Raw genomic sequence first — 67170 nt, 5'->3', positions numbered from 1 at the left:
CTACAATTCTATGATTCTAAGGGAAAAATATAGTTGTGTAGGGAAGGGAATCCATTACTTAGGGGCTGCCATTTCAGCAAATTTTGTGAGTGACTTGAGGCTGTGTGATGGGAAAGAAAACCCGCCTAGCATAAACAACACCTCCAAGACTAACCTTTAAGGTGTACAAGACTCCTTTGTTGTCCTTGCTACAACAGAGTAACAAGGCTATCCCTCTCCAGATTGCATAATGGTTACCAGACTGAGCTGCGAACCAGGAAGTCTTGGATGGAAAGCTCACCTCTGCCACAAGCTCGGTGGGCAGCCCCTGGGAAGCTGCTATCTGGCTTGACAATAGAGGACAAGTCTATCGACAGCCACCATACTGGTCGGAATATAGGTCACACTTTCCCTCTCAGATCTGTCTTTTATAAAACCTGAGTATGGCCTGTAACGGCCCTCTTATGAGTCCAGAAGTTGGGATTTAAGAGATCTTATTTTAGGGGTGCGGCCTATATTTGGGGGCTGCTTATATTTGGACCAATATGGTATTTGTCCTGGCAGTTAGAAGAGGCTTTCATGTTCAGAGGCTTTTGAATACCCAGTGTTGTGGGCACAGAGTGTGTGCGTGGAAATATTGTATTTGTACCTTGTTTATGAGCCTCTCGGGGCACCAGTCTAGCCTCTGAGACAGGACAGTAGGCTAGAGCCACCCTTGATTTTGTGGGATGGAACACTGGGGCAGACAAGTCACAACAGTTCCTAGAGTGTCCACTAACAGGAACTCACCTGGAGGGACATCTGACTACAGGTCAGTTCCTGTTCCCTCAGACATGCAAATGAGTTGGATTAGATAAGCCCCTAGCCTGCAATCACTCTCTCTCTTAGCTACTTCCTCCCTCGATGAGGACACATCTCCAGAGAATCTCCAGTTAGCATGGTTCTCACTCTAGGCCTGCAGCCAAGAGTGAGACCAAATGGAGTCTTACTTTACTAAGTAGTCTCTAGATATATGTATACTTGTAACTTTTCTAAGCAAGCCTGCCTTTCTGAGATTATGCTGTAACTCAGGATGAAACTGTAAGTAAACTCTATCTTATTTTATAAACACTGTGTTGTGTATTTCTTTTAAGAGGGACAAAGGGGACCTTTGCCAGGAAGTGTAATATTGAACTATAAAGTGTAATATTGTTATAGAGATTCTAGCGAATCTAACGCACATGCTTTGCTGCGCACAAAAGGGGAATGTCACTCTGCTAATATTGGAAGCTTGCTAACACAAGCTTGGATAGGATCTATCTAATAATATATCCTAATCCACATCCCTAACATTCCCATAAAGGGTTATTACGGCCCAGGACTGCGTATTTTTGTGTATTTTTGAAGGATTGCTTTGGATTGTGATTTTGAACTGAGTAGGATTTTTTCAGTTAGAACTTCCTGGTGAGCACATGGTCTATTGTTCTCCAGTGTGCCTAGGGGATTAGCTACCCCTCCCCTCCCTCAGAGTTTACAGCACTGAGAACTCAGAGGCAGTGAAGATTATTTTGCATTTTGAGATATTTTTAGAGATTTTGATTTTGGAATTTTTGGCAATTTTTTTTGAATTTTGAGAAATTTTTAGAATTTTGAGATTCCAAGATGGCTTTTGCAGATTTTGATAGTGGAGTTAAGCCAGGATTCATGGCTCTAGATGATGACAATTATGTATTTTGGAAACAACGCCTGATAGCATTTTTAGATGCAAGGAATGTTTTGGATGCCATTGAAAAACCTATGCCTACTGGCACAACAGCAGAGGATCTAGCCAAGATAGCAAGTTGGAAACGCATGAACAGCGAGGCCAGATACATAATTTTGAGTGGACTTCGCAACAGGCATCTAACATCAGTTAATAGCAAAGATGATGCAGCTAAAATCTTAAAAGATATTGAGCGCAGATATGGAGCATCTACTAAGAACTCCTACAGGAATTTGATGAGCAAATTAACTGCGCTGAGGATGAATTCAAGAGAAGAATTCACTGACCATATCAGCAAATTTAGTGAAATTGTTCAGAGGATTGATCTTACTCCTAAAGCCCTTGATGAAGAAACAAAGGTTTCATTTTTGATAGCATCTCTAGGACCAAGCTTCAGTTCATTCAAGAGTTGCATGGATCACAAAAGGGACCTGACTTTTGAAGAACTGATTGATCATTTGAGAGAGGAATGCAGAGATTACCTTGATTCTTCAGAAAGGAATACAGGGAGAAAGGACACTAATTATGCTTCCAAGCATTTTCAAAGGTCCAGACAAACGCCAAAGGAAATAATTTGCTTTAACTGCAATTTAAAAGGGCACATGGCGAAGGAATGCCGGGCACCTAGGAATAAATCCCGCCCCTTTCCACCAAAAGGCGAAAAGAAGGGGGGGCGTGGGCGTGCAATGATATTGCAAGAAAGAAATGTAGCTTTCCAGAGCTGTGAAGGAAAGCGCAATAAGTGGCTTCTGGACAGTGCAGCAAGCAGCCACTTCTGTTATAAAAGGGAATATTTCAATGAAATAGACAATAATAAACAGTCTGAGATTGAAATTGCTGATGGAAATGTTATAAAGTCAATAGGTGCAGGATCTTTGAACTTGAATTTCAAAGTGAACAATGAGTCTTTTGATACTACAGTGAGTAATGTTAAGTATGCACCAAAGCTGAACTGTAATCTAATAAGTGTGTCTAGCTTGGACAAGAAAGGTTTTGAAATTATATTTAAAAATGGACAATGCAATGTGATAAAAGATGGTGAAGTGTTTATTCAAGCCAAACTAATCAATGATGTGTATGAGATTGATATTTCAGAGAATGAGTCTGCAAGGGTTGCACAACCCAGCAGAAAGGATCAACCAGATCTGGAACTCTGGCACAAAAGGCTTGGACACAGGGATACCAACCTTATCCTGAAAATGCAGAAGGAAAATCTGGTAAAAGGTCTACAGGTAAAGAATTGCAGTACACCAATGCCAAACTGTACAACTTGCATAACTGAAAAGGCAGTCAAGCCTTCCTTCCCACGTTGTACAGAGAAGAGAAGCACAAAAGTCATGGACACTGTTCATACTGACCTATGTGGTCCGCTGAATGTACCTTCCCTAGGAAACAATAAGTACATTCTGATATTTATAGATGACTTCTCAAGATATTGTGTTGGATATTTTCTAGAGGAAAAGAGTCAGACACCGGAATTGTTCAAACTGTACTTAAACATGGTGAAGAACAAATTCCAGAGAGCTCCTTCCACCTTAATTTCGGATAATGGTGGAGAGTTTTGCTCACGGCAGATGAAGGCCATCATGGCACAAGAAGGCATAGCACATGTAACTACAGTTGCTTACACGCCTCAACAGAACTCCATTGCTGAGAGAAAGTTTAGGTCTATTATGGAGATGACAAGGTGCATGTTAAAAGAGGCCAACTTGTCACAGAAGCTATGGGGTGAAGCGGCGAATACGGCGATTTATTTGCAAAACAGATTGCCTACAAAGGGTGCAGAACGCACACCATTTGAACTTTGGCACGGGAGAGTCCCAAGTCTGCAGCACATACGTGTGTTTGGAAGTGTCTGTTATTACCACGTGCCCAAAGAGCGCAGACACAAGCTTGACTCCAGAGCAAAAGCAGGTATCCTGGTTGGATATGCTCCTGGAGGAAAGGGATATAGAGTTCTAGATCCAAAGAGTGGCAGAGTAGACCCATACCATGTGATTCATTTTGATGAACTAGGAAAGTTTGATACAAATAACACTGTTATTGACTGTTCTAGAGAGTCACCAGATGAAGAGTTTATAAGTTTTCCTTTAGCACAAGGAACTAATATACCTTCTAGTGTCACAACACCCCCTACAGGCGACACCCCAGAAGACGCAGAGGTCCAGACCCCTGGCGGCACCAGAGACGAAGAGGAGGAGCTGTACGTGGACATGCCAGCGTTGGAGGAGGATGAGGATGCTGATGCGGTTGCACAACCAGAGGTCAGATGCTCATCCAGAACCAACAAGGGCGTTCCGCCACTACGACTGTCCTACTTTGCAGGGTCGGCGTCTCCACCAGAACCTTCCACTTGGGAAGAGGTAGAGCAGATGCCAGCCACCGAAGCCAGTCTCTGGAGGAAAGCCGCGCAGGAGGAGATTGACGCACTGCACAAGAACAAGACCTGGACACTCACAGAATTACCTGCTGGTAAGAAAGCAATTGGGAGCAAATGGGTGTTCAAGGTTAAAAGGGGTTCAGAAGGGGAGGTGCAACGTTACAAAGCAAGACTAGTGGCACAAGGTTTTTCACAGCAATATGGCCACGACTATGACCAAGTCTTTGCTCCGACAGTAAGATACAGTAGCGTAAGATTACTTTTAAGCATCGCAGCATCAAAAGGGATGGAGGTGAAACACATCGATATAGCTACTGCGTTTTTGCATGGGGAAATTTCTGAAGAAATTTACATGAAGCAGCCTAAAGGTTTTATAAAGCCAAATGAGGCACATTTGGTTTGCAAGCTTCAAAAGGGACTGTATGGTTTAAAACAAGCAGCCAGAGCCTGGAACTTGAAATTGCATGGAATGCTGGTGAAACTTGGGTACAAGCAAGGTGAAGCTGACAAGTGTTTGTACACTAAGCAGAGTAATGGACAATTTTCTTATATTCTTGCCTTCGTTGACGACCTTTTAATCGCAACGTCAAATGACAGGGATTATAAAAATGTAGTCCAGCACCTCAACAAGGAAGTGCAAGTGAAGGAATTAGGACCAGTTGAGTATTACCTTGGGATTCAAGTGGAAAGAGAACAGGATGGTTCATTTCTACTTAATCAGAAGCAAAAGATAATTGAACTGTTGGAGAGTATGCAATTGCAGGATGCAAAACCCGTCGACACCCCGATGGCTACAGACTTCTTAAAGAACCAAGAGGATTCGAAGCTGCTGCCAAACAACACAGAGTATCGTTCAGCGATTGGTAAACTTTTGTATTTAGTTACCACATGCAGACCTGATTTAGCCAATGCAGTAGGGATTCTCAGCAGGAAAGTGAGTAGTCCCACTGAGCATGATTGGGTTGGTGTGAAGAGGGTGGTTCGATATCTTAAGGGTACAATGGATTGTAAATTAAAGTTACCAGCTGTCAGTGACCCTAAGCTCATTGGGTACACTGATGCTGACTGGGCGGGTGATAATTCTGATTATAAATCCACAAGCGGGCATGTCTTTATGTATGGGGGCGGAGCTATCACATGGGGCAGTTATAAACAGAAATGTATAGCTTTATCGTCTACAGAATCGGAATATGTTGCGGCTACAGAAGCGTGCAGAGAGATTTCCTGGCTGGACCAACTCCTAACAGACTTTGGCGTGGAGAGAAAGGAACCTATAAGCCTGCTGGAGGACAACCAAAGCTGTCTAAAGCTGGCGCAGAATGAGAAGTTCCTAGCACGCTCAAAACACATTGGGGTCAGGTACCACTACGTTCGCCAGATGATACAAGATGGACTTGTCGAACTGTCATACTGCTGCACTTCAGAGATGACAGCAGACATCCTAACAAAACCCCTGCCAAGACAGAGTTTCCAGAACCTGCGTGTCAAGCTGGGACTCTTGGGTGGTTGAATAAAGTTTATGTTTTGTTTTGTATGTAATGAATGTTGTGAATTGCCTGAGAAGGGGTTTGTGGGATGGAACACTGGGGCAGACAAGTCACAACAGTTCCTAGAGTGTCCACTAACAGGAACTCACCTGGAGGGACATCTGACTACAGGTCAGTTCCTGTTCCCTCAGACATGCAAATGAGTTGGATTAGATAAGCCCCTAGCCTGCAATCACTCTCTCTCTTAGCTACTTCCTCCCTCGATGAGGACACATCTCCAGAGAATCTCCAGTTAGCATGGTTCTCACTCTAGGCCTGCAGCCAAGAGTGAGACCAAATGGAGTCTTACTTTACTAAGTAGTCTCTAGATATATGTATACTTGTAACTTTTCTAAGCAAGCCTGCCTTTCTGAGATTATGCTGTAACTCAGGATGAAACTGTAAGTAAACTCTATCTTATTTTATAAACACTGTGTTGTGTATTTCTTTTAAGAGGGACAAAGGGGACCTTTGCCAGGAAGTGTAATATTGAACTATAAAGTGTAATATTGTTATAGAGATTCTAGCGAATCTAACGCACATGCTTTGCTGCGCACAAAAGGGGAATGTCACTCTGCTAATATTGGAAGCTTGCTAACACAAGCTTGGATAGGATCTATCTAATAATATATCCTAATCCACATCCCTAACATTCCCATAGATTTCATCTAGAAAGGTTCCTCTCATATTCTTTTCCTGCAGCCCAAGTCCTCTGTCTCTAACATAACATACATGTCTACCTTATAAGGAGTGTTTGTAAGGATTGCCATGAAACATCTGGGAACTCTTACCTGCTGAATTGAAGCTCAGCTAAATCTCTCTTTGGATTTTCCAGGCATTCAATAAGATCTGATTCAGCAGGTAAGATTGGATTTTGGCAAGCTACAGCTGTGGAACAACAAGAAAAGGTCTCGGACTCACGGGAAGTTGTCATTACACAATATGGTCAAAATATGGGCCGGGTAAAAGTGATGAGCCTGTGAACTGTCCAAACCTGTATATAAATGCTAAATATTTTTCTCTCTCCCAATTCTGAATGGCCCATTCAGAAACTGGCCAAACAGCAATTCTGCAAAAGGCTCTTCCACAGATTTGCTGTTATCCTCGGAGCAATACAACCCAAAAAGATCAGGAGAAACACAACAAGCCCCTTCATGCTCATTTGTGCTCAGTATTTGTATCATTATTAAAAGGTGCAGCGAGGGCAAGTTTCAAGCCATGAAAATGATGTGCCTGGAGCAGGAACTACTCAGTGCGGAGAACATTCCCGCTATATTTCCATTTTTCCTTCTGCGGGCATCTCCTTGTGAGTTGTTTGTAGCTCACCTCAGCCTGACATTTGCAGAGAAAAATGCAGCTTCTGTTTATAGCACCTGGAGTGGGAAGTTTGCATTCTGCAATCAGGCCCACTGCTTGACAGCTATTCTTAAAGCGGCTATTCTTCACTCTGTCTGTATGTGTGAGGAATGCACAACTATATGTCCAAAGTCTCAACAGATGTCAAGAGTACCTCAATGGAAAAATGCTGTGAATAGCTTCCCTTGTACAAAACATTATATGTGTGTGTGTGTGTATGAATATTTAAGGTCTGGGAAACAAAACATGGTTATGCTTAGACTAACCCTGCAGGATATAAAAACAAGATGGAAATTTCACTAGATTAATGTCTGTGAATATAAGAACAGTACACTATTAAGAGACAGAAGAAAGAAATAAAATGTAAAATCGCTGTGCAGAAAGCGGTGGAAGTGCTCTAGGAATTAATGTATTTTGTCATCTAATTTTTATTTTCCCTTTTTTATCTTCTTTCCTTTTCTAGGTATGTTTATCTTTCCCCCCCCCCCCCACTGTGTCTTTTTCTTCTTTACCGGTCTAAAATAGTTTAGTCTAACAATTCAATCTATCTTTGTACATTTTGAACAGAATTGATTGATCTGTCACTGATAATGAAATGTACGATGAAATGTATACTTTTTCTTTCATTTTAATGCATTTCTTGTGAGCTTTGTGATTTATTAACAAAATGAAATAAAAAACTGTGTGTGTGTGTGTGTGTGTGTGAGAGAGAGAGAGAGAGAGAGAGAGAGAGAGAGTGTATTCATTTGAGAGAAAAAATTATACTTCAACGCCATAAAAAGCATTCTGGACGTCTGGCAACTCTACCATAATCCCCACCATGCTGACTGCGGCTGCTGGGAGTTGGAGTCCAACAAGTCACAGATTCCCGCCCCCCCCCACCTGCCGCTCTGAAATGTAACAGGTGTGGCTTTGAAAGTACCTGTTGGGATCACTCTACAGAAGAAAATATACGTTTTTCCAAGTGGTGCAGGCGGTTAATCTGAACGAATCTCATGCTTCTGGAGAAAAATGATTACATAGTCAGGCTTCCTATCCTGCTTGGTGCATGCTGACATGAAGCCATTTTTTCCCAAATCATTATTTTTCGCACATGCTAATCCAGATCTTGAGAAACACATGTTGAAACCATGGCTGCCGCTATGTAATAAAGGCCTGCTGAGCACCTGAGTGTTTGAGCCCCGATGTGTTCAGGCTCTGACATGTTTGGCGGGGGTGGGGGGGGGAAATTTTCATAGCTTGACAGGCTTTGCTTATTGCTGTCGAGATGTCTGGCCACTGGCTGACTCCTTAATGACAGGCTGGCTTGCGATTCCCCCCAAACGATAGGAATCGCTGGCAGGTCTTGCCCATGTATTGTTTCTTGAATTCTTATCATTGGCAGCGGGTGACATAAGCCTCGTACGGCGGCCATTTTGCCTGGACTTGCTGGGATGAACAGGCAGGCAAGGGTGGTGGTTTATGGAAACTTTAAAAATCTCTGCAACGAATTATTATGCCCCACAAACAACACAGAGATGCATTTTAAATAAAAGCACACATTCTACTCATGTAAAAACACGCTGATTCCCAGACCGTCTGCGGGCTAGATTTAGAAGGTGATTGGGCCGGATCTGGCCCCTGGGCCTTAGTTTGCCTACCCATGCAATACAACATTAAAAACAGAACAAAACATCAAACATTAAAAACTTTCCTAAACAGGGCTGCCTTCAGATGTTTTTTAAAAGTCAGATAGTTGTTTATTTCCTTGACATCCGGTGGGAGGGCAGGCGCCACCACCGAGAAGACCCTCTGCCTGGTTCCCTGTAACCTCACTTCTCGCAGTGAGGGAGCCGCGAGAAGGCCCTCGGAGCTGGACCTCAGTGTCTGGGCTGAACAATGGGGGTGGAGATGCTCCTTCAGTATACTGGGGCAAGGCAGTTTAGGCCCTTATCTCTGAAAAAAAAATGCCTATGGATGCTCATATGAGCTGGGTGTGTTAGCTCAAAGCTTTTTATGCAGTAGATTGCATTATCTTGCATGGGCCGCGCCCCTACCCATGGGATGAGTGGACTGCGTTTCAGGTTAGTGCGTACTATTCAGCTTCCATTTCTTCTCAGCTGAGACCTGATTTTGTAGACGTCACATTTAGAAGGGTTTGCCTACGTCTGGTTCACACAGTCAACTTGAGGGGGCCTGTTGCAAGAGGACAAATAATCCCGAGCGCACCCTGTTTGTGGGATGGAGCCACACCTTCTCCTTTCCAAATTTCTTTGCACTTGGACCACACAGGGAGCCAAAACGTGCATGCCTTAGAGTTCACAGAAACCGACAGGCAAGCACAAACACTCTTTGTGAACCTGAAAGAGACAGGCACTTTTTCCTCGATCCTTTCTATTCATATAATTTTATACGGAAACAATATGGTCCAGGGCGTTTGTTAAGTGGGGCTTGGATTTGCGCTCCTGTTCCTACACAGCCAGGAACTTGACGTGTGGCCAAACCTAACATTTCCCACCTCAGTTTGCTGTCTGTAAGGGAGATGCATTAGCAGCTGTGTCGGAGAAAGAATTGTTTGAGAAAGAATGGACACCATCGCTTATAAAAATGATGGAGGATGCAGAAATGGCAAGGCTAACAGCCCAAATTAGAGATAAAAATAAATAAATGTTTTTTTGGGAGGAAGTATTTTGTAGAATATTTAAAGAAATATTATAGTATTATGAAAACGCGAGCAGGATTTGAAAAAAATGAGTAACAGCTTAGAAATATTAAGTTGAATAATTTAGGATGATCAAATTTATAGATTAAGAATAAAAATATATATGCAGCATTTAAGGGAATATATACAACATCATGGAAGGGTGGATGGGAGGTCACAAGCGGATTTCAGTGTCATGAAAAATGTGTACAATTTGAAAACTTAATAAATAACATTTATTAAAAAAGAGAAAGAATGGACATCAGATCTCCCCCCGGCAGATTAAAAGTGTTGTAAGAATTCAACAGCCTAAGGCACTGGGAATTTAATATTTTTGGTGCCTAAACTGTTGTATTATAACCCCATGTTTGTGACCATCTTGACCCTTCACTAGCCCTTTAATAAGGGACAGTTTTACTTATTGTAAGTATTTATTAAAGCATTTTATTTTTATTTTGCAAATTTATTAAAGGAATAAAAAGGAGAGAAAAGGCGGGGGAAACCAAACCAAAATCGGTATCTTATATTAACAGGAAGTACGAAAAACATCAATACACACCAGGGCCATCTAAAGTATATCCTGTGCCATGGTGCAAAGATCCCTCCAGCGCCCCCCTCCCTCGTTTCCCACAGTTGCCGACCTTTTTATGGCGCTGCCGGCAGCTTTGTGGGGCTGGGGGTGGCGGGCAGTGGCTAGAGGGCGGTTCCTCCGGCGGGGAAGAGGTGGAGGCTCCGGGTGTGGTGCTGCTTCATCACAGCATGGCGGAGGTGGGCGAGGACAGGGAGCTGGTGCTGGGAGGAGCCGTGTCCAGCCTCCGCCTCTTCCCTGGTGCCCTCCAGAACTTGGCACCCTGGCGCCCTGCGCCACTAGCCTGTATGGGTAAGACGCCCCTGATACACACAATCTTAATTTACATATACAGATAGCTCTATGCCCTCCAAATGTTCCAACAGGTGTTTATAGAAAGTACATAGAATCATAGAATCATAGAGTTGGAAGAGACCACAAGGGCCATCCAGTCCAACCCCCCGCCAAGCAGGAAACACCATCAAAGCATTCTTGACATATGCCTGTCAAGCCTCTGGCACAGGATATACTTACATTTACTGTATTAAGTGCTTAGTTTGGTCAGTATTGAATATACACTTCTAGAGCTAACACTAAATACATGACTTCTGGTAGAGGTCAGCTAGAGGGCCGTGAAAATTTGTGTCCCGGCCTTTTTATTTTATTTATTTTATATAATTCATTTATTTGATTTTTAAAAAAGTATGAACATGTAACAAAAAAACAGTTACTCTGAATCTCCTTACTTTCCCCCATCCCTTCCATGGATCCTAATGATAATATTTACAACTGCATATCAATACTTATCCAAGTTTATATCCTTCTAAATTATCCATACTTTCCGTTACTTTGCAACTGTGATTCAAATCCTGCTAATGTTTTAACTTGCTTGCAGTGGTCTCAAGAATAAATTACAAACTTTCCCCATTCTTTCTTAAAGTTCTTCTTCATTTCTGTGCTTCCCAGGTAATTTTGTCATTTCGACATATTCCATCAACTTGGTTTGCCATTCTTCTCTGGTTGGGGTTATCTCTTCCTTCCATCTCTGGGCTAATAGCATCCGCGCGGCTGTTGTCGCATACATAAACAATCTTTTCTGGTCCTTTGGTATCTCAGTACCTATCATTCCTAATAAAAAAATTGCCCTGGCCTTTTTAGACTCGTCTACCCATGTACTCTCGGCCAATAACGCGAGATGAGCGCCGCAACCCCAGAGTCGGTCACGACTGAACCTAATGGTCAGGGGTCCCTTTACCTTTACCTTTTACCCATGTACTATCTGAAACCCAATGGGCACATTGGTTGTGAATATTTCTTTTTGCCAATTCTCCTTCCCTACTACTGCTCTCAGTCTTTGGTTTCTTCATGGGTCCTCCAGCCTTAAAAATGGGCCTGAAATGTGTACATTGGGGCAAGGGGAAGCACAAAACTGCATGTATGGGTGAAATTAACATTCAAAGGTCATTTCGTATCACATTTTGGAGCGATCTTTACCCACAATTCCTGGAGAGGAGCCTCCAGCACACAGTCTCAGTCTGGCTTTCCTAGGGTTCATATTCCATATAAAGCCACATCTTAGATGTTTGCTAATACCGGCTAAATCTCTCGCTTTAGCTCGGGCACCCAGTGGCTTCATATCAGAAACTTTCTTTTACAAAGTGAACAATTGTGTAACAATCCCGAGAGGCCGGCAGAAGCTAACAACAGGAAAGTGAAGGCAGCCCAAGCACCAAATGTTTCTGAATAAATATGTGAGAGTGCAGTTATCCCAGAGGGAGCAGAGAATAAATTGCTCTAGCAGGCATGCCCTGTGTTTTCAGCTAAATGCGGCAGGTTGCTCAAGTGAGCTTGTGGGGAGGTTAGCAGAGAAGGAGACAGGCTTTCTCCATCCCAATATATATATATATATATATATATATTTTAAAAAGCAAATCAAAATCCCACAGGAGTAGTATTATGACAAGCCCACCCACAGCAAGTCTCCAGCCCTCAACATCTATGCATGAGATGCCATATATATGTGTTTGTGTGTATGAGAGAGAGAGAGAGAGAGAGAGAGAGAGAGAGAGAGAGAGAGAGAGAGAGAGAGAATATAACATGCACTTCACACTGGACTGATTAGGAAAAGTAGCCTTATTGAGGAAAGGAATAGCCATGCTGCTGTCCCAAACCACCTGAGAAACAGCAAATTCTCCACCTGCAAAGGAAGTCTCTTTATGGGCTAAGAGTTTGCTGCTTCTCAAATGGTTTGGTTTAGAACAGGCACCCCCAAACTTCGGCCCTCCAGATGTTTTGGACTACAATTCCCATCATCCCTGACCACTGGTCCTGTTAGCTAGGGATCATGGGAGTTGTAGGCCAAAACATCTGGAGGGCCGCAGTTTGGGGATGCCTGCTTTAGAATTATAGAATTGCAGATCTGGAAGGGACCACAAGAACCATCTAGCCCTCCAGATGTTTTGGACTACAATTCCCATCTTCCCCGACCACTGGTCCAGTTAGCTAGGGATCATGGGAGTTGTAGGCCAAAACATCTGGAGGGCTGCAGTTGGAGGGATGCCTTGTTTAGAATCATAGAATTGCAGATCTGGAAGGGACCACAAGAACCATCTAGTCCAACCCCCTGCAATGTAGGAATCTTTTGCCCAATGTTGGGCTCAAACCCACAACCCCAAGATGAAGAGTCTCATGGTCTACCGACTGAGCAATGTTGGACTATGTTAATAAGCCTCTAAAATGAAAAGGTCCTGGGAACAGAAGCTCTCTGCAGCCTGGGATGTGAAGCTGACAAGTCTCCCCTCACACAAAAAAAGAGAGGTCTGTTAAAGGGTCTCCAGTCAGTTTCATCTCAGTTCCTTTAAAGTTTGGAAGCAGATCCTGAAGAACCCGGTGGCTGCCTGCAACGATGAAACCGGCAAGCACACTGTGTGACAAAGTCCCTTCTCAATTTTCACAGTGGGAGGCGAGCGTTCAGACTTTGCCTCCAGATCAGTCGGCTTCAGCGGCGTCTTTTATCCCCAATAATATCAGAGACCCTGTTTGACAGATGCGGGTGACATATCCTGCCATTGATTCCAAACATCACTCCAAAGCACAACGAGGATGTGGGAAGCGGCATTTCCACAGAGCAGCGAATTTTAGAAAGCTTGCATACTTTTTCTAGGAGGGAAAAGAGAATGAAAGGGTCAAACGACCCAGGGCTGTCTTCTGCACACTCTGTAAATTTGAACTAAAGCCCAATATCTTGCCAAGGAAGTACTTGTTACAAATCTCCGCTTTTCCTATTGTACCAACAAGAACAACAACAACAATTTATTATTATTTATTTCCCAGCCACTCTGGGCGGCTCCCAATGGAATATTAAAAACACGACAAACTTTTAAAACTTCCCTAAACAGGGCTGCCTTCAGATGTCTTTAAAAAATAGGATAGCTGCTTATTTCCTTGACTTCTGATGGGAGGGTGTTCCACAGGGTGGGCGCCACTACCAAGAAGGCCCTGTGCCTGGTTCCCTGTATCCTCACTTCTCACAGTGAGGGAACCACCAAAAGGCCCTCAACGCTGGCCCTCGGCGCTGAGTGATGGGGGTGGAGGCGCTCCTTCAGGTATACATTGTAATGTTTAGCTGGTGATATATCGCAATGTTGAAAACCAGATCTTGCCCAGCCCTAGTTGTTTCTTACCCCTGTCTCAGGCTCTCTTGAATTCTCTATTCCCGTTTCTTACTTTGTTCCCCGGATGTAAAGACTGTGAATTCTGCACCCTACTGTCTTTCTCCTTCCCAAGGAAAGTGAATTCATAGGCAGGGCCGTCTTAAGGATATCTGGCGCCGTGGCGCGAAGATCCCTCCGGCGCCCCCCCCCGTTTTCCAGCGCGGCTTTCTGGCAGGTGCAGCAGCACAGCGCCCCCTGGCAGCCCAGCGCCCTGGCACATTGCACCACCCAGCCTTGCCTTAGAGCCGGCCCTGTTCATAGGTTACCAAATAACCACTGCAGCTCTTATTTGAACGCATGCAGCTGCTCTCAGGGATAATCTGATCATCTGAAGAATGGCAACAGTGGGAGGGCAAGCAGAGAGATGGGTGCTGTCGCTGCAACTGATTCCATAAATTAACCCACACTCTTCAAGTGCTGCAGTCCATTCGAGCACCACAGAACCTGCGCAATCCAGCTCTTAATAATACCCCCGCCCCCAGAAAAAAAGACTGGCCAGGACTACTGTTATCCCTATACAGTGGTACCTCTACTTACGAATAACTCTATACTTACGAATGTTTCTACTTACAAACGGAGCTCCGTCCGCCATCTTGGATGCGGTTTAGATCGGATTTTTTCTACTTACGAATTTTTAGATAGGAAGAAGAGGAAGAAGAGTTTGGATTTGATATCCCGCTTTATCACTACCGGAAGGAGTCTCAAAGCGGCTAACAATCTCCTTTCCCCTCCTCCCCCACAAGACACCCCTGTGAGGTGGGTGGGGCTGAGAGACTTCAGAGAGAAGTGTGACTAGCCCAAGGTCACCCAGCAGCTGCATGTGGAGGAGCGGAGACGCGAACCCGGTTCCCTAGATTAGAGTCTACTGCTCTTAACCACTACACCACACTGGCTCTTAGGGTTTTTATGTTTTGAAGTAATTCCAATAAAATAGGGTTGCTTCGACTTACGAATTTTTTCTCCCAATGCATTCCTATGGGATTCGACTTTGCAATTTTTTCCGACTTACGGATGTGCGTTCGGAACGCATTAAATTCGTAAGTAGAGGCTGAGAGAGACCCTCCAGTGCAGGGGCCCTCTAGATGCAGTTGGACTCCAACTCCCAGCAGTCCCTGCAACACAGCCTGGAATGACGAGAGCTGCAGTCCAACATCTCTGTGGAGGACATAGGAAGAGGCCTGCTGGATCAGGCCAGAGGCCCATCTAGTTCAGCATCCTGTTCTCACAATGGCCAACCCAATGCCTCTGGGATGCCCACAAACAGCTCATAAGCTCAGTGGCACTCTCGCACTTGTTGACCCCCCAGCCTCTAGGATCTCTTCCCATTAGACCCCCCTACTTTCTTGAATGCTTTCCTTCTCCTCAGCCTGCCCCAGTGACATGCGGTCAGTGGACCAAGGGAACTAGGCTAGTCACCTAGAAGTTCCCAGCGGGGTCCAAGAGCCGCCCCCATCACCTTCCCAAAGCCCTCCAGCAGGGCTCCGGCATTGTGTCAGAGGCCTTGCACATGCATGACATCGTTCTTCCCTCCACAGTCTCCCTTGCCACTGGCTTGCCTCATGGAGCGACTCATGTCGCTAGAATCACAACCAAACTGACCATTGCCCCTCTCCTCACAGAAGCTGGACTGGAAACACTGAATTCTACCACCGGCTTTGCTAACCGAGTGGTTGGTTGTGAGCATTCCGGCTTTACAGTGGCTCAGCCAATGGATTCCAGAGACTTCATTGCCATTAGACAATATAGTGCCCTGTGCTCTGCTGAATCTCATCACCCTACGTATTTGCCATTGCAGAGCCTCATCAGGTGCTCCTGAAGGCTGTCTGTCTACTGCAGGTTAGCTCCTGTTCCTTGCACTGAGCCCCAGGAATCAGGCTAGCCAGAGGCCAAAATAAATGCAATTTCTAATGAGGGTATAATTGGACCGAGTCCGATCCTTTCTAAATGGAGTCTCCTACAGCTGCATATAATCTGGCAAGGACCTATAATGTAATGAGGTTTTCTGCAGGGCTGCTATGAATTAGCCCGTGGGGTAGCCTTATTAGGTAGCAGAAATCTGGGAGCTGCTACAGCCTGCAACTCTCAGCTCCTGAACGTGATGATGGGCGCGGTCAAATGCCTAAATTAAGGTTCCCCTTCTCCCTCCCTCCACATCAGAGCACTCTTGAGGAGAGGCCTCCGTCCCCTCCCCCAATACAGGGAGTCAAAAGTGGCTGAAGTCAAAACGATGTAGATCACAAGAATATATTTTGAGATCTCCAGGCTGATCATAATTAGAAGAAAAAAAGTCTTCTGCAGAGAAATTGTGACTCATAGTTTATGTTCCCCGGAGTGTTGCTATGGCAAAGGAAGCCTGTGCCAACCGCTGCACAGATATTAATCCCCAATTTGAAAGAAAGATAAATAGACAAACTTTGCTTTAGCCAGAACCCAGCCTAACTTTCTATCAACAGTGGAATGCATCTTGCTGGAACGGGCAACCCAGGTGGTCAGGAGAAACTCAAAGCTTTAAATCGAAAGGACTGAAAGTACAAAAGTTTTTTGAAAGGAGAGCCAGTTTCTTTCTCCGAAGAGGGTGCACACCCAGAGACTGGCAGGAGAGAGAGAGAAAGATCAGCTGCTCAAGAAATAGATAACGATCAGAAGGTTGGCGGTTCGAATCCCTGCGACGGGGTGAGCTCCCGTTGCTCGGTCCCAGCTCCTGCCAACCTAGCAGTTCGAAAGCATGTCAAAGTGCAAGTAGATAAATAGGTACCGCTCCGGTGGGAAGGTAAACAGTGTTTCCGTGCACTGCTCTGGTTTCTCCAGAAGTGGCTTAGTCATGCTGGCCACATGACCCGGAAAAACTGTCTGCGGACAAACGCCGGCTCCCCCGGCCAGTAAAGCGAGATGAACGCCGCAACCCCAGAGTTGTTCGCAAATCACGACTGGACTTAACTGTCAGGGGGACTTTACCTTTTTAAGGGTGTTTCCACATGAGGCCTAATTCACATTTTGAGCCTCTCTTTGCTCACTATCTGCATTAAAAGCCGATGATAGTTGTGGATGAGAAAGCTGGGGAGAGGAATGGGTAAAGCAGATCAACACCCCAGCCCAATTCATGCTGGACGGTGGGTTGAAACAACCCACCTCATGTGAGAAGTTGCACACCTGAAATGACACTGGGAACAGTGAAACTTGTAACAAGCTATGAGTGCATGCACGTACGAGAAAGTCAGTTTCATGTAGTGGCTACAGCTCACTGGGCTACATATCCTCCAACATTTCTCCGATGAAAATAGGGAACTTCTGTTCAACAACAACAACAAATTTATTATCCATACCCTGCCCATCTGACTGGGTTGCCCCAGCCACTCTGGGCGGTTTCCAACATATATAAAAACATCATAAAGCATTAAATATTTTTAAAAACTTCCCTGTACAGGTCTGCCTTCAGATGTCTTTAAAAGGTTGCATAGTGCTCAGAAATCAAGATGACAAGAAATTTTTTTTTTTTAAAAAAAGGGAAATGGTTATTATGTAATTGCAAAAGTATTGTAAACAGGTTACTACATTGGCAGGATTTTAAGAACACTTGTAATTTTAGAAAGAGTATAGGAAATTTGAGGTAGAAAAAATAATTTGGAGTAGAAATGACATGCAGTTGAAAAGGAAAATCAAGGAACCGGGGGTGGGGGTCACAGGATTTGGATAATCCCATTTTATGGATTGTTTTTGTGTATATTTTTCTTTGTTTGTGGCTGCTGTTGTTTTTGTTGAAAATTTAATAAAAATATTATATTAAAAATAAATAAAGGTTGCATAGTTACTTATTTCTTTGGCTTGGGGGGTCTACACTCTCCAACATGTCTCTGATGAAAATAGGGACGCCCTATTCCAAAATGAAAATACTAATAATTTTATTATTTATACCCCACCCATCTGACTCTGTTGCCCCAGCCCTTCTGGATAGCTTCCAACATATATATAAAATAGGGCTGTCCTAAGGAAAAAATGGGACATTTCAGAATCAAATCAGAAACTGGGGCGGCTTCTGTAAATTTGGGGCTGTCCTTGGGATACAGAGACACTTTTGAGGATCTGCATTGGGCTAAGACTGGGGAGGGTCAGGTTTAAATCCCCATTTAGCCGTGAAATTCATTGAGTGGCCTTGAGCCGGTCACTAACTCACCACCCAAGCTCCCTCAACAGGGTTGTTGTGAGGATAAAAGGAGGCAAGGAAGAGAAAGGAAGCAGGGGACCAAGGTGACTCTGTGCCGCTAAGCAGTGTGAGGCATTTAAAAAGTGTAACTTTTCCTCATAGGAAAATCCATTGTGATCTGATAAGTGAGGGTGCGCTGCCTCAGGTTGAATGCATAAAAAGACCCCTCCTGTGGTACCTCTACTTACGAATGTTTCTACTTACGAACGGAGCTCCGTCCGCCATCTTGGATGCGGTTTAGATAGGATTTTTTCTACTTACGAATTTTTAGATAGGGTTACAATTTTTTTTCTTCCAATGCATTCCTATGGGATTCGACTTACAATTTTTTTCCGACTTACGACTGTGCGTTCGGAACACATTTAATTCGTAAGTAGAGGTAGCACTGTATGACACTTTGTGCCACACAGTGCCTGGGCCCAGAGAGCCAGCCAGCGGGGCAGGAACCAAACGAAAGGCAAAAGTATGACCCCAGCCCACGCTCTTCATAAATGTACAGTACTCACTTCCATTTTCAAGGCAGGGGATTAGGAAGCGGAGAGGCAAAATCTATGCAGTCTCTGTACAGGCGTTAGTGAATATAGCCAATGCAATCTTCCGTGCTTTGAAAGGCGCACCGTGATCAGAAAATTGGTTTTTCAAATACGATACCTTCCCGTTTCATGCACCCCTTTTCCGCCAGGTCACAGAATGAAGCTTCTATATGTATCAGAAACTGGAATCCACAGGTGGATTTTTTTTAATAAAAAAAACAACAGAAAAACCAACCCGTCTCTTCTCTTCAATGTTGCCAGTAATGGGGCAGAATAAATCCTGTGTTTCCGCAGTAGCTTCTGCTGTGCTTTGCAGACAAAACCAAAGCTTTTTATTCCACCCATGAGCTAAGCGTAAAGGATTAGGGTGATGTAACGCAGTGTTGGTTGCCCTGTGTTCTTACCCAGATCTCCATGATACTGTGAGGGACTTTGCACAGTCCTGGTCAATGGAAAATCTCTGTCGTGGCTAGAAGCTCAGTCACTGACGCCAGTGGGTTTAGAAACGGTCACATTCTGGGGGCAAGTGGACGTTAAAACAGGATTTGTTCTCTTGGTGCATTTTTCTGACACTATACATCCATACACCTGCTTATTTATTTGCGTGACTTGTAGCAGCAAGCACTTCATGATGTGTTTTCTGCTTGCAAAATATGGCCTCAAACTCAGCCAGCAAGGATTTAAAACTGCTCCTTCATGTGTGTCTCTCTGTGTTAGAAGACTTTCAAATAAATAAACAGATGCCTCTTCATACAAATACCTGTATCTATTTGCATGGAGAATTAAGAAACGTGAGCATCCAACTGCAGGCTGAAGTGGTAGTATTCAGACATGGGTTTACCACCTCAGCTAGGCCTCTCTGATGGGCTGTAATTCTCATGTGCTCCGTGGCAAAGCAACCTCTCTTCAGTGGAGGAGGAAGGGAGTGTGGGGTGTGAGACAAAATGACAAAAATATGAGGGGTTTTTTTTTAAAGGGCTCACAGAACTTTTTAGTTCAGTCAAGAAACGTAACGAAACATGGCTGGCACTGGGCGCCACACTTACCGCAGGGCCTGCAGCGTGCCCAAGCCACATGTCTCTCCTGGGAGTGTCATGGTGGCTTGGGCGCCTGCAGGCTGCGCACTGCCTGAAATGCCAGAGCGGGACTTGCGTCTGCCCACCACCTCTCCCTTAGGCGCCCTACAGCTGAGGGGGAGCTGGCAGAGAGGCTCCAAGCACCCGGCACCCGAGTGGCTAGCTACGCCGCTGCCTCTCTTGTTTTACCTGAACGAGGCGGTGTACACCCTGCTCTCTACATGCCCTCCAACATTTCCCCAAGGAAAATAGGGATGTCCTATTCAATACTAATACTACTACAGTCGACCCTCTGGATACGAATTAAATTCATTCCGGGGGTCCGTCCACAACCCGAAAAGTCCGTAGGAAGAGGCATCGCTTCTGCGCATGTGCATGGCGCGACAGTGCTTCTGTGCATGCGCAAAGCGTGCAGAGCGCTTCTGCGCATGCAGGGCGAAATCCGGAAGTATACACTTCCAGGTTTGCTGCGTTCGTAACCCGAATGTTATGTATCCTGAGCGGTACGTAACTAGAGGGTCCACTGTACTAATTTTATTATTTATACCCCACCCATCTTTTTGGGTTTCCCCAGCCACTCTGGGTGGCTTCCAAAATATATAAACACATAATAAAACATTTAACAAAAAACCTTCCCTGTACAGGACTGCCTTCAGATGTCTTCTAAAGGTTGTATCTCTTATCTCTTTGGCTTGGAGGTGACATAACTCCATACCAGGCATCCCCAAACTGCGGCCCTCCAGATGTTTTGGCCTACAACTCCCATGATCCCTAGTTAACAGGACCAGTGGTCAGGGACGATGGGAATTGTAGTCCAAAACATCTGGAGGGCCGAAGTTTGGGGATGCCTGCTCCATATCCTCCAACGTTTCTCCAATGAAAATACGGACGTCCTATTCCATAATCATAATATTAATAATTTTATTATTTATACCCTGCCCACCTGACTGTTGCCCCAGGCACTCTGGGCGGCTTCCAACATATATAAAAACATAATAAACATTAAACGTTAAACAACTTCCCAATACAGGGCTGCTTTCAGATGTCTTATGAAGGTTGTATAGTTACTTATCTCTTTGACTTGGGGGTCACATAACTCCATACCCTCCAACATTTCTCCGTTAAAAATAGGGACATCCTAAGGAAAAGTGGGACATACAGAAACCAGGATAGCTTTGTAAATCTGGGACTGGCCCTGGAAAACTGGGACACTTGGAGAGTCTGGGAGATTTCATATCCTTGAGACGTGCAGAGTGCGTTTCATTCAAGAGTTGACAAAAGAGCCTGATAAAATTGGCCTGAGGACTCCCATTTCTCTCCCGTAGTACCGTTGTTTGACTTAAAGCTACCAGGAACATAAGCAATGCAGGAATAGCTGAGAGCGAAATGCAAACATGATGTTCGATTCCCTCGCAAGTGCTAAAGGGCTGCTGGAAGTTGACAGCTATCCCATGAAGGTTAAACATACATGCTTTGGCCTGTCAGTAAAATTAAGTCTTCTAATGGCTATGCAGCACTGTGCATGACACAAGTGTCTCTGTCTGAATAAACAGAGCATCCCCTTCAATGTTTCTGCTTGTGGAGCTCTTTAAAAAGCTACCCTATGAAAAAGTCTTGTGCGATCCAATAGCAAGTGAAGACAGATCCGTCGAATGCATTGGGGCTGGCAAGGTGCGAGCTCCTTTCGAAACATGGTGCTCGAGAGCCAGTGTGGTGTAGTGGTTAAGAGCGGTGGACTCGTAATCTGGGGAACCGGGTTTGCGTCTCCGCTCCTCCACATGCAGCTGCTGGGTGACCTTGGGCTAGTCACACTTCTCTGAAGTCTCTCAGCCCCACCTACCTTACAGGGTGTTTGTTGTGGGGGAGGAAGGGAAAGGAGAATGTTAGCCGCTTTGAGACTCCTTCGGGTAGTGATGAAGCGGGATATCAAATCCAAACTCTCCTTCTTCTTCTTCTTCTTCTTCTTCTTCTTCTTCTTCTTCTTCTTCTTCTTCTTCTTCTTCTCTGATATCTGGGAGGAATAAAACGAAAGGCAACAGCATACCCTCCAACAATTCTCCGATGAAAATGGGGACGTCCTAAATAAAATTATTATTATTAATAATAATAATAATAATAATAATAATAATAATAATAATGATGTTTGTTGTTTAGTCGTTTAGTCGTGTCCCCATGGACCATAATAATAATATTTATATCCTGCCCATCTGACAGGGTTACCCCAGCCACCCTGGCCGGCTCGCCAACATATATAAAAACATAATTAAACATTAAACATTAGACAGGGCTGTACAGGGCTGCCTTCAGATGTCTTCTGAAGGCTGTATAGTTACTGATCTCCTTGGCTCATACTTTCCGACATTTCTCTGATGAAAATAGAGACGCCCTAAGGGAAAGTGGGATGTTCAGGAATCACATCAGAAACCAGGATGGCTTCTGTAAATCTGGGACTGTCCCTGGAAAACAGGGACACTTGGAGGGGTGTGGAATAGAGGCAAATGGACTGCAGGCCCATCTCTAGGGACACCCTATTATGGGGTTAGTTGCAGCTGTGGGTGGATGTGCCATTGAGCCATGGCATTTCTTTTTGAACAAGGAGCTCAAGGTGGCATGTATAGGTCGCACCCACCCTTTTATCCACACACTCTGAGATAGGTTGGGGGAGAGATAGCGACTAGTTCAGTTATCTAATGGGTGACTGGGGATTTGAACCTGGGTCTCCTTGGCCCTAGTCTGACACCAACCCCCAGTGGCGTCATGTGTGAGGGGACCACAGGGGCAGTTGCCCCGGGTGCAAAATTGTTGGCGGCGGAAAATTTCAACGCCCGGAGCTGCCTCAATACAACCGTGTGCTTGCATTGCTGGTATCTATTGAAAACGGCTTCTCCATGCGAACCAGGAAGTGACCTCTCCAGACAACAGAATGACTCTTCTTTTCTTATCTCTGTGGCTGAGATCTCCTGGGTGATGCGGCCGCTTTTAGGCAGTTGAACGCGCATGTGTTCTCCATCCGTTCCCCTCCCTCCGTGCAACCCACGCAACTATACTACAATGGCTGTTGTGTAAAAGGCAAATCTGTCAGATTTCAACTTTTGCAAACCCAAATGCAAACCATCCTTCAAAATGTGCACTTATCTGAATTTTGCAATGTAGTTCTCCAACTGATATTTACAAACATGCACATCTTACGGGAAAGTGTGCCTAAAAGGAAGATGTTGTTGAAAAAAACCCCAAATGCATTATACTAGGGGAAATTGCTTGTATGTGAGTCAAAACTGCATACAAAAAATGTGTTCCTTGGGAGAAAATGGCATGAAAACCCCGATGAATTTTTATGAGGATTTTAAAAAAACAAAAAAAGTTGCAAATTGTTGCTGAAGGGTGGAGAACTGAAATAAGATTGAAAAAATGTGAAACTAATGTGAAACTAAGAGGACCAAAATAGCCAGATCCTGCCATCCCTCCTTGCGTGGGCATTTTCTTCCTTCAAAGAAGGAGATGAGAGAGGATTTTGAACAGCGAAGCAGCGGGAAGGAGTGCTTCACCCTTTTCCTACTTGCCTGTTGGTTTATTTTCTTTTTTGGCTTATTCCCCATAGGATGAAAACATGCATTTTGAACGTAACAGTGGGAAAAACCACTTGGCAGAGTCAGCAGGTGCTGAAAGGGTAAAACTACCCTTTCTTCCAGCCACTTCTCTGCTCAAAAACCTCCCTTCAAAATCCTCTTCAAAAGAAGAAGACTTGGCTTCCCATTACATGCATTTAACCATTAGAACTTTCATAGTACCAGTTTCATGTTCATAGAGTTGGAAGGGACCTTGAGGTTCATCTCATCCACCCCCCTGCAATGCAGGAAGATGCAGCTGGCCTATACAGGGATTGAACCTGCAACTTTGATGTTCTCAGCACCACACACCAACCAACCGAGCTATCCAGGCTGAGCTTGTAGTTAGCTCTTCAGTTCCCAAGCAACTTCTTGCTCAGATGGAGGAATCTGCATCTCCACCAGCCTCAAAAGGCCCATCCAAGCTAGTGAATCAGGCGAGCTGCTGCAACATTTATGGAGAGGCACTTCTAAATGGGCATGTGTGCAGCAGTGTATGGAGAAGACTGGGACGCGGGTGGCGCTGTGGTCTAAACCACTGAGCCTCTTGGGCTTGCCGATCAGAAGGTCGGCGGTTCAAATCCCCGCGACCGAGTCAGCTCCCGTTGCTCTGTCCCAGCTCCTGCCAACCTAGCAGTCCGAAAGCACACCAGTGCAAGCAGATAAATAGGCAGCGCTGTGGCTGGAAGGTAAATGGCGTTTCCGTGGACTCTGGCACTCGCCATGTTGTCATAGCTGCCAAGTCTCCCGCTGAAAAATGTGGGATCAGCAGTGGCGTGGCACCGGAAGTCGCTTCTACGCATGTCCGGACATGCGTAGAAGCAACTTCCGGTGCCGGTGCTGCCTGATTTCCGGTGCCCAGACATGGGCAGAGCGGCACCCGAAATGGAGCCTCCCTGGCAGGTAGGAAATCCGGGGGATTTCCGGGATTTTTTTCTATATAGGATACCAGCGGGAAACAGATTAAAATCCAGGGATTTCCCGCGAAAAACGGGAGACTTGGCAGCTATGCACAGTGTTCTGTTGTGAATTGGATTAGTCCTGCTGGCCACATGACCCAGAAAGCTGTCTGTGGACAAACGCCGGCTCCCTTGGCCTGAAAGCAAGATGAGCGCCACAACACCATAGTCGCCTTTGACTGAAGTCCAGTCCAGGGGTCCTTTACCTTTTTTTAAAAAAAAAAAATATATGGAGAAGACTTTTTCTCTGCATGAATCTGCTTCACTGGACTAAGAGCCAAGTATTTAAAGGGCAGGGTTTTTTTTTTTATTATTATTATTATTTAAACAGAAAGAGGCAGATTGCTGCCAGTAATCCCAAAGAGCATGGAGAGGAAATGTAACTCCTTCCTCGTTTGCTGTGATTTTGGGGAAAATCCTTCATCTGAATGTGTTATTTGTATTGGGAGGAAATCCCTCAATGACACCACTTAAAACCATGCTAATTTGGCTCAACAAATTACATATCGAAAGATTTGTTTGCCCAGCTCTACAATGATTTCGTCCAGACAAGTGTAATTTAATGCAACTTGATTTTTATTTACTTAATCACATCTGTGGTTAGTAACAGGCATTGTTGTTAATTCAAAATAAGATGAATCTGTGTGGATAAATATCACAGTTATTTCTACTGATTGCAACTCTCTGGTAATATTGATTTATTTATTTTTTTAAAAAGTTTAACCATCTATAGCCCTGCTCAAAAAAATCAACTCTGATCAAACATCCAGTGACACTTAGAAATGATTGCGCGAAGCTCCCCACATGGAATAGCTCACTGCCATCAATAGATTTTCTTAGACTTCTTTAATTTGCATTTCTAAATAATATCTTTCAAAAAAAAAAAGCAACGCTTTAGTGCAATATTATGTAAAAGCAGACTTATCAGTATTAAAAGGGGGAGGGGGGAAGATTGCATACAAAAGAGAATACAATTGTCAGGCGCTAGTAGGTTTGCTGCTGTTTTACGTTTGTTATTGTAAAGTGGAATGGAGGATTTGAAAATAAGGTGCAAGAGGAATGCAGTTCCGTTTCTGAAGAAGTCCAGATTTTGGTTGAAAAGCGTAACGTTTGCAGGAAATTCAAATGCGGTATCATTGTCAAGTCCAGTACATACTTCAAGATGCAAAATATTGCAGATGTATCACCATGATGGTATTAACATAGAGCCTGAACAGAGGAAATTCCCCGGTGGGTTGTGTTAATTGCCATTGATATCTCATTTCACACAGTACACAAAACAAACACACGCAACAAAACGTAACCTCTTTTGACATCACCCACGGAAAAAGCAAACATTCCACCCACTTTTAAAGAACCGTATCTTTCCACCTGAAGACAAATCTTACACATCACAGTGAACGTTGAAAATCTAGAAACTTTCAAAAGCGGCAAGGGTGTGTTGACAATCCCTCATGCATTTTGGCTCACGTCCAAAAATATGGAGATGGTCTACATTCACAAGACTATTACTTAATGGCCCTTATCAGCATTCACTGGGGTCAGTCCATCCTGTTGGACATTTGCCACACGTGTGAGGGTCATCATTTCCTCGTGTTTTTCAACAATCTGCATATTTTGGACGATGGCCAATGCAGCTACGCATACTCAAGTCCCACGAAAATCAAAGGGGTTAAGGTACATGTCATTTTGTGCTGGAATGTGGCCATCTCCTGTACACACACACATATAAAAATAACATATTGGCGAAGTTTTCAGAATACCCTTGCTTGTCATCTGGTGCAGGTGTAGAATGAAAATATATATATTTCCAGAATAGTTCATGTGTACTACTTAAGTGTGTTCTTCATTAGTCTAGTTTGTACCTGACTAGCCTCTATTTTCCCCCCATCATGTGCTTTCTTTCCTTTTATCAGATTATATTGCAACATGGCAATCTGTCCCTCAAATTGCACTCATCGATACAGTAGTTGGGTCCATATATATAAATATATGAATCTGTTTCATTATCTATTTCCACGATTACAATCCTACCTCTCCCTTTTGCCATTTCGATGTAGTAGATTGCATTAAGCGAATAGCATCTTTTAATAAAAACAACAGTTCTCTCTTAAAATAGAACAAAATAATATATATATATATATTTATGCGTATATACATTCATTACTGAATCAGCATACTTGGAACAAAGGAAGTCAAATTAACTAGGGAACATATGTAGACACTGCTAAGCTTACACATAAAACCAGTTTGTTATCATGATCATGCCTCACCTCTTACATATCACCTGGTCCCAACATGTGGTAGCTCTCCTGTGGAACTGAATGAAATACGAAGGAGTACAACTTTCCCAACAGACAGGTGTGCCCAGGGACAGCCTCCCTGTCTAAAAAATCCCAAAGAGTCAAAATTTACAAGAGCAAGATCTTATTCCCACTGTACTTTACTCAGGCTGCTTCATCCTAAACTGACCAGTGCAGTCAGCCTAAGATTGAAGGGAACCATAGTCCTGGGGGTCCGAATGTAGTCCTTCAAGCCTCCCACCAGGACACAGCCCTCACTGGCTCTCCTTTGCACCATAGCTGCTAAGTCTCCCATATACCCCGGGAAACCCCCATTTTTCCAGCCGTTTCCCATTGGCAGCCCGGATTTTAAAAACCCCGGATTCTTACTGGCCCGGGGAGGCTCCTTCTGCGCATGTCTGGAGTCTCTGGACCATGCGCAGAAGCGATTTCTGGTGCTGCGGCCATTTTGGAAATGGGCAGAGCATGCGTAGAAGCGACTTCCGGTGCCACTGCCCAGTTCCAAAATGGCCGCAGCGTGACTTCCGGTGCCATGCCGCGCCGATCCCGGATTTTTCAGTCTGGGAGTTGGCACCTATGCTTTGCACCCTCTCAAATGCTTTTTGGCCTGCATGGAATGAGGCCTTGATCTCTGATAATGCTTCATGCTTGTCTGGATGATGGGCTGAGAGGGTGAGTATGTGTACAGAGGTAAAATTTACATGTATCTTTTTGCTCCACCCACTTTTGCATATGGAAGGTAGCTGAAAAGGAGTTCTTCACCCGTCCTTTCAGGTAAGGCATGTATCTTGCAGATGTCCATGGGTTTATGTGCAAAAAAATGTATCATATCACCAAGCCAAGGCACCATTTTCCACAGAGGGGGAGATCCATGGAATAGATGCTTATTACATCATCTGCCATTGCATTCAACTAAAATACCAGGGCTGCAACGCTACTGAACTCAATGGGACTTACTTCTGAGTAGATACGTATAGACTTGCACTGCTGTTCTAGGAATGCTAGATATTTATTTTATTTTCCTGAGCAGAACAGGGGCGGATCAAATGAAATTCTCAAGAGTAATGAACTCAAAGACAATTATGGCGTTGATCATGTTAGCAGCCCAACTATTCTGTCTCAGCAGTTACTAACAGTAAAGCAGCTAAGATTCAATTCTCACAGAATTGTAGAGTTGGAAGGGAACCCAAAGGTCCTCAACACCTCGAAATGCCTATTTTTCATATTACTTTTTGATGTGGCAAAGCCACCATATGGGAATCCTTTTTTATTTTATTTTAACCACCCCAACTTGCACAAGGTCAACACTAAAAATAAATAAATGTGTTGCATCCTGGTGGCTCAGTCGCATCAAATATTAACATGAGGAAATGAACTTAAGTACTTTATAGGGAGGGGAAATCGGTAGGAACGGCACAAACACTACTATAGGGAGGAAAAACACACAGAGGAAACGGCTTTATACAGAATCAGACCACTGGTCCAACTCATCAGTAATGCTAGCATCAGGGGCAATCCCTCATTAAGGGAACCTGATTCTGCCACCTTCCAAAACCCTACTAGTTTGGGTCGTGGCATCAGCCAAAATAAAATAAAAAAGTGCTGGGGTTGGACGAGACCAGCACCCTGATGAGGAAACCAATTGCCTCCTACCTGGTCATCAGTGCGGCCATCAGATGAGCAGAGAGGGAGCAATAGGATCGGCTGAAGAGGGGAGCCCGTGGGCCTGTGTGTCTCCTTCTACTTGTGCTATGTGTGTGCCTATGTGTGTGTGTGTGAAAGATGAGAGCTAGTGGCTCTCCAGGGTTTCAGACAGGATTGAACCTGGAGAACATGTGCTCTCTTGTCACTGAGCCCTTCCCCGCAGCTTACCACCCGCAGTTCGCAGCTTAAAAACAGCGAGCGGGGACACACACACAGAAACACATACTTCATTAACTCACAAAGAAGGCAGTACAAGCACACTCTCCCAGTCAGCAGTTATGTGGACAAAAGGGCACAGCAAGCAAAGTGGAAGGCAGCTCTCGTCCTTTGCAGTGTAAACTCACTTTTCCCAAGCAGCGCACGGCTAGGAAAAAATACTGGGGAACGCATCTGAATGAACTTAGCACTTAGGAGAGCTTTTCACTGACGAAAATCATGCCCAAAGGTTTAACAGTCTCCCCTTTTTTTGCAGTGATCCCTGGGAGTTGAAGTTTCCTTAGCGGAAAAATCTCTGAGAATTCTCAGCACCCTCACTGAACTACAATTCCCAGATTCTTTGGGTGGGAGTGAAACAAATATCAGCCTGATTCAATTTGTAGGGTAGTGCTGCCCTTTTGCCTCTACCGGTTCGTTTAAATACACCTCCACCTGCAATTGATTGCAGCAATTTGAAATCAATAACCAATAGATGTGTGCAATAGAGGTTGGAATGGACTTCAAAACGCAGCCTTTAAATTACCTCATTTCCCGCCCAAGTTTATGAAATTAGCCTTTTGTGGAAACCTAATTGTCCCAAAAACCACCACTCCACCTTAGGTTACTGTTGCCCCTTGTTTATTGTGTAACAGCCCTGTTTTACTGATGTAACTACAAAAAAAAAGCATTTAGAAACATAAAAGGCGGCTCAGGCGATTTATGTAGTTTGGTTGACGTGGAGGACAGCGGGCTGGCTTGGTTCTTCGTCAGAGTGCTCCATCTCCCCACTGGTCGGTTTGCTCCTTTCATCGTAGTGTTCCTGTCTGATTTCGAGCGAAGCCCTATAGTCATCGCCTTCTTCAACGATGGCGAGCTCGATGTTGTTGTTGACCACTGCATCTCCTTCACTCCCACTTTCTTTTTCCAGGGAGTCGGCAAAGGCTTTCCCTTCCTCTGCCAGAGAACTGGGAGAGGCCAGGTCGGAGTGAATCTCGGTGAAGGATGTCTCCTCATCGTTTGCTGTGTGCTCACTGCCGGTAGCCTCTGCCGGCTTGTCTTCCGTTTCTGCGGAGGGATCTCCATCCCGAACTTTCTTCACGTTGAACGTGAGGGGAGAGACCTTGAAAGATGAGCTTTTTGATGAAGGGGACTTTTGGTGGTTAGGGGTGAGGGACTTCTTAATCTTCTCCCTCCTCTCATGAGAGACGATCTTGGTGCCGAACTTGTTCATCTTCTTCTCGATATTTTGGCGGGAAAAGGCTTTCTTCAGGCTGTCCACCTTCTTGAGGCTGGACCTCTTGATTTTCTCAGCTCTCGTCTCCCCGATTTTCTCATCCATGCTATCGTCTGCCCCCTCTTCATCATGGGGTGCTTCATCCTCCGAGGAAAGCTCTACAGTGTGCAAGGTTTCCTCCAAAGTTTTGTTCTCATCAACAGGCTCTTCCTTCCCGTCAGTAATACTGGGAACAGGCTCTTTCACAAACACGCTGGCCGGGATTTCGTTTTCTTCCTGCAAAGAGATGACATTGTGTTTATTCAGTGTTCACATGGCACAGACTTGATAAACAAGGCACGACCCTCAACAACATCAATATTTTTCTTTCGAATAAGGCGGTAAAGGAAGTTTGTTTTTTCTGCTGTTGTTGCCACAGTATATTTAACCAGTAACAATCACTCCCCGTGGAATTGTTCGGTTACGTGCTGCAAGAGTAATGGGCTTACAAGCTGTCAACTGCATTGTAGAATAATTCATTTTGCTCCACGTTTAGGCCAGTGTAGATCTAACCTTGCCAATTTCTTAATGCAGTTGGGAGCAAGATGCAGGATCAATTCCTGTTTCCCCTTCACACACCCCTCCCTGATGGACCTTAACAGCAATATTAACAGTGGTTATGACTAACTAGGGCTCCTGGTCATGTTTAACCCATAGTCTGAAATTGGCTCCAAACCATTGTTAAACAATTGGCAGCGGTGTATCTCCACTAGCCCTGGAAAAGCTAACCAGGAGATTGTTCTGCAAGTCTACTCTCTTTCTCTCTCTCTGTGTGTGTGTGTGTGTGTGGCATTGCAGGAGGACCTCCCAGTGACCCAGCTGTGGGTGGAGGGATGCCACCCGCGTCATAGGGACCCCTGGCCTAGACACCAATTGGGGTACCCAGGGGGCATGGCCGCTAGCCATTTAAACAGCGGCGTGGCCAGGGGGCGACCTCCTTTTGCCTCCTTGCTGGATCTCCCAGCCCACCTGCCCTCTTTTTATGTGTTGCTTGACAGCAGCCTTGCTATGGACTAAGGTCGGCCGCCATCTTGTTGGGGCCAGGCAGTAATTTTTTCCACTTGGCAAATTGGCACCAGCCATTTGGTTTTTGCCTACCTTGTAAGCCTTGTTTATGGGAGGGGGGGTTGTTGCCTCCGCCTGCCCCTCCTCGTTAAGGGTATCCCAGTAAAGGAGTCCTGGGGGCATGGTTTCTGTCTGAAGCCTGGGCATGGGCTAGGGCCGTAGCATGACCCCATCAAGTACCCTGGGGGTGCCCCGATTTGATGTATATCATAGGGCTCACTCTTATGAGATTCCCTGCAGATGGGCAGGAGTCAGGAAATAGTCTGGTTTCACCGAATGCCTAAGCCAAACTGCTCACATCTGTAACCAATAAAGTTGTGGCCTATTTTATCCCATTAACCTAAACTTTACAGGCATAGGCCAAATCGGGCCTCCAGATGTTTTGGGACTATAACTCACATCATCCCTGACCACTGGTCCTGTTAGCTAGGGATGACGGGAGTTGTAGTCCCAAAACATCTGGAGGGCCAAGTTTGCCTATGCCTGACCTAAACATTCGTGTCCGTGTGTTTATTACCGAAGGGACCTCCGGGGCCTGGAGCCTCCACATGCAAAAAGCTCTTTACTCTTCAACAGCACTGCATTTCATGAATCGGGGAGCTTCAAACATGCAAAGTATGTGCTCTACCAAGCACATACTGGAGCACACAAGACATTCACACATCCTCCATTCATTTTTACTTGCTGCAAAAACCAAGCTAAAACATGGAACAACGGCAATATTTTGTATGTGTCACGGGCCTTAGGGAAAACCAAGGGGGGAAATGAAATTGGAACTGCCTCCAGTTACATCCCTGTTGTGCTTTTGGCGCCTTTCAAAGAGGGTCCTTCTCTGACATGCCTTTCAAGTGGAGATGTTTATCCCAGTCGTATTGGACTCAAAACTGTTTCCGTGCAAGTTTAATCACTGTTGTCCACTGTTGTCAAATCGGTTTGGGGTGTTTTAAGGTAATACATTAAAAAAATAGTTCAATGACAAAGAATTATCAGAATTGTAGGTGCTTGTTGGGATTTGTACATAGAATTATGAGGGGTGTTTTTTTTGTTTTTTTTTAAAAATGCTCGGTCTGCAGCATTATCACTCCCCTGACAATAATTTAAAGCAGGGCTCATGAAGAAGTACCCCAGGTTAACTGAGGATAGTTATTTATGGCTGAGGAGAAAGACGATGTTGCTTGCAGAGCATGAGATCTGACCTTGGGGACATGCACATTCTTCTCTGAAATCTGCTTTAGTTGTTGCAATAACTATATTTCATAAAGGCGCTGGTTTAATGCCATCTGTGCCTCATGCCTCTTGTATCATTCCAAACTCCCCCCCCCCTTTGTAGTTTAAATAAATCTTAAAAAATAAGGAAGGAAATATTCCGTGGCCACCAGCTCCGTTGATACCAAACCCACCTTTTCAGTTATTTGACGCATTAAACTAAGACATACTCAAGAGCAGGTCTCTTGAACTTAAGAGGCTCAACTATTTCCAAGTCTGCTGATTTCAACAGGACTACTCTTAAATTCCATTCTGAAGGAAATCAGCCCTGAGTGCTCACTGGAAGGACAGACCCTGAAGCTGAGGCTCCAATACTTTGGCCACCTCATGAGAAGAGAAGACTCCCTAGAAAAGACCCTGATGTTGGGAAAGATGGAGGGCACAATGAGAAGGGGACGGCAGAGGATGAGATGGTTGGACAGTGTTCTCGAAGCTACGAACATGAGTCTGACCAAACTGCGGGAGGCAGTGGAAGACAGGAGTGCCTGGCGTGCTCTGGTCCATGGGGTCACGAAGAGTCGGACACGACTAAATGACTAAACAACAACAACAACTCTTAAATATGACTAAGTTGAACACAACCCTCTGTGCCCTAAACAATGGAAGTAGTCTTTCATTGCGCTCTACGTGGGGCTACCTTTGAGGGTGGCCCGGAAACTACAACTAATCCAGAATGTGGCAGCTAGACTGGTGCCTGGAAGCGGCCACCAAGACCATATTGGCTCCCAGTACACTTCTGAGCACAATTCAAAATGTTGGTGCTGACCTTTAAAGCCATAAACGGACTCGGCCCAGTATACCTGAAGGAGTGTCTCCAGCCCCATCATTCAGCCCAGACACGGAGGTCCAGCTCCGAGGGCCTTCTGGCGGTTCCCTCACTGTGAGAAGCCAAGTTACAGGGAACCAGGCAGAGGGCCTTCTCGGTAGTGGCGCCTGCCCTGTGGAACGCCATCCCATCAGATGCCAAGGAAATAAACAACCATCTGACTTTTAGAAGACATCTGAAGGCAGCCCTGTTTAGGGAAGTTTTTAATGTTTGATGCTTTATTGTATTTTTAATCTTCTGTTGGAAGCTGCCCAGAGTGACTGGGGAAACCAGATGGGTGTGGGGTATAAGTAATAAATTATTATCTTTATTTTTACCAACAATGGCACCATGGCAAGGCATTATGAAATGCACAGAACACCTTTAAACGAATATTGGAAAGCATGTGATGGCTTAGATGCCACAAAATGTCTACGATGGGCATGATGACTAACCAGCATGTAATGGCAGAGGGTAGCTAAAGAAATACAAACCATCGCTCACCATCTCTTTATCCATCCTAGACTTTGTCCAATATTTTCACAATAACCTCGTGTGAGGTACTGATGGCATATGAGCATATTTTTCAAAAGCAGCATGAAAAATATATAGATAAGCTTTGAATGACCCCCCCCCCACAATTCATGGTATATCCATGGTTCTGAGATGCAGGGGGCTCTTTTCAGGTGGGATTCAGTCGCACACCCAACAAATTCAGGTTTGCAATAAGTCGATTGGGAGGTCTTGTGCCAACAAACCAACTCCTCAAGAAGACTGGACCTTTGGTGATAAGAAATGCAAAGGGAAAATGTACTGGAAAGGGTGAGGTTCTGCTTGCTTTGATGCAACATCGTCTAACACACATAGCCCTGCAGGACGAACGCTCAACAAACAGGCTGCCTGGAAGCACCCTGATTGGCTATTCAGTGAGTGGGTGGGAAGACTCAAACAGGGGTATATGGTCTGAAGACCCACCCACCTACTGAAGCTAAGCAGGGTTGGGCATGGATAGTGCCTGGATGGGGGACTGCCTGGGAACCACGCTGCTTTGGGTTTCATGACAGAAGAACGGCAATAAAATAATTAACTAACCAAAATACAGCTGTCTGGCAGTTTCGTAAAACCAAAAGCAGCCTCCACCAGAAATGGCTTGCATTCAGCATGTACACGGAGCAAGATTCTTCCCGCAACTAAATGTTCTAACTTCTGGGTTTCTTAATCCTGGCGGTGTTGTTGAGAAAGAGAAGTGTGCTTTTGCAGTGATTCTTGTGCGTGCTTAAAAACAACAACACTCATATTTATAGTGACTTAAAATATATCTATATTCAAAGTTTTTTTTAAAAAAAAAGGAAAGGAAAGAAAGAGGTGCCGTTTAAGTAGGTATTTATGACTGATTGCCTTATTACCTGGGACTTAAATCAGTTTTACTTTAAATTGGCTCCCAAGACGAATATAGAACCTACAGCGACTGCAAATTCTTTCCTGCCTTAATATAGCATTCATGCCGGGGGTGGGGGTGGGGTTGGAAATGAGAGAAAGCTCAAGTCTATTGCATTTTGGGGCATCATATACAAGGGATGCTGTGAGATACTTAAAGGAGTTCCAGGAGCTACCACAAAAGACCACCTCCTAACAGCATCTCCAATATCATACAAAAGCACCTTGAGATCTGGTTGTCTCTGTGCGTGTGTTTTGTTTTTTAACTGAATGCAGATGTTTTAGGAGTTTATTATGATGGGCACATTTTCTTTCTTTCTTTCTTTCTTTCTTTCTTTCTTTCTTTCTTTCTTTCTTTCTTTCTTTCTTTCTTTCTTTCTTTCTCTCTCTCTCTCTCTCTCTCTCTCTCTCTCTCTCTCTCTCTCTCTCATTTTAAGCCACACAAATCCTACAATGCCCGCCATCACTCCCCAAGGACCTACTGAGCTTTGGATGGCGTTCTGAAGCATTTTTTGAGAAGAAAGGAGATTGAAATAAATGGCCCTCGGGCTCTGCTGTTGGGCTTCCCAATGGGATATGTGCAAACAGGATGCTAGAAGAGATGGATGCCGCCGCCCCCCAAACCGGTCCAGCAGAGCTCTTCGGATGCTCATACGGCTCCTCCAAAGTGCTTTAAATCAGATACACTTTCTTTTTTGGGGGTGGGGGTCAAGGGACAATCTGGTTCATGATTCCTTCCATAATGACTGGTCTGCCTACAGGGAATAACTAAAAGTATAAATGAAAGGCTGCACTGATTTTCCTATTGCTGTTACCATACCGTGTCTATTTTAGTGTCGATAATGATGAACACCATTGATATAGAAATAAATACTGTACTATGGCCTTTTAAAATCTCTCTCTCTCTCTCTCTCTCTGTTTTATTTTTCTCGTTGGTTACTATGCTACCGGTATGTATTTTTGTGCTTTTATATTGCAAACCGCCCTGTGATCCTTGGGTGAAGGGCAGTATAGAAATATAATAAGTAAATAAAATAGAAATAAATAATAATAATAGTAATAATTATAAAGTTTTATTTATACCACACCCTCCTCTCCCCAGCCAAGGCCGGGCTCAGGGCGGATAACACCAGATATAAAACAACTGATTAAAATACAACTTAAGTACAAGATTAAATACATTAAAATTAAAATGCAGCCTCATACGGAAGGAAAAGGAAAAATGATGGAGGGGATCAGGTTGGCTCCAGGCCAAATGCCAGGCGGGACAACTCTGTCTTACAGGCCCTGTGGAAAGAAATCAGGTCCCGCAGGGCCCTGGTCTCAGGAGACAGAGCATTCCACCAGGTCGGGGCCAGTGCTGAGAAGGCCCTGGTTCTAGTTGAGGCTAGTCTGATTTCCTTCGGGCCTGGGACCTCTAAGGTGTTTACTATTTATGGACCTTAAGGTCCTCCGCGGGGCATACTGGGAGAGACGGTCCCAGAAGTACGAGGGCCCTAAGTACTATGGGATATACAGCCCCTGTCTCAGAAGCCTAGACTGGGATTCAGCTCAGGAGTCCCGTTAGCAGAAGCCCTGTGGAAAATACTTCTCTTTGTGGCACAGGGCTCCCCCCCCCACCTTCTTCCCCTGTGGCCCCCACAATTGGCTCACAGTCAGCGGTCAGGAGTGTGGGTGACTTGTAGAAATCAGCTGGTTGTTTGCCACACCTCAACCTCTGTGATGTATCAGCAGAACATGCGGAACCCCAGCAGACTCTTCAGAGATTTCCTTCTCCCGTCAGACAACTTATTCATCCAGTGCTTTACCAGCTGCACTGGCTCCCGGTGGAGTACAGGATCAGGTTTTAAGGTGCTGGTTTTGACCTTTAAAGCCCTATGCGGCTTGGGACCCTCGTACCTACAGGACCGCCTCTCCTGGTATGCCCCGCGGAGGACCTTAAGGTCCACAAACAACAATATTCTGGAGATCCCGAGCCATAAGGTGGCTAGATTGGCCTCAACTAGGGCCAGGGCCTTTTCAGTATTGGCCCCAACTTGGTGGAACGCTCTTTCACAGGAGACCAGGGCCCTGCGGGATTTGTCATCTTTCCGCAGGGCCTGCAAGACAGAGCTGGCCTTTGGGTTGGATTCAGTCTGACCCCTGTGTTTTCCTCCCTCATGGTTTGGATTTATGGACTACTTAAAATGAGGCTGCATTTTAAATTTTAATATTGTATTTTAATCTGCATTTTAATTAATTGTTTTCTTTTCTTTTATGTCTTATTGTAATTTTATTGGTGTTAGCTGCCCTGAGCCTGGTTTTGACTGGGGAGGGCAGGGTATAAATAAAAAATTATTATTATTATTGTTATTATTATTATTCTAGGGGGAAACTCCTCTCCCACACAGTTCAAAGTAACAAAGTGCTTATTGTTTCCAGACACAAGACAAAGCTAAGTACTACGATCTAGTAGGGCTGGGAGATATATCCATATTTCGTCCAAAACCGGTTTGGAGACCATATCATGATATCAGATATTGGCTAAGAGACAAATGATACACTCAGGTGTCCCAAGAGTGGACTCACAAACTGAATACACACAAAGACATCCCCACCTCCCCGCTTGTAGAAAAGCAGCACATGAAGGAGAATACTATGCTAGAGTTGTTTTAATGTTGGTCAACACTTAGCCCTGATAGAACTTAGCAGGGAGGAGAATAGGGACAAAACTGGGACGAGTCGGCTCTGGCTATCATTGGTTCTGACTCTGCATACTGTTTTTCTCTCTGCTTTCTGCCTTTCCAGTCCCAACGGTCAACGGACACTACTGAACGAAGTTGTAGATGGAAACCGATACCAATCCGAGAGGAAATAAAACCCTACAGTTAGATGTCATAATAGCAGCCATTCTTCACAGCTCTGGAATGGAATGCGGTGGGTAACATTCACAGCCAAGAAACTTCAGGAAAAGCAAATATTTCGGAAGGAATCTCCTCCAAACAAAGAAGAGGTTATGGAGGACCAAGCAAAGTCCTTCCTGCATAAATGTGCGCTTATAAAAACATCACAGCTCCACAGGGTATGTCCCAGAAGCCTGAAATGAACTGGGCAGCAAATTGGCACAGGGTTGGGGCTTAGAAAAATCTAGCAGTTTTGACATTTCTGAAGTTCTCTCCCCACTACAAAAAAAAAAAGTTCTGTTGCCATTTGCAATATCTGCATTTTTCTGTTTGCCTGTGTCACGGTTATACACTTAGTTTATCATTTCGAACGAGATGTTCACGAGATAAATTTGCCTCCGCACTGAGAAGGGTGGCGGTGCAGCTGAAATGCCACAATTGTTTCAACTCTGTTCCCAGCAAGGGGCAGATTGCAAAATGTGGCAGATATAATGTAGCTTTTAAACCCGTCAGCTGTTGGTGAGAAGAAAGCACAACCCTTTCTCCAGAACCGTTTCTCGGAGGAAAGGTTATTGGCAAAGTTGCCTCAGGGTTGAGATTCTGAATACCATGTGCAGATGCTATCTTGCACTCGAGTAATCGCTTTAAAAAATCAAAAACCCCGCTAACCTCACGAAAAACACCAGATCAACATTTCAATTTTTTTAAAAAGACACACTGTTAAGGTCCTGGTGTTTGTTTCACAATGTTCAAGGGAGCCATTGTGTTCTGAAATAGCGAGATCCATCATGTTCTACAGAGTTGAGAGTTTCCCATCATCTGTTTCATTAAATGACATTTTGGGAAACAAGGTTGTTCTGCTCATTGTGCTTTTAGCAGAGAAAATCATACAAACAGTGGTTTTAGGTTACTTTAGACCCAGTGAGCCATACAATGGAATGACCTGCATAAAGGTAAAGGGCCCCCTGACCATCAGGTCCAGTCGTGTCCGACTCTGGGGTTGCGGCGCTCATCTCGCTCTATAGGCCGAGGGAGCCGGCGTTTGTCCGCAGACAGTTTCCGGGTCATGTGGCCAGCATGACAAAGCTGCTTCTGGCGAACCAGAGCAGCACACGGAAACGCCGTTTACCTTCCCGCCGGAGCAGTACCTATTTATCTACTTGCATTTCGTGCTTTCGAACTGCTAGGTTGGCAGGAGCTGGAACCGAGCAACGGGAGCTCACCCCGTTGCAGGGATTCGAACCGCCAACCTTCTGATCAGCAAGCCCTAGACTCTGTGCTTTAACCCACAGCGCCACCTGGGTCCCTAAAACCTACAAACAGTGGTTTTAGGTTACTTTAGACCCAGTGAGCCATACAATGGAATGACCTGCATAATATAAACTCAAATGCATATATATTTAAGGCACCTGCAGATCATGTATTCCAACCATCTTGGGCTTGCCGATCGGAAGGTCGGCGGTTCGAATCCCCACGATGGAGGGAGCTCCCGTTTCTCTGTCCAACCTAGCAGTTCGAAAGCACACCAGTGCAAGTAGATAAATAGGTACAGCTGTGGCGGGAAGGTAAACGGTGGTTTCCGTCATGGTGTTCCGTTGCTCCAGAAGTGGTTTAGTCATGCTGGCCATATGACCCAGAAAGCTGTCTGTGGACAAACACCGGCTCCCTCAGCCTGAAAGCGAGATAAGCGCCACAACCCCATAGTCGCCTTTGACTGGACTTAACTGTCCAGGGGTCCTTTACCTTTTTACATTTACTCCCCCAATTAGTGTTTTAAGCCTATCTCAGGCCTCAAATATTTGAAAGACCACTTGCTTCCCAAGCTTGACTTGGCTCCATTTCTAATGAGACAGTTCAGATAAAGGTAAAGGAAAAGGGCCCCCTGACCGTTAGGTCCAGTCGCAGGCGACTCTGGGATTGCAGCGCTCATCTTGCTTTATTGGCCAAGGGAGCCGGCATAAAGCTTCTGGGTCATGTGGCCAGCATGACTAAGCCGCTTCTGGCAAACCAGAGCAGCACACGTAAACGCCGTTTACCTTCCCGCCGGAGCGGTACCTATTTATCTACTTGTACTTGACATGCTTTCAAACTGCTAGGTGGGCAGGAGCAGGGACCGAGCAACGGGAGCTCACCCCGTCACAGGGATTTGAACCGCCGACCTTCTGATCAGCAAGCCCTAGGCTCTGTGGTTTAGACCACAGCACCACCCGCGCTGTGCAGATACCCGAGGACAAAACGCCAACAATTCATGTATACATATTGTTATTGGCATCCATCTGTCTCGGGAGACAGTTAAGGAGTGAGCCATTTGGGGTAATGCTGGAGAGTTACAGTATCTGCTGTGGCTGGCAAGAGTGATAAGGGAGAGATATGTTTTATTGCAGCTATGAAGGCAACTGGTCCTGCTGATACAGGTACACCATGGTGTTTCTTCTGCTTGTGCTCTTCCCAGCAGTCATTCCTCCTGCCTGGCATATATGCTAAGCCATGGGTAAGCAAACTAAGGCTCGGGGGCTGAATCTGGCCCAATCGCCTTCTCAATCTGGCCCACAGACGGTCCAGCAATCAGTGTGTGTTTTTACATGAGTAGAATGTGTCCCTTTTATTTAAAATGCATCTCTGGGTTATTTGTGGGGCATAGGAATTCGTTCACCCCCCCCAAAAAATATATAGTCTGGCCCCCCCACAAAGTCTGAGAGACAGTGGACTGGCCCCCTGTGCTGACCCTGTGCTAAGCCATACTCAGAATAAACCCATTGAAATAAGTGGGGTTGATTACTAGGAGCCCATTGATTTCAAGCGGCCTCATTTGAATGTGACTCAGTAACACCGTGTCTTTTCCTTGTAGAGAATGCAAACAAGCATGGCTTGGGTCCATTACTAGCATGCACTTTAAAAGGGAAAGGTGCAACCGGGACCCCAAAGCGAGATTGTACCCAGGTATGTATACCTAAACTCTGAAGGGTATTGTTAAAATCGGCCTCAGAAGTTGCACTGATTCAACCCCTAAGAAAGCATTTTGCGTCATTCTTTTCAGATTCGTTCCTCTTCAGAGCATGATTCTTGATGGGTATCCAAATGAACCTTTTTTTCTTTTCTTTTTTGGAGTGGGGGGCATTTTGGATACCTAGTAAGCTGAAAGGCTGCAGCTTATTGTCCTTCGTGGGAACCTGTGAAATCAAGGCAACGAAAGAGTTTGCATTCAGATCTCTTATGCTGGCACATTGCCTTGCAGCCTTAGTCTGGGTTATGGCTAACTTTGATTTGTTTCTGAATCACAAATTATCTCTCCTTACATGGGCAAAACTCTCTCTGACTTATGCTTGGCGGAGGACCAAGCAGAGCCTTTAACATCTAACAAGAGAGTTTTTTCAAATAAATAAAATTTCGCACAGTGCGGTCAAATCATCTTGACAACGCGGAATGGCTTGATCTTGTTGCAAAGTGATGTCGGCTCATTGGTAATTGGTCTCTTCCTTCATTTACAAATGCTACGCACTGAATAAAAGGGGCCCGCCATTAACATCCTGATAGCTTGCAGGCAGGGGATGCAATCCTGTATCCTTCCAAAAGGGACTCCCACCAGTTCCAGCCAACATGGCCAATAGCCAGGTTTGATGGGAGCTGCAGTCTGGCAGCATCTGCAGGGACACAAGGTTCCCTATTGTCTGGTATTCAGAAGTATGCTAAAAATTATTCAGCATTGTTGCAATAAGCTGTAAAAGATAAAAGCTCATTATGTGCAACGAGCACTTGGCAAAGTCATCTCACATGATAATACAGTGGTGCCTTGGTTCTCAAACGCCTTGGTACTCAAACACCTAGGTTCCCAAATGCCGGAAACCCAGAAGTAAGTGTTCTGGTTGGTTTTCGAACTTTTTTTCGAAGCCAAACGTCCAATCCAGCTGTCGGCTATTGTTTCTGAGGCGCCTGCACCAATCAGAAGCTGTGCCTTGGTTTTCAAACATTTCGGAAGCCAAACAGACTTCCGGAAAGGATTAAGTTTGGCGCTTTTGTTTTTGCTATTTATTTAGCGTTCTTGTTTTTGAGGCTTTTTCGATGATGATGATGATTATTATTATTATTATTTTGTGACTGTGTGGAACCCAGTTCAGCTACTGATTGATTGATTGTGTGACTGCGGAAATGGAGAAATGCCCCCCCCCATCCAAACAATGACTATGATCAGTGGAGGTAAGAAAATAATAATAATTTTTATCATCGACAACACTGTCTTATTTATTTTATAGTACAGGACACTGATTATTGCTTTCACTTTATGGATCAATGGACTTGTTAGATAGTAAAATTCATGTTGAATTGCTGTTTTAGGGGTTGATTAATCCATTTTGCGTTATCACCTTGGTTTTGGAACGCTTTGGTTTTGGAACGGACGTCCGGAACAGATTAAGTTTGAGAACCAAGGTACCACTGTACTGCCTCATAAGCACTTGGGAGGCGACTGTTCCACCTCTTCCACTTAAAAAATCTGCATGTCACTGTTCAAGAACTATCAGTGGCTACAGATTGTGGTTTCTGGGAAATGAAATAAACCACAATCCTTAGTTTAGACCTAATGCTAAACCAGGGACTGTTCATAATAACTAATTAGAAGCTAGGAAAAGCTATCAGGAATTAAACATAAACGAGGAGTCGGGGATAACTTCCCCAAGATAAAGTTAACGTTACTTAAACAGGTTAGCTAACCTAAAAGCTTTAAATTACTGAGTATCATTGTTCCTGAAAAAATTTAATGAAAAGCTGCAAGAGCTCCCCCAGGAAAGCTGCTACTACAACATTGTTCTGACTGCTAATGAGTGTTCCTGGTTCCTGGTTTATATACTAAATAGAGCTCCTTTACTTAAAGGGCTAGGACCATTTTTTATCCCAAGGCGTGTCCAAAGACACTTTAACTGTAACAAACTTACTTAATATTGGTTCCAAAGGACTTCTAACGAAGAAAATTTTAATGAAAGGAGAATAATACTTATTACTGTATTATGAAGCACAAGGGACAATCATTGTTTGTAAACACGGGAAAACATAGGGAGCGCTCTAGATAAAAAAATTAGAAATACTATTGTTTGTGATACTTATAAGGACTGAAATCAATATTAGTGTTTAGGCCTGTAGGCGTCAAGGATGTGAACCTATGTTTCTTTTTGAAGAAACCCACAATGTTTCTTTTTGTAATAATTTCTTTTGCAGTATATCCAGGTTTGGTTCTTTACGAGTATGTTTATAGATAACAAACCACTTGAAGTCTGCGGACTTATGGTTAGCGTTCATAAAGTGTGATGTGAGCGGAGCTTCGATAATTTGGTTTGCAATGCGGCTTTTGTGCTCCATTATTCTAGTCTTGACCATTCTTATAGTGCTCCCTATGTACCATAGATTGCATGTCCATTGGATGGCATATACCACGCCTCGGGAGTTACAGTTTGTAAATTTTTCTAGTTGGATCACCTTATTGGTATTAGGGATGGTGAATCGCCTAGTTGGGCTAGCAGGAAGAAGCGCAAAGCGGGCGTGATCAACCCATTAACAGTACGCTATTGGTTTATGGGTGGCTGTGATGTGCAAATGGGAGCCCTGGACGTGGAAAAGCCGAATGTTTCAGTGGGAAGGTTAGCCCATCATTCCAAGACAGCCGAGATCTGCGACAGGACTTTTGATAGCATGTCTGAATTGGTTTACTGTGACATAAACTCTAATGGTCTCATAAGCGGCTTCATCAGTTTCTTTAAGACACCATTAAATTTTTCTGCGTCTCTGGCCTCCTGGCCCCGTTTTCTCTTGATTTTTGAGCCGGCAGGGTTTCTGAGCTGGGAGTCTCTTGGTATTCAAACAGGACAAAAGTAAAACGAACAATGGAATTTCTTGATGTTTTTCTCCTCTTCTGGCTCCTTCCATTTTAAGATCAAATATTTACTAACTGGAGTGGCACTGAATACCATATTCAGTGACCCCTAAGCTCTCATTTAATGGGATTTTTCTGGTCCCCACATGCTATTAAACTGCACATTGTTGTTACTCTGTTTTGCTTTTTTAAAAAAATAAAAAATAAAAAAAAGATCCGTATTTCTCCGTTTTGGGTGGCAACCCGAGCTTGCTCATTTGCTGTGGTGCACGATTGGCTGAATGACATTTATTCTGAACCAAAGCGGGGTGGGGGTGGGGAATCATGCAGGTCATGTGGTCCCAACAAAGCGGAAAGGAACAATGCCAGAGCTTAATAAGGCTTTGCAAACAGTCATTTCTGTGTTTTGTTAGGTATTCTGTGCCGTTTGCAATTTGCAACAACTCCTGCAGCCACATTAGGAAGAAAGAGAAGCCGAGCTTGGAAGGGGACAGTGAATCTAAATGAGAGGAAAACGAGAGGCATGCAAAGCTACAAAAAAGTTTTTCTTTTAATAAAGAAAAACAATGTATCAAGAGCTTGCTGGATCGGGAAAGGGTCCAATCCAGTCCAGCATCCTGTTCTCACAGTGGCCAGCCAGGTGCCCGCGGGAATTTTGCAAGCGGGATCTGAGGGCAACGGCACTTCTGCCCCCCCCAACGGTGATTCCCAAAAACTGGAAACATGACCTGCTCACAAACCTAAACCATATGCATTTATTTTCACATCCATCTTGGGTAAGGGGTAGGTACGGTCTTTCTGAGGAACACGAAGTATCACATTTAATCAGCGCTCTTTTTCTAGGAAAAGAGGGGCCAGAACTCACCACGAACACCTCACCCGTTCTCTTAGAATGGCGCCCAGAAACTGAGTTCCGGCAAGTTCCGGCTAAAAGAAAGCCAGGGATTTAATCTGTCTGGGTGCTGTTGTTGCTTTTTGGTAATCTGAAAACTAATGCAGAAACCTCAAACTCTACAGGTTCTTAGCTTTCTACAAGAAACCAGAGGTCAAGATTGTTTTGGGAGATTGTTTTGGGAGATTGTCGCTCGTTTCCGGGAGATTTTTAAAAGCTCGTTGTTTGCTAGCGAATGAAACCGCAAACATTGAAGACGGGATGTTTTTTTAAAAAAAGCTTTTCATCCTGTGTGTACAATACTTTCCGCTCAGCTCCTTTTTAAAACTAGGGAGTGGACAAAATAATGATAATTAATGGGTCTTTTCTTTATGGAGGTCACATAAGAGAGAAAGTCCTAGAGTGGATGAAAGGAGAGAGGGGAAAGAAAAAGAGACTTAAAAATGGCGGCTGTGTTTTATGATCTGTTCGAGGGTGTGGCGAACCTGTTCCCTAGATGTGGACATTCTTGGCAGAGAAAGGTGTGCAGCCTGCAGGGCTGAATAGCTCATAATTCCGAGAGTGCTTTGGGGCTGAGGTGAACGAGGATGGCTTTATCTATGGGCCAACCTCTTTGTATGTACACATGTTCGCGGGAATGCAAGCAGAGGGGCAGAAGGGTGGAAAGCTTTCTGAGCACGGCCACAGGGCGTGTGGGACTCCCTGTTTGGCTGTTTTGGCTCCTTGTGATGCAGCATCAGCTATAAAAATAGGCCTGAATGTGGTGGTAAGCGATGCAATCCAAAGATTCTTAAATCCTCTGTCTCAGGAGCTACAGAGGCACCCAGGGCCTGGGTTGTTGCCAAGAAGTTGGGAGTGGTCAGGGGCGGAGCTTCAGCAAGGGCGGGACACGCGTTTGGGGGGGCGCATTTTGGCGTGGGGTGCACTGCGCACAGGAGCGGGGTGCATGATTTGGGGAGGGCATGCATTTGGGGGGCAGGGCGCGCTGCGCTCAGGGGTGGGGCACACGATTTGGGGGCGGGCAGCCACGATGGTGCCCCTGGGATCGCGTTGCCCAGGGCGCCCCGCCTCCACCGCCCCTATCTTCCTGTCCTGTATACCTGAAGGAGCGTCTCCACCCCATCATTCAGCCCGGACATTGAGATCCAGCACCGAGGGCCTTCTGGTGGTTCCCTCATTGCGAGAAGTGAGGTTACAGGGAACCAGGCAGAGGGCCTTCTCGGTAGTGGCGCCCGCCCTGTGGAATGCCCTCCCATCAAATGTCAAGGCAATAAGCAACTATTTTACTTTTAGAAGACAACTGAAGGCGGCCCTGTTTAGGGAAGTTTTTAATGTTTGATGCTGTACTGTTTTTTATATGCGGTTGGAAGCCGCCCAGAGTGGCTGGGGAAACCCAGCCAGATGGGCGGGGTATAAATAATACATTATTATTATTCCTACGCCCCTGGGAGTGGTTGAGACATTCAGCCCTGGGGGCAATATGGCCACCCCCATGTTTGTTTCGTGCAAAAACAGGCCTAAGGGGAAACCATTTCCCAGTGCGCAAAACTTTGCCTGGGACTTCCTAAGCTCCTTGTCCCTAGATCTGCAGTTGCAGGTCTACGATTGGTAATTTGAGAGGAGCTGAGAGGACACGATGGCTTCCCACAGTCTGCCCGTAGCCTGAGAATTTTGTTCCCGGGTTTTCTGATCAGGTCCAAAGTTCTCCTCACCACATGGCCAGGGAGATCTTAGGAATGGGGGCAGGCGACAACCCCAAACAAAAGAAAAATCCCCCTTGGGTCAAGGCACTCCCTTTTCCCCACCAAAACCAGTGGCGTGCAGTGAAATTTTTCAGTTAGGATCAGAGGCACCAGCTTGTGAAGGGGCGGGGGGAGAATGTCATGTGCATGAGCACCGTGCCTCCTTCCCTGAGCTGGGCAGAAGCTTCCCAGGCTTTGGGAAGAAGGCACCAGGCTTTAATATTGTAATACTGTATTGTAATTTACTGGGAACATTTACGGGACTGGCCTAGCTCCCCTAGTCCATTGACTGCATGCCACTGTCCATAATTGACCTATATTTCCTGGATTCTTTTGAGACCAGTAAGAAACTCTGAGAATTGCCATTAAATGAGCTTCTAGAAAACACAGATATGAAAAGCCTGAGCAATTAAAAAAACCAGCAACCAACCATAGCATATCCCTGTATCTTCTTAAGAATCCTGTATCCAGCACAGCACCTTGCCAACTCTTATAGCACCAGTACTATCTTCCTTCTTTTGCACTTCTTCAGCTTCTCTCGTGACCTTTTAAAGCTAAAACCTACAACTCCCACCATCCCTCGCTAGCAGGGCCCAATGGCCAGGGATGATGGGAATTGTAGTCCGAAAACAGCCGGAGATCCAAGTTTGGGAGACGCTTGTCTAGGGCACCCCTTTCTCAACCTTGGGTCCTCAGAAGTTGTTGGACTACAACCCCCATACTCCCTAGCTAGCAGGGCCAAGGATGATGGGAGTTGTAGTCCAACAAGGTCTAGGGCAGGCACCCCCAAACTGTGGCCCTCCAGATGTTTTGGCCTACAACTCCCATGATCCCTAGCTAACAGGGCAAGTTGTCGGGGAAGACGGGAATTGTAGTCCAAAACCGAAGTTTGGGGATGCCTGGTCTAGGGCATAGCTGCCAAGTTATCCCTTTTTTAAAGGGATTTTCCCTTATGCTGAATAGGCTTCCTCGCGAGAAAAGGGAAAACTTGGCAGCTATGGTCTAGGGTATCTTTGGTTTTTTTTAAAGTCTGTGCAGAGCCTTTGATACGGCAGCGAGATGGAACACTTCAAAGTTTGCTCTCGGGACAAAGCATTAAAAACTGGAAGGCAGAAGCTGCTAGCGTGCCAGGATCATTTTCCTCCTCTGGTTTTACAATACTGAGAACTGCACATTGAGCAGAACAATGAGCAGTAAGGTGGAGTCTTTTCCTCCCTAAGGGAAAGGACAGGAGGTTAGCGAGCTGAGGAGCAGCCTGTGCCAAATGTTTTCCATCCAGGCCTGCTTGATTTATTTAAAGTATTGTCATCTAACGGTGCAAGAGATATTTAACACGAAAACATCGTTGCACACACATACCCCTACATTGAACTTGGCAAAACCAAACAGCTTTCTTTCCCCTCTCAAAGCTGCATGGTCTGTCCCCCCCCCCAATTTTTTAAAAAAGAACTGAGTGGAATGTCTTGTATAGTTGATTCAAATTTAGATTTTGTGTAATCCAGACCACTGCTAAAAAAGGGGATGGAATGTACACTGCTGTTTCTATTTAAAAAATAAAAGAAAAAGAAAAGTTTGCTTTTACAAGCTATTCCACCCTTCAACTCCCTCGCCCCTTGAGCTCCACTTCTGAACGGACCGGATCGGTCCTCAAAAGTTTACGACTAGCAAGCACTCTATCCAGAGTTTACCAGTGTTGATAGTTGAAAAGAAGTCCAACTTTTAAAAGCAAATGGCCAGACTGCATTATGCAAGAATTCTTAGCAGATTTTTTTTTCTAACAGAGGAGGGGTGCAGAGTTGCCTGGGAGCATAGCTGCCGAAAGCACCCCCACTAATTTAGAGCTTGTGCTTGAAGACTAGATGACAACTACTGCAAAGAGAACAAAAATGTAGAGCCTTGCAAATAAGTCTGGTAGCTAGCCTGACTTGCATGTGACACATTATACACGTGACGCGTCAACTTCCTAAAAGACACGAAGAACCAACCCTTGTCCAAGCAAAATAAAAAATTCCTTCAGTAGCACCTTAAAGACCAACTAAGTTTTTATTTTGGTATGAGCTTTCGTGTGCATGCACACTTCTTCAGATACACTTGAAACAGAAGTCAGTCCCTTATGTATATACAGAGGGTGGTGGTGGTGGGAATAGTTGATGGGCTGATGGGAGTGGTAAACCTGTAGATGGCTGTTAACGACTGCTGATGACTGCAATTGGTCCTGCGGGGGGAAAGCAAGGGCTGAGGCGCTAAAGAAAGCTTGATCATGCATAATGAGATAAGAATCCAATGTCTTTGTTCATCCCAGGTGGCTCCGTGGTTTTAAGCTTGGTAATGAGTTCCAATTCAGCAACTTCTCTTTCCAGTCTGTTCCTGAAATTTCTCTGTAATAAAACAGCTGCTTTGAGATCTTGTATAGAATGTCCTGGGAGATTGAAGTGTTCTCCTACTGGTTTCAACCCTTGTCCAGTTTACAAATGCTTTGGTGCCTAGTTGCCTGGCAAATAATGCTTGCTTCTCGTGGGCAACATGGCAAGAGGAGCCGATCTACACAGAATCAGGGCAGAGGAGTGGGTAAAGAGATGCGGATGCTCAAGCTCTGGATTTCCTGCATCATAGAGTTGGAAGGGGCCACGAGGATCATCTAGCTCAACCCCCCACAATGCAGGAATCTTTTGCACAACGTGCGACTCGAACACACGACCCTGGGATGAAGAGTCTTATGCTCTACCGACATGTAGCTCCGGACTGGACTTCAACTCCCATCAGCCCCTGCCAGCACGGCCAATGATTAGGGAGGATGGGAGTTGGAGTCCAACATCTGGAAAACCATGGGGTCTGCATTTCTGGCTGATTCTGCCTTCCACAATTGTTGTGAAGATATATTGGGAGTGGTAATCCAACGCACCGTGGCAACTGTCCTAAGCTCACCGTGGGAAGGATGAGATAAAAATGCAATCAGTAAGTCAAGATACTCTCCGTGTACACAGCACTTTCAAGAATTAGCAAGAATAGCCCATACAGTGGTGCCTTGACTTACAAATTTAATCCGAAAAATTTGTAAGTCGAAAAACGCCATTGGGAACGCGATTTCCCATAGGAATGCATTGGAAACGGAAAAATTCGTAAGTTGAAGCAACCCTATCTAAAAATTCAATAAATCCCTATCTCAAACCGCCACAGTTTCCTTTCGGATGTCGAGACATTCGTAAGTGCGCGGCCATTTGCCCCATTTGTAAGTCGAAAATTTCGGTTGTCGAGTCGTTCGTAAGTCGAGGTACCACTGTATGCAAAAAAAACCCACCCCCAAACCCAGCATCAATATATCCCCTGACATATTTTCACTTTTGCACATCCCACATGCAAGAAAGCAAAAATGGGTCACTCAGTGGAGGTGCTGGTTTGCCATGTTCTGAGCAAACTATTTCGGTATATGGATATATTCTCAACAAACTGCGATTGCTGGAAAACGATACACGGAAGCCTGCAAAGATACTTGTTTCTGCCACTATTCTAATCTGCAACATACGTTCCCCATGTGATTGCGTTCTAGCATAAGCGGAGATGAATAGGGTTTGTGTGTGAGCAATGATGTAGAAAATGGAACATCATCCGCTAAGCAGGGGGAAGGCGTACACAATACAAACATTTCTTTCAATGCTCATCCTTTTGATAGCTTTGGGCTGATTGGTAGCCTGCCTGTCTACCGTTCTGGCGGGGAGGCAGGAGGAGAGAGCAAATTCTATCATAGATTCCTGATAAAATATTGATATACGTGGGGAAACAAACTGAATTTGAATATCCTGCTTAATTCATTTCTTTATTACACTACCTGGCACATTAAGCTGTGTTTTCACTCTCACCAACTACAGGATACTTTCTTTTTAGAGGGAGAGAAAAACAAACAAACACAAACCCCATAAGAATCAAATCTCAGCTCTTTCATAAGTTTCCTAGGTGCCCTGAAGCAAAGGCATTCTCTCTCTACTTGAGCAGCATCTACCGCCATTCCCGGTCTGTAAAATGAAGATGGTAACACTGACTTTATGGGGTTGTTGTAAGGACCACAGAGATGATATATGGGTAGTGTTTCAAGTGCTCTATAAAAGTAATGATCATAGTGTCTCCATCTTTTCTGGTATGGTCACCTTCAAAGGGAGGATGCCTGCCATGTTGAAAGGCGGGTTGAAAATGGGTCCATGTGTGCTAGCCCTGCTCCAGGGGAAATGTGTGCCAGTCATTCGCACCTTTGGCTGCTGTGGAAAACTAGATCTACAGGTATACTGATGTAGAGATCTTCCACCCAAAGGACGAACCTAACTGAGCAAGATTTCTGCCCCCCCCCCTCCTTTCTTGTAACTTGAAGCCGTTTCAAGAGAAACTCACAGACTTATTCAGCATTCCAGAATCAACAGCATGAGACTATCGCTAAACGGACAGAAAGAGACACACTGGCCAAGTGTTACGAAACACCAAGGTAAAAAAAAGTCGCTTGCCGAAAGCAAATCTCAGTCATTGTCCACAATGTAATGTTTAAGGGTTCACCGCTGTCTCTGCCGAGAGGACCTCGAGACGACGGCTGCCTCTTAAATCACACTAGAAAAAGTTGAGGCAATTGTCGTGACTGCAGAAATCACACTGTCCTCCCCGACTCCTTCCAAGACAAGGCCTGAAAACGGCGGAGCTGTTTCTGAGGTTTGCAGTTCACCAACCTGTCTCGAAAGCGGTTACTTATTTAGGCAAGATGGCTGCCTTGAACTTTGGACATGGGAGTGGCATGTAGACGTTCTCCCCGTGTCTTAAAAATGCAGTACTGGATGTAATCCTAAATATGGTCAACTAACAGCCCAAACTCCTGCATATTTGCTAGAAAACAAGTCCCACTGGGCTCGGTGGGAGAAACTCCCTCAACATTTTCCACAGGGCCGCAACCTTCCTGTGGTATTTCCTTGCTGATAAGAGAATGTCAAGATTCCTGGGCACATTTCTCTGATGCACGGGGAGCAAGTTTCCCATTGCAGTCTCTCTGGCAGCGTGCCTGGGGTGTTCTTTCTGGGTGGTGGAAAAAAAGAAAGCGAGAAAGTCGCCTGCTTCCTCGAGGGTCCAACCCAGCCCATTGAGTTAGCTGGAACGAACTCACCTATACAGCTCGGAAGCACGGCTCAGTATTCGTTCCCGTAATTTATTCTTGAAATCGTGCATAGGTCTCTCTAAAAACGGGCTTCCTTTCCCCACCCCTTTAATAGCTTGTTAACTCGTTACATAATTCATCACTTGCTTTAAGCTCTTTGCAATTTTCAAAACAGGATTTTTGTCACATTTCCTGCCTAGGAAAACACTAATCTGCAATTTGGGTGGGGTTGACATTTTTGTTTTTTACTCTGGACTTTGAGCATCTCCTGCTGATTTTAGAAAAGAAACACTCTGGCACATACATTATTATCTCCGACAAGGCAGGCTGCTGCTGCTGCTGTACATTTGGTATGAAAGACTAGCTTCCTCTATCTGCTCGCTCGTGTGGGAGTCACAGATGTGCGCTCCTTCCTACAGCCCAGAAGTCTCTCAGCAGCACTGGAAAAAATTGTGTGGCTTCTCCTCTCTACACAAAGGGTGTGCTAGGGTGGTGAAGAGCCAAAATGTGCTGGTATAATGTGGCAGTTGGGACGCAGGTGGCGCTGTGGTCTAAACCACTGAGCCTCTTGGGCTTGCCAATCGGAAGGTCGGCAGTTCAAATCCCCGTGACGGGGTGAGCTGTCGCTGCTCTGTCCCAGCTCCTGCCAACTTATCAGTTAGAAAGCATGCCAGTGCAAGTAGATAAATAGGTACCACTCTGGTGGGAAGGTAAACGGCGTTTCCGTGCGCTGCTCTGGTTTCGCCAGAAGCGGCTTAGTCATGCTGGCCACATGACCCGGAAAAACTGTCTGCAGACAAATGCCGGCTCCCTCGGCCAGTAAAGCGAGATGAGCGCCGCAACCCCAGAGTCGTTTACGACTGGACTTAACTGTCAGGGGTCATTTACCTTTACCTTTAATGTAGCAATTAGGGCATGAGGAAACTTTGGCCCTCCAGATGTTGCTGAACTACAACTCCCACCAGCCCCCAAACAGCACGGACAATGGCCTGGGATGGTGGGAGTTGTAGTTCAGCAACATCTGGAGGGCCAGAGGTTCCCCACACTTGGTTTAGAGGGCCAAACCAGGGTTGGGAGAACCAAATCCTTACTGAGACATGAATCTCACTCAGCAACCTGGCTTACATGTCGCACTGAACAAAAGGACAAGCTGTCTGTACAAGAGTGCGCACCCGTTGCGTTACATCTCTCAACCACTGTATGCACAAAACTGGCACCCTTTGAACGCTACATGTGAATAATTGCACAAGGGCACAGCTCCACTGTTTGTGTACATAAGCTGCACACTCGTTGAAGCACCCTTACCTCTTCGCCTACCCTACTTTGCAGCATTGTTGTGAGGGTAAACCGAATGCAAAATATGCATGCGCACGCACACATGCCACCTTGTGTTCCTGGAGATCATGCAGCATATAGACCCGGAGATTATCTTCTGAGGCCCTTCTTCGTGTGCCTCCCCCCATGAGAGGTCAGAAGGGTAGCAACACGAGAACGGGGCCTTCTCTGCAGTGGCTCCCCGTTTGTAGAATGCTCTCCCCAGGGAGGTTCTCCTGGTGCCTTCATTATATACCTTTAAGCACCAGGCAAAAACATTGCTCTATCCAAGCTAGCTTCACAGGAACAGGCTACAGCGGGCGCGGGAGACATTTTTCAGCCTGAGAGTGGCATTGGAGGGCGGGCAGCATATGCCAAAACTGGGCGTGGCCAGAGGGAAAAGTGGGCGGAGCAATGAAAGTAAATTTCACTTTTGTACAGTAGACAAGTTTCTACACCTGCCCACTGGATCTCTCTATCCCCCATCCGGGCAAGCGAGAGGCATCATACTAGTGGTGTAGCAATAAAACTAGCTAGTGCATTTGCAAAGGTAAGCAGGGTCTGTTCTGGTTTCCAATTGGATGGGAGAATATGTGTTGAGATTTCTGCATTGCCTGGGGTTGGACTAGATGACCCCTGGGGAGCCCTTTAATTCTATGATTCTGTGATTATCACACTTCAAGGACATTCCATCCAGGCAAAAACATTCAAGGAGGCTATGGAGCTCGGGCAGTGAAGGGTGTGGCTTGGGGCAAGCACTTGGAGACAGACAGAGAAGCTTAAGAAGGCTTCCACATTTGGACCCCAGGCCTGAGATGTGCCACTCCTGTTCAACAAGGAGGAGGAGGAGGAGGAGGAGGAGGAGGAGGAGGAGGAGGAGGAGGAGGAGGAAGTGCTGTTGAAGACAAAGATGCTTTTTGCACAGGGAGAAAGTCAGATCTTAGGAGGAGAGCACTTAATATACTTTGCAGGCCTACAAATCAAAACATTACTGGATTGTCTATATTGCATCATAATATATTTAGCAACATCAAATTGGAGGCAGATGCCCAGGAAACCAGAGCTCAAATTTTGTACATAATGAAGAACGAGGCTTTATCAACAGGCACTGATGGCTGCCGAGTGACGGGAAAAGCTTAGTTGGGAGGGAAGGAGTAGGGTGGAGAAGCCAGAAGAATTTGCTCAGGGTGGCAAAGTCCATTAACTACTTTTTAACAGACAGGAGCTAGGCGTGACGGTTTTTTAAGCAGGTAAGTATACACATGCATACTGTGTTCTCTCTCTTTTTAACATTAAAAAGAATAAGGTGCCCTGTACTCATATCTTGATAAAAGTGCTGGGAGTACCAGAACAAAATGACCCCCCGTGGGTGGGCAGCAAAAAGAAGAGCGTCTGATGCTCTGTACAGGTGAGCACAGTCACAAAAAAGCCTTGCTGCAAAACAGGTGAGGGTGAGGCTTGAACCCATGCAAGGACTAATCCTAATCACCTTCCCTTCATAGACGAAAGCTGTATGGATTTTTCAATGGAAACTGCTTTGCAGGAAGGGGTGGCAACCTGTGTGGCTCTCTGAATGTTGTTGGGCTACAACAGGCACCCCCAAACTTCGGCCCTCCAGATGTTTTGGACCACATTTCCCATCTTCCCCGACCACTGGTCCTGTTAGCTAGGGATCATGGGAGTTGTAGGCCAAAACATCTGGAGGGCCGCAGTTTGGGGATGCCTGGGCTACAACATCCATCAGTCCTGACCAGCATGGCCAATGGCAAAGCAGGAGGGGACCGGGAACATCCGAGAGCCACAGGAACATCCGAGGGCCACAGGTTCTCCACTTCTGCTCCCCAAGTAACAACAGCACGGATAACTGCTTGTAAGTTCGAGGCAAACTTCTTATCTTACTTCTCCGAAGGGTGGAGCGGTCCGATACTTTGATATCTGCTGACCACTGGCAGAACTACACAGACAGAAAAAGCATACAAATCGAAGTGGTGGTCGTTGCTGGGTTTTTAACCATATAGCAGATACTGTGCCAGTTTTTGAAAGAAAGGTTCATCTACTAGGGAGACTTTTTTAAAAACACATTTATCACTGAACTTGAGCAAAGATGCATTTGCGGCTGCAGTCTTGTGTATAATTCACTTGGGAGTTAGTCCCACTGAACCCAGCGGGATTTAGTTTTGTGTAAATGTGCACAGGGCCAGACTGTAGGGCTGTTCTGCTGGCTTAGCTGCATATCAGAGCTGACGATAATTTGTTGCAAAGGAACTAGGTAGGATTCGGTGGGAGGCGTGTTCCATCGGCAGCACCAATCACAGGGCCGGCAGCTAACGGATCATTTTTTCCAGACCGCATAAATAAGACCTGTGTTTGCTCAGTGGAATTTGGGAACACAGATCTGATGATTCATACCAATTTCAGTTTTGTGAGTATGGCATGCAGCAGGCATGATCTTTAAGCACTGAAAACTGGAAAGGCTGAGTTCCAGCCTTGGCTTACCATGGCCTCAGGATCCTGTTTTCATGCCTAGACTCAAACCTGGAACCTGTGAGGCAACCATCAGGACTGTGCCTCTGAGCATGTGCTGATGGTAACTGCAGAACACATCTGGTGGGATTCCTGCTGCAATGGGTTTCCCAGCAAGACCTGACCAAGGGGAAATATTTTCTTTTTGCCAGATCTTGGTGTGTGTGAGCAATGGCAAGTGAATGAGAGAGTAGGAAAAGCACAATTATAAATGAATACAGTCTGTATGGCAGGAAAAGGACTGCTTTGGGTGACTAGTTAATATTCCACATTTCCTTCACAGAAATCAGGGCGTTGTAGGTTAGGTTAGGTTTTTGTAAACCACTATGAGGTTTTCTACAGCCAAGAGGCATATGAATTTTAGGAAACAGGTTAAGGAAGTGTTTCCCAAACTTGGGACTTCAGTAGTTTTTGAACTACAATTCCCATCACCCCCAACCACTGCTCCCACAAGCTAGGGGTGATGAGAATTGTAGTCCAAAAAACAGCTAAGTTAAGGGATAGTGGTTGGTCTAGGCTTGCCCAGCACACTTGATGATCCAGCGAAAATTGGATCATCCATGTGCCACGTCTTGAAATCAATGATGTGGGGTGGGGCTTACTTGGCTCCCCCAGTGCCAGATTACCAAATAGAGTAGGAACCAGTTTATGGGGCCTTTTAGGGGCCCCGCGACAACAGATCAAAATAACATTGATATGATCTCAAAAGAAAAGTACAATCAAGCTTTCTTAGTTTTAGGAGATTATTTGCAAGCCACCCAACCCACAAGAGTTTGACTGCCTAGGGGGTGCTGCCAATATTTTATTCGAGTTGGCACCCCTTCCCCCAGTCACCCGGCCCTTTTTCTCCAGATCCCCCGCCGCCGCCCCGACCTACCTGGAAGATGAGCACCTTGAAGTGGTTCCTGCGCAGCAGTTGCGCGTGGTTGTGCTCCAGCCGCTTCACCTGCGCGCACTGGCGGTCCATGCGCTCTCGCACCTCGCGCGTGTTGGCGCTCACCTTGCGCGACTTCTCCAGCAGCTTGGCCACCGTGTTGCTGGTGGACGTGTGCTGCTTGCACAACTTGCTCAGGTCGCTCTGGATGCCCTTGACGGAGCCCTCCAGATCCACCTGACGCTGCTCCATCTTCTGCTGCTTCTCCTGCACCGAATCCAGCATGTTGACCAGCTTGTCCAAAAGAGTCAGCACCGTGATGGCGTTCACTTGAGAGCTGTCGCGGACTGCCTCGCCCGGAGCTCCCGTCGCCGTCGGCCCCGGCTGCAAACTAGGGCTACGGCTGCCCGACGACGGCACCGGGCTGGGGCTGCCGCGATCCAGAGGCCCGTCGGGGCTGGGCGGCGAAACGTACGCGCTGCTCTTCTCCGCTTGCACCGCGTCCATCGCGGGAGGCTGCCCGGACGGCGGCGATCAGCCACTTCTGGGTGCTTGGGTGGGTGGGTGGGTGGGGGTGCCCTTCTGCTTGGGTGCTGCTGCTGCTGGGGCAACTGCAAGAGCAAGGTCCGCCCCGGGAGCGAGCGCCTTCCCCAAACCTCCCCGCCGTCGGTGGGACGCAAAACCTTCGCTCCTCCCCGACGCAGGAGGAAGCCCGGTTCTTGCACGGATCAGGCCTCCTGTAGCTTTAACTCCGCTCCTCTGCCTGTCTCTCTCGCCCCCCTTCTTCCAGCCCCTCCTCGCCCTCTTACTTTATGAGAGGAATGCCATATTTCCCCCATGACTTCATTGGCAAAGGCGGGGAAAAACAAAACAAAACAAAACAGGCCCTCTACGGCCATTGGTGCAAAGGCTGAAAAACTTTTCAAACGGGCTGCGCCAGAGACTCTCCCTCTCTCTCCCCCCCCCCGCGCTCCTCCCTCCCAATGTTCCTTTCCTGTGTTGGGTTTCTTTCTCTTTTTTTCCTTTTCCCTTTTCTCCCCACCCTAAAAGAAAATGACTTTAATGGAAAGAATTGTTTGCGTTTGTCCTGAAAGCAAGGGAAGGGAAGGGGGAGAGAGAACGAGTTGAGAACATCTTATTTATATTCTGCAAAAGGTTTTATTCTGTTCTCCTAATTTAGCACCTCTGTCCTTTGCGTTCGTGCCTCTGATGCAAAAGAACTTCTTCCCCGCCCCCCCACAAGTGGGGAGATGCCCATGGTGGGCTCCCGGCTTGCTGGTGGGCTTCACAGAGGGGTCTGGGTATGAGGCCTTCCGCCTGAGCTGGCTTTTTAGGCTTTTATAACTCCGGAGCAGCAGTTGGTGGGAGAGTCAGAGAAATCTCAAGATTTGGAATTGTTATAACTGTTTGTTTGTGAAATCAAATAAAAATTATTTTTAAAAATAATAAACAAATAAAAACAAGTAAATAAAAAATCCCACTGTCTCCAACATTTATCTGGTGAAAACAGAGATATCCTATTCAACAACAACAATTTTATTATTTATACCCCGCCCATCTGACTGGGTTGCCCCAACCACTCTGGGCGGCTTCCAACACATATAAAAACACAGTAGCACGTTAAATATTTAAAAAAATTAAAAAAACTTCCCTATACTGTACAGGGCTGCCTTCAGATGTCTCCTAAAGGTTGCATAGATACTTATCTCCTTGGCCCGGGGGGGGGGGGGCCCTAACTCCATGCCCTCCAACATTTCTCCGATGAAAATAGGGATGACCTAAGGAAAAGTGGGGCATTCCAGGATCAAATCAGAAACTGGGACGGCTTCTGTAAACCGGGACTGTCTCTAGAAAATAGGGACACTTGGAGGATATGCTCCCGGGTGTGTGTGTTTGCCACCCCCTTTGGGAACCACTGGTCTACACTAACTCATAATGATTAGAACACTGGTGGAATTGTAGGGGAGGGAGGAAGAGAGGGAGGGAGGGAGGGGGACTTTGATTCCCCCATATTCCAGGTTAGCTCAGTTGGTTGGAGCCTGGTGCTGATAATGATAAGGTTGCAGGTTCAATCCCTGTATGGAACAACTGCACCACAAGGGGTTGGAGTAGAGTAGATGGACCTCGGGGTCCCTTCCAACTCTGTGATTCTATGATTTTAGTCAGATCTCGTCCCCTCTCTTCTAAAAACAGCAGCTAAACATGTCATGAAAAGTGTTGTCTCTGGTCCATCTGAGTGCAGTCTTTGAATCCTCATTTAACTCATCACTGTTCTCTCTGCCAACATTTGTGTGTGCGTATCCTTTAATTTATTTAGACCTTTTCAAGTTTATAAATTTCACAAATTTTATACATTTCACAAATTTTACAATCACTTTGACATTTCAAAACTTGACTTCCTTCCCCCTCTTTCTGCGGTTCCTTAAATTTGTTTTTAATATCTTCTACATATCCAAAGTAACTTAATTTACTCATTTAGTCATCTTCTTTAAATATATATACTCTTATAAAACTGCAGGTCATTACAATAACCCTGCTAATGTTTTTATCTGTTTATAATTTATCTGTAAATAATCAGCCAATTCCTTTGTGTGTGTGTAAAAAACAAATGTTATCTTGATTTCTTATTCTTCTGGTGAGTTTTGCCATTTCTGCATATTCCATAAGTTTTTGTATCCATTCTTCCTTTGCTGTGACTTCTGCTTCTTCCCATTTTGGGGCGGGTGACATTCTTGCCGCTGTAGTCGCATACATGAATAAGTTTCTATACATTTTAGGTAGTTCTGTCTCTATAACTCCCCAAAGAAAAGCTGCTGGTTTTTTAAACATCCTTTTCATTTCATTATATATCATTTCATTTCATGAAATGAAGCATTTATGTCTTTAAAGCAGGTGATGGGGAAGCCTTCCAAGGGCCATATGCCCTGGCAGATCCTGGCTTGCCCACACACTACTTGGCACCTCTGTCCTCCGTTGAGGCAAGTGAGAGGCATAGCCGGAGGTTGAGGACAGATTTCAGCCAAGCAAAAGCACTGAATGCGTGGCAGGGCCAGTGAGGTGCGCGCGCACAAGTGTGTATGCATGTGTGTACTTGGAGAAACTGGCCATACAGGAAATGCACTTTGCATGAACTTAGAGGCACTTATTGCACTTGAAAACATTCAAAATAGGCTCCGGGATTAAGCCCAGACACAAGAGCCCCCCTTGCAGTCAGGGCCAGATTAAGGTTTGATGAAGCTCTAAGCTACTGAAGGTAATGGGGCCCTTTATATATCCAGCTGTTCTTTGTTAACAACAAATTGTCCCTGGTTTTTTTGTGTGTGTGTGTGTTGAATATATGCTATATGGTAATTGATGGACCTAATAGGTATCCAAAGCCATTTGCACATAACAAAACTTTAGGGAGAAGGCTAGCAGGCGGGGCCCATTCCTTGCATCATAGGAGCCTACACAACACAACACAAAACAAAACACTGTTGCTGTATGTAGGTTTTATTTTATTTGTTTTTTACCTTATATTTTGGAAATGTACATCCAGGTTTTTTTTCCCTTTAATTTTTTTGGGGGCCCCCAAGAGAGTGGGGCCCTAAGCTATAGCTTGCTTAGCTTATACATAAATCTGGCATTGCTGGCAGTAGAACGAGTAGATCTTTTCTCCATATCTGCTCGGATGACTGCCCTTAACAACTGTACAGGACTAACTTTTCTGTGCATGAGCATTCTCCCTGCTTGTTGCCGGGCAGTAGGCCAGAAATGGGGTCCCCCCCCCCTTGTTGGCAGCGAGAAGGCAACTCCACCCGTCCACAAAAAAAAAAAAATAGATCTAGGCATGTGGAGCCTCCCTCCCAGTGGCTAGTTTCAGGTGGAAGGAAGACCCCTCTGGTCTTCTCACATGGTAGCTATTGGCATATGCAAATGTTATGCAAATCTCTGTCCTGTTCTGGCAGCTGTCCTGCCCTCCATTCTCCTGATTGCCCCCCCCTCCTGGCTGGGTAATTTCAGAGGCAAGTCTAAGGACCAAACCATCCGTGGTGTGGGAAAATGTGAATGGCATCTTCCGCTGCCTCCCCCCCCCCCCCCCCGTTGTGGAAAACAGCCACTAGGGCAGAGTTTCCCCAAACTTGGCTCTCCAGCTGTTTTTGGACTGCAATGCCCATCGTCCTTGAACACTGGTCTTGCCAGTGATGATTGTAATGGTGCTTTGGCAACCGTCAGGGTCACGTCAAAGCACCTCTGGGAAGCTGTGCCTGTAGCCACAAGAAGCAGCAGCGATGAAGGATGAAGTAGTGACATAGGAGCCAAATCCTAGGAGCTGTGGGGGCTTTGCTCCTCCCCCCAATAAAATATTTGAGGAGGCTGGGCCCCCACAAAGTTGATGGGCATTGCCATTCAAATGGTGTGTGTGCAATGCATCATGTGATCGATTATCATCATGTGATCCACCTAAACATTAGGAAGAACTTCCTGACAGTAAGAGCTGTTCGGCAGTGGAATTTGCTACCAAGGAGTGTGGTGGAGTCTCCTTCTTTGGAGGTCTTTAAGCAGAGGCTTGACAGGCATATGTCAAGAATGCTTTGATGGTGTTTCCTGCTTGGCAGGGGGTTGGACTGGATGGCCCTTGTGGTCTCTTCCAACTCTATGATTCTATGATTCTATGCGAGGCAGGTTTACCTGGGGCCCCACTATATTTTATTCAAGTTGGCACCCTTGGGAAGTGGCAAAGATGCAGAGGGGATGAGCGAGTTGGGGGTGGGCAAGTGGTGGTGCATACTGTGCATACTGGTGCATACTGACACATATTTTTCTTTTTAACCCCCCCCCCCCATGGTATATCTCTACAGTCATACCTCGGTTTAAGTACGCCTCGGTTTGAGTATTTTCAGTTTAAGTACTCTGCGGACCTGTCTGGAACGGATTAATCCACTTTCCATTACTGTACTTTCAATGGGAAAGTTCACTTCAGGTTAAGTACGCTTCAGGTTAAGTACAGACGTCCGGAACCAATTGTGTTTGTAAACCGAGGTACCACTGTATATCCCTACCTACCTACCTACCTACCTACCTACCTACCTACCGGTATCTAACTATCTATCATCTGTCTGTCTGTCTGTCTGTCTGTCTGTCTGTCTGTCTGTCTGTCTGTCTATCTATCTATCTATCTATCTATCTATCTATCTATCTATCTATCTATCTATCTATCTATCTAGGCCAGGGATCAGCAAACTTTTTCAGCAGGGGGCTGGTCCACTGTCCCTCAGACCTTGTGGGGGGCTGGACTATATTTTGAAAAAATAATAATGCATGAATTCCTATGCCCCACAAAGAACCCAGAGATGCATTTTAAATAAAAGGACACATTCTACTCATGTAAAAACATGCTGATTCCTGGACTATCCACGGGCCGGATTGAGAAGGCGATTGGGCCGCATCCGGCCCCTGGGCCTTAGTTTGGGGATGCCTGATCTAGGCTATCAAGATGAGTACCAATAAATGCAACTTTTCTTCTTTTCCAGAAAGGTTTGAAGGATCATTATCCAGCCAAAATTAGCCTCACAGGCCCACAGGCTAATCTGCTTTTTTGGTTTTGTTTTGGTGCTCCCAAGGGCTTCGTCACCTTTCCTGCACAGTGAGAGAAGAGGGAACACTTTTTCTTGTTTTTCTTTTTAAGACAGCACCTGCCAGCTGCATTTTTATATGTTATTAAAATAATTAACAATTAACCCCCCCAAAAAAAACCCTGCTGCCAGCTTTTTTTTTTTTTAAATTGACTCATCTTGCTGAATAATCTGCAAAACTCTTGCAGCCCCAGCAGTTAGGTGCCTAATTTGTGGAAGCAAAGTTGGAAGACCTCGCTGTAAATCTTCTATCAGTCTTGGCATGCGCCTCTGCTTGGTGGGAGAGCTGCAATGGCATGCATATGACGGCTGTATGGAAAAGCTGTTCTGCAGGTTCTGTCAGCTTTCCACATAGGAATTTGGTTCTGGGTTCAATTTGTTTTTTGTTTTTACATGTCTGCTTCACAGTTGCCCTGGGGTTGGGGGTGGGTGGGAAAGATCAATTCCTTTGGGCAGTTTCCCCTTCAGAGGCTCTGCGGATAAATTTCCCTTCACGTTTCCCCTGTAACCATAGTTGCTATCAGGGGCGAGAAAGAATCCTCTTTCCCTCTCAGGCCAAAGCAGTTAGTCACCAAAAAGGCTGTATTTCAGTGAAGGGAACAACGTTTTCTTTGCTTCTCCCTCCTCTTAATTGTGACATACTCATCTTAAAAAAGATAGGAAGCTGGTAAAGGTAAAGGGACCCCTGACCATTAGGTCCAGTCGTGACCGACTCTGGGGTTGCGACGCTCATCTCGCGTTATTGGCCAAGGGAGCCGGCGTACAGCTTCCAGGTCATGTGGCCAGCATGACAAAGCCGCTTCTGGCGAACCAGAGCAGCACACAGAAACACCGTTTACCTTCCAGCTGTAGCGGTTCCTATTTATCTACTTGCACTTTGACGTGCTTTCGAACTGCTAGGTTGGCAGGAGCTGGGACCGAGCAATGGGAGCTCACGCCGTCACGGGGATTCGAACCGCCAACCTTCTGATCGGCAAGCCCTAGGCTCTGTGGTTTAACCCACAGCGCCACCCACTGGTAGATACGGTGAATTGAACCTTGAGCCTTCGGCTTGAAAGGCAGATCTTCTGCCACTGAGCTGTGACCCTTCCTCAAAGGGATTTTCTGTTTGATAGACCTTTAGGTTGGGGATAGGACACCTGTAGCCCTTTAGGCGTGGTCACACTGCAGCCCTCATAATCCTTGGCCCTTGGCTCTGTTGGTTGAGGCTGATGGGAGTTGGAGTCCCTCAACATCTCAAGCGCAACAGGGTCTCCCATCCCTGCTTTGCATATTTGGATGAGTTTGATCACGTCTGTTGTGTATTGAGTCAATGGATTTTATATCTGTATTACTATTGTCTGTGTTGGCATTAGGGTAAAGTAACTGCCTTTTGGTTCCAGAAGGTACAGCTACTATTGGTTCATTTAAGCTGCTGTATTTGGATCCTCTGTCTTATTGGTTTCCTCCAAAAGTCAGCACTGCGATTGCCTGATATTGTTCCCTCCAAAATGTGTCCCTTTCTAGCTTAGTCCCCTGTCCCTATAAATGTAGCTTTCCTCTCCTCAGACCTCAGTCTTGTTTGCTTTAATAAAGAAGTGTTACTAGAGAACTGTCTCCAGCATATTATGTCAAGAGAGCTGAAATCACGAACCCCACGTCACAACAACGTCCCCCCCCCTCTGAACTCATTCCTCCTCTGAATCAATGTTCTTCTGAACAGGTAGGTAGCCGTGTTGGTCTGGGTCGAAGTAAAATAAAAAAATTCCTTCAGTAGCACCTTAAAGACCAACTAAGTTTTTATTTTGGTATGAGCTTTCGTGTGCATGCACACTTCTTCAGATACAGTGAAATAGGAGTCCCCAGGCACTTATGTAGAGAAGGGGTGGGGAGGGGGTGGGGAGGGGGAGGGGAGGGGGGATCACTCAGAAGGGTGGTGGAAGTGCGTGATTGACTGACTGATAGCTGTTGATGACCGAAAACTACTGCAAATGGTTTTGCATGAAAAAGCAAGGGTTGAGATGGCTGAAGATCGCTTATCATGTATAATGAGATAAGAATCCGATATCTCTGTTCAAACCAGGTCCCTCCATGGTTTTGAGCTTGGTGATAAGTTACAATAACCTGAGACGGAATCCTGTCAAGATGGGGGAATTGTGGGTAGGTGGTTCTGCTGTCCAGGAATTGGTGAGCAGCAGGCAGAGTCCTCGTTGCAAGGCATGCGATCTCTGGCTCCCTCCCCCCCAAAATGAAATAAAGTCAAACCATTTTCGCAGGCAAATAATAATAATAATTTCAATGTGGGGGGGTGGGTGACAAGAAATTTTCTGCACCGGGTACCACCTGACCTTGCTACGCCACTGAGAGTGGGGCTGCTCTTTCTGAGATTCTGCATTGCGGTGGGTTGGACTAGATGACCCTTGGGGACCCTTCCAACTCTGCAGTTCTATGATTCTGAGCGGGGGCAATTTTCCACCTCACTCTCTGTTCCCCTTGCCATTGTTCTTAGGGATGTTTGAGCAGGATCTGTGCACCTGGCCTTCCTAGGAACTCTACTCTCAACATATAATTATAAACAAATCACTGCACTGCAGAGCCAAACTTCAGACTTTGCCCTTTGAAAAGGTGAGCTTTCAGAAAACCCCTGTCATGGCTAGCAGCATTGGAAAATAGAGGCCTTGGCTTTTCAGCATTTGTTCCTCTCTGCTCATTCCCCCGCTCCCCGGCACACCTCCTAAAAACAGAGCCAAATTGCTTTTGTTTTTCGCCCCTTGTTATTTTCATGTGCTCATTAGAGAAGAGCCATTAGAGTGTAGAGTGTGTGAGAACAGAATGTCTCCTGAGCTGCTGAGGGGAAGTGAAGGCCAAATATTGGACCCGTTTCAAGCTCCGAAACAATACCACTGTCCGACCGGAGAGCTGTGTATGTGAGCTTGGCCAAGGGGGAGAGGAGGTCAGGGGAAAAAAAGTTGCCTCGGAAGATTCCGAACCTTTCGCCAAGCCCTGCAGTCCTTGGCAGGACTCCTGCTGATCTCCTGCCATCTCCCTCGATGACCTGAGGAAACCAGAGAGAACGTCAGGGCTGCATGTCGTTCTGCATGTCAGCCGCAGGTCCGCAGGAGCGCCACGACCGCCATCGCCCAACCAGGGCCGCAAGCAGTGGAGGCTGGTCCGCTGGGGCAAAGGAGGCCACTGCCCCGCCACCAACTTCAGTCTCCCCACTCAGCAAGTCCCCACCTTCCTATTTGCACCCAGTCCAGGGTGTGGGCCTGCCTGTCAGCTTCCTCTTCCTTCTTAGCCTCTGTGGATACCCTCCTTCAGGAAGCAGGATGGTGACAAACCTGGAATTAGCACAGGGCCGGCCCTAAGGCAAGGCTGGGTGGCGCAATGCACCAGGGCGCCGGGCCGCCAGGGGGCGCCGGGCCAGGAAACCGGGGGTGGGGGTGGTAGTGCCAGAGGGATCTTTGCGCCATGGCGCCACGGCGCCAGATATGCTTAAGATGGCCCTGAATTAGCATACCCTCCAACACTTATCTGATGAAAATAGGGATGCCCTATTCAACAACAACAGCAATCTGATGAAAATAGGGATGCTCTGTTCAACAATAACAATAATACCCCACCCACCTGACTGGGTTGCCCCAGCCACTCTGGGCAGCTTCCAAATCAGTTCCTATCAGCCATCCATCCAGGCAGCTAGCCGGCCGGGAACTCTGCAGTGCAGCCGACTCCTGCTTTCGGCAGGGATCTCCCCTTTGCAGCCCAGGTTGGGCTGGAGCTGCACTGCAAAGGAAGGAAGAAAAGAACTGGGAGGAGATTGGGGTGCAATGCCCACCTGTCCAAATGGCCTGGGAGGACAAGGCCTCAGGTTCTTTCCTCCACCTCTGCCATAAAGAGAACATCTATGTTCTCCCAACACTACAATTCTACGATTCTATGTGCTTGACAATCTCACTAGGAGAAGAAAACCAGGAGGCTTGTTGAGATCTTGGTGGGCCGTCCAGGAGTGGAGGAGCGGGGGGTGCGGTGAGGGCGGCCTGCCCCGGGTATCACCACTGATGGGCGTGACAAAACGGCAGGTAGCACTCGCCACGGGGCCTGCAGCGCGCCCAAGCCATGCATCTCTCCTGGGAGTGACACGTTGGCTTGGATGCTCTGTCCCAAATGGTTCGCCCACTGCCTCCCCCTCAGCTGTAGGGCAGCAGAGTGGGAGGAGGCAGGCAGACTCCTCAAAGGCCCCACGGAGTGTCCTGCCCCAGCTGTCCCCGCCCCTGGGCACAGGACACGCGCGCTGCCCCAGGCACCCGATCAGCTTGCTCTGCCGCTGGGGCCATCGCATACTTGATGGGCCAGCTGGATTTGTCTCGAAGGGTGAAAATTGCATCGACCTACATTGCAGAGGTGTCATGGAAGACTTTGAGGACCCTCCAGCCAGGAAGCTAGACCAGAGCTTTATTCCCTCCCTTAAGGCAAGAACAGAATGGCAACAGGAAACTCCAGACTCCAGCTGCCTTCTGACGCTTATCCACACATAGGCTTTTGCTGAAGAGTTTTGCTCTCTGTTCAATGTTCTTTATTGCTTGGATTCATCTACAGTGGAACCTCGGGTTACATACCGTCCTCCTTACGAACGCTTCGGGTAACGAGCTCCACTAACCCAGAACCAGTTGCGAACTTTGCGATGCAAGCGGAATTCGCGTTGGCCCGTGGTGCGGCAGCAGTGGGAGGCCCCATTAGTGAAAGTGCGCCTCAGGATAAGAACGGTTTCAGGTTAAGAACGGACCTCTGGAACGAATTAAGTTCGTAACCAAAGGTTCCACTGTAGTGCCATCAGTATACATGGTTCTTAACAGACACGTTTTTTTTTTATAAAAAAATCCAGGTTCCTTATTCCAAAGAATTTACAGCTTATATTTTTTACTGGATAAATCAGCAAAGGGACAAAATAAATGGCCTGTTAATTTTTAAATGTGCATGTTGAGTAATGTGATAAGGCTGCAGTAGAAGTGGACAGTCAGGCTGCCTGCAAAGTTACATTGCTTCTGTTTTTTTTCCGAGGCTGCATTCACACAGAGGTTTATTCCATTTCCCTTACGTTTCCCCCATTGTTAATTTCCACATTATATCTGAGCTTTCACACGATGTGAAAAGCCACTTCCATGAAAGTGATGGAATATAAGTGCATGTTTAGTGCTCGCTTCCATGTTATTTGGTTCCAGAAAGAAAAGCATGCTTGCAGCTCCCTTAACTGGAAAGTCGTGGGTGTAAAGTGACAAAAATTGGGATGGCATAGCAGCAGACAGTTCTTTCCTGCTGTTTTCATTGGGCAGCAGGAAGGTGGGGCAGTGGTAATGTCTGATGACACATGTCCACACCACGCCCACTGGTAGGAATGAAATTTAGCGCAACCCGGTGGTATGTCGGTCACAAAGCAACCGTTGCACAACATAGCAGGAACTGCAGTGTGAAAGGAACATTCAAAAACTAATGCAATATTTCCCATGTGTTTAAATGCACCCTTAGCTGCCTGCCACCACCAGTTTAATCCAGAATGACTGCTTTCAGCTATGGATGTCAGATTCCTGTTTGGATGTGCCTTGCATTGCTTGGATGACCAGTTGCACATCAATGTCTTCTGCCACACCGTTAATGAGAAGCCCATGCAAAAGCCTGGATGGGCAGCCACCCCATCTTTATAATGTCAGAACCTCCAAGTGTCCCTATTTTCCAGGGGCAGTCCTGTGGGAATGTTCAGGGAGGCAGGAGAGGATATATTGTTTATTAATATCCTTCCTAACTTGCGCAATATGGTTGCAGGTAGCTGGTTGCAGGCTTGTGTAAGCCTCTCACTACAGTGGTGCCTCGCTTAACGAATGCCCTGCTTAACGAAATTTCCGCTTAACGAAATGTTTTTTTCTAGTGGAGGTTGCCTCGCTTAACGAATTCGTTTTACGAAAAATTCATCTAGCGAATCGCGGTTTCCCATAGGAATGCATTGA

The 67170-nt window shown here is 45.8% G+C and overlaps 1 protein-coding gene across 1 annotated transcript; it reads right to left on the bottom strand.

Moving 5' to 3' along the window:
- Positions 1 to 24875: 24875 nt before the first annotated feature.
- On the bottom strand, positions 24876 to 56209 carry CAVIN2 (caveolae associated protein 2). The gene is made up of 2 exons (XM_035136350.3): positions 55581 to 56209; positions 24876 to 30029 (listed from the first exon to the last, which is right to left on the bottom strand). Exons 1-2 carry the CDS (start codon positions 56082 to 56084, stop codon positions 29238 to 29240), a joined length of 1296 nt encoding a protein of 431 aa, XP_034992241.1. The 5' UTR covers positions 56085 to 56209; the 3' UTR covers positions 24876 to 29237.
- Positions 56210 to 67170: the final 10961 nt, after the last annotated feature.

This window comes from Zootoca vivipara, chromosome 1 (genome assembly GCF_965207765.1).
Source record: "Zootoca vivipara chromosome 1, rZooViv2.hap1.1, whole genome shotgun sequence".
In the NCBI taxonomy this organism is placed as follows: domain Eukaryota; kingdom Metazoa; phylum Chordata; class Lepidosauria; order Squamata; family Lacertidae; genus Zootoca; species Zootoca vivipara.
The sequence above is the reverse complement of the archived record's forward strand: the minus strand, read 5'-3'. Positions and strand labels throughout refer to the sequence as shown.

What these genes read in the sequence shown, in the direction of transcription:
- CAVIN2 (XM_035136350.3), bottom strand. Translation starts at nt 56,084, where the DNA reads ATGGACGCGGTGCAAGCGGAGAAGAGCAGCGCGTACGTTTCGCCGCCC. An exon ending in TCAAGGTGCTCATCTTCCAG is followed by an intron (nt 30,030 to 55,580) that starts GTAGGTCGGGGC and finishes ATCTCTTTGCAG; the next exon opens with GAAGAAAACGAAATCCCGGC.